Source organism: Colobus angolensis, unplaced genomic scaffold, assembly GCF_000951035.1.
Source record: "Colobus angolensis palliatus isolate OR3802 unplaced genomic scaffold, Cang.pa_1.0 Scaffold27, whole genome shotgun sequence".
Lineage (NCBI taxonomy): Eukaryota > Metazoa > Chordata > Mammalia > Primates > Cercopithecidae > Colobus > Colobus angolensis.
In genome coordinates, this window is record NW_012115932.1 from 3,046,766 (window position 1) to 3,118,854 (window position 72,089).

The 72,089-nt window shown below is 38.2% G+C and overlaps 1 protein-coding gene across 1 annotated transcript; it reads left to right on the forward strand.

Annotated features, from left to right (window-relative positions):
* The first annotated feature begins 23,744 nt into the window (after positions 1 to 23,744).
* On the forward strand, positions 23,745 to 46,835 carry UBLCP1 (ubiquitin-like domain containing CTD phosphatase 1). The gene is made up of 11 exons (XM_011947692.1): positions 23,745 to 24,822; positions 30,306 to 30,504; positions 31,345 to 31,436; positions 31,797 to 31,882; positions 31,965 to 32,080; positions 33,431 to 33,529; positions 35,770 to 35,807; positions 36,339 to 36,437; positions 39,127 to 39,243; positions 44,054 to 44,181; positions 45,741 to 46,835. The coding sequence occupies exons 2-11, from the start codon at positions 30,351 to 30,353 to the stop codon at positions 45,766 to 45,768; spliced, it is 957 nt and encodes a 318-aa protein (XP_011803082.1). The 5' UTR covers positions 23,745 to 24,822; positions 30,306 to 30,350; the 3' UTR covers positions 45,769 to 46,835.
* The last annotated feature ends 25,254 nt before the right edge of the window (positions 46,836 to 72,089 follow it).

Sequence of the window (72,089 nt, forward strand, 5' to 3'; positions counted from 1 at the left end):
AATGCCTGCTGACAGGGATGACAGACCACAGGGCAAAAAGTATAAACAGCACCCTTGTATTTCCTCCACTCTCTGAGCATTTTGGATCTCCCCTTTCCACCTCTCCAACCAGAAGCAGAGGGTTTCTACTGACTGTCTGCACCAGAGTGCTCACTTCTGAGTTTCAGGTTGTCTTGAGTTCCTGCTGGGGGATGCTGGAGGAACAAAAATAGTAAACTCACTACCAGTGTGGTGGCACTTGTAATTCTAGCCTCCTCTGGTCTGTCTGCTAATATTTACTTTTCAGAATTCTCAAATAGTTTGGCATGCATTCTGTACAGGCTTTGTACTCAAGTTCAGTAGGCAATAAAGGGAGGTGTGTGTTTATTCCATCACGTACGGAATAAAAATCAGCCCTCACTTTTAAACCCATGCCATTGCGCCTCTCCACATGAATGTCCATAGACACTATGAACTCATCCTGTGCTAATTGTATTCATCATCTACTCACCTGCCTTATCTCTTCCAATGTTCCCTATATCAACCAGTCCCACCATCCTCATTTACCCAGTTATCCAAGCTGGAATCCTGGGCATTGTCGAGGACTCCTCTCTCTGTCTAATGTCTACATCCAATCATACATTCACTCCTGGCTTCCCTCTCCTTATTTCCATTACTTTAAATTATTCATGCCTTCATTCTTTCTTGCCTGGATTACTGCTTCTTGCCAGTTAATTGGTGTGACTAGGAAATTGTTTTTCTTTTGTTGACTTCCTACTTTATAAACATTGTATTGGCTATATACAGAAAACTGAACAAAGTTATAAGCTCAAAACATTATCAATAAATTACCACAAACTGAGCCCACCCATGGTCAAGAAACAGAACATTCAAAGCACTCAAAAGCCCCTCTTGGTTCTGCCTTTTTTTTTTTTTTTTAGACAGAGTCTCTTGCTCAGGCTGGAAGGCCATGGTGCAATCATTTGAGCACAGGAGTTCAAAGCTGCAGTGAGCTAAGAAGGTGCCACTGCATGGGTGATAGAGCAAGATCCCATCTCTTATAAACAAACAAATAATTTTTTATCCCCTAGTTCTTTAATAGATAATTTATGTTTCCTTTTCTCCTGTCCTTTCCCCTTTTTTCCTATTCTTTCTTCCTCCTTCCCAAGGCATGGAAGGATTGTGAACCTACTCAGTCAATCTTAAAGGGGGCAATGGGGAGAGGGAAAACAAGGAACCCTCACAGGCTAATTTTTAAACCACATCTCTTAAGAAAATATGGAGAAGCAAAGAGAGGAAAATGTAAATTACTTGAAATTCTACCACTGTAAATATGTTGATATACTTTCAGACTTTTTCCTATGCATTTATAACACACACACACACATATATATGTTGCAAAAAATGGCCAGCAGTGTATATATACATACTCTTTTGCAGTCCCCTTTAAGCAACTTATTGTGAATGTCTTTCCCTCTCAAGCTTTATACTGACATCATTTTGAAAAGCTACATGACTTTCCATTGTGTGAACGTACTATAATTTATGAACTTTTCTTTCACTTTAAGACATTTACGCTGTTTTCTCTGTTGTAAATGATAAACAGAGATAAATGTCAATATCCTTATGACAACTCCTTTGCTCACTTGTGCAATTATAATTATAGGATCAATTACTGGGTGTGAAAATTGGGATACCAAGCATGCATATGGCATTCGCTTTCTAGGGCTGCTGGAATACCACAGACCGGGGAGCTTAAACAACAGGAATGTATGGCCTCAAAGCTCTGGAGGCTAAAAGTTCAAGATCAAGGTGTCAGCAGGATTGGTTCCTTCTGAAGGCCTGTCCGCTGGCTCTGGTGGTTTGCTGGCTCTCTAGGTGCTCCTTGGCTTCTGCTGCATCACCCAATCTCCGCCTCCATCTTCACATGGTCTTCTCCCTATGTGTGCATCTCTGTGTCCAAATTTCCCCTTTTTGTGAGAACACCAGGCCTACTGAGTCTGAGACACTATGGAACACGCAAGCGGAAATATCTACTCAGTAGCTATGTATGTGGGTCTGGAGTTTAGGAAAGACAAATGTGTGAGTCAATGCCACTTCAGGGGCAGTTGACAGTCATGGGGATGGATGAAATCACCCACTAAGATCACCCTGTAACATGAGATAAAAAGAGAGCCAAGGAAAGAATTCTAGGAACTCCAATACTTACAGGATGATTGGAGGGTAAGAAGATCACTAAGGCATAATTAGACCTGGGCTTCAGGAAGTCAGCACTGGGAATGATATTATGGAATAGCTGGAATTAGAAAGAAAGAGGAGACATGTCCCATCTCCTAGCTCTGAAGCACCCTGTGTGTCCATTCCTGACTTCAGGCACCTCCCTCCCTGCCATTGGCAATCACTGCTCTTAAGTTTTTATTAACCAATCTCTTGGTTTTCTTTATAGTTTAAGCACATACATATCTCTATGTTGTTCAATTTTTTCTATTTTTAAATGTTACATACACGGAATCTTGCTTTATGAGTTCTTCTACAGTCTGGTTATTTACTCAAAATTAGGTGTTTTGGAAGGATTTATTTTGGTATGTGTGGCTATAGATCTTTCATTTTTAGTGCTGTATGGTATTGCATTGTAGGCACATATACCAGTTTATTATTATTATTATTGAAAGTAATGGTAAATATCATAATTACTTTTGCGCCAACCCAATATTTGTCCACTGTATTATTCATGGACATTTGGGGACATTTCCCGTGTTTTGCTATTATGAATAATGTTTCCATGAACTTGTTCATACATTTCTCCTGCTTCATCTGCCCAAGAGTGTCTTTCTAGAAAATATACCACAGAGTAGAATGGTTGAATTGCTTACCCTCAGGCTTGCTTTAAATCAGAAAAGACTCATATGACAATGAATTCCTGCCTCACACCATATTCAAAATTCAATTACATGTGGATCAAACACTGAAGTTCCAAATGTAAACCTTAAGACTTTTAAGAGAAAATATGGAAGTTTTTTTTTTTTTTTAAATTTTGAGATGGAGTTGCACTCTTGTTGCCCAGGCTGCAGTGCAACAGCGCGATCTCGGCTCACTGCAACCTCTGCCTCCTGGGTTCAAGTGATTCTCCTGCCTCAGCCTCCCAAGTAGCTGGGATTACAGGCGCCTGCCACAACGTGAACTATTTTTTTGTGTTTTTAGTAGAGACGGGGTTTCACCATGTTAGCCAGGCTGGTCTCGAACTCCTGACCTCAGGTGATCTGCCTGCCTCAGCCTCCCAAATTGTTGGGATTACAGGTGTGAGCCACCATGCCCAGCTGGAATATCTTTATGACCTTAGATTAGGAAAGATTTTCTTATACAAGGTACAAGAAGAACCACCCATAAAGCAAAAGGTAATAAATCATAAGAATTAACAACTTCTTTTCAATAAAAGACATGATAAAAAGAATGAAAAGAGAAGCTATAACTGGAAGAAGATAGTCATATAATATATATAATGCACAAAAATTAGTATCTAGAGTCTATGAATAATTCCTACAAATCAATAAGGAAAAAGACAAATGACTCAGTAGAAAATGAGAAAAAGGCTCGTCACAGAAGAGAAAATCCAAATGCCTAGAAACACAGAAAACAAGATTCAATCTCATTAGCAATCAAATTAAAACCACAATGAGAAACTGTTTAAATCCACCAGACTAGCATAAACGTAAAAATAAGGCAATACCAAGTTTTGACAAGAATGTAGAGCAGTGTAATCTCACACACTCCTAGTGGGGGTGTGATTTTCTACAACAACTTTGAAAAGCAATTTGGCATCACCCAGTAAAGTCAAGTAAGCATGTGTCATATGCCAAGCAATTCTCCCCCTAAGGTTAAACTAAAAAAAAAAAAAAATTCTTTGTACATGTGAAGCAAGAGACACCTATAATAGCAAACAACACTGACACAATTGAAATTTCTATTGACATTAAAATGGATTACAAAATTGTCATCTATCCATATCATGGAATTTTATACAGCAGTGAAAATGAATACACTACAACTACACATAATAAATGGATGAATTTCACAACACAGAGTGAAAGCCAAGTAGTAAGTCACAGAAGGTCACATATGATGTGACTTAATAGATGTAGTTCAAAACACAGACAAAATCAAATAATAGTTTGTTTAGAGCTACCTACATGTGTGGTAAGGTCTAAGGAAAACATAGGCTTAACACAAAATTTAGGATAATAGCTACCTCTGGGTGGAGGTGAGCATGTGACAATAAACTATGATAAATATTTGAAGGAAAGGATGGAGCTTATCGGAAGTTTATAATTAAGGGCCTGACTCAGACTCTGGCCTTACAAAAGCCTTCCTGAGGAAAGGGCACGTCAGCTGTTACCTGAAGCATGAGAAACAGTTTAGAGCAGTGCTTCTCAAACCTTATCACAGATCCCCACCAATTGCTATGGGATATAAAGGTATTTTCAATCATAGTCAGATTCTTAATTATTAAAATGGAACTTGATGCAAGTAAACTTAAAGGACTGACTATTGGAGTTTCTACCTTCCTGGAGGAAAAACGTCAATTTCTTTTTTTTTCGGGCTTAGCTTCATTCTAATAGAATTTGAAAGATTTCAATCTGCTTTAATGGAAGCCAGACTTGAGAACAATGATAATATATACAAAAACTGGTGGCCATAAGCAAAAAATCTGGAAATACCCAAGTCTTTACTCTGGGTTAAAAGAGATTTACGAGAGAGACCTGGTCGTTAGAAAATGCATCGGACACCAAGTTCAGGTAGCTGCAACGAAAACATCCTTTAAAATGTATCAAATAAATGAAAAAAAAAACTTAAAGTGGCAATAAAAGATGGCCTGGATGAAAGCATATTTTCATAAAAGCATAAATTTGCTTTCACAAGAAGCTAAGATAAAAAGAAAGAGTGAGTAAAGTGAATAAACTGAAAAAAGCTTGCAGAAGATGAGAGATTGAGCTGCTGTTTTTATATAGGAGAATGAGATCTGGGAATTGAAGATATTAATAATTAATGCCTCAGACAATGGAGATTGTGTTGAAGATTAATAAAATAAAGTTTTTTATTGAGATAAAATTCATTTAAAAACACTTTGAAGTATACAAACCAGTGGCTTTTAGTACATTCACAATGTTATGCAACCATCACTACTATCTAACTTCAGATTTTTTTCACCCCAAAAAGAAACTCCATACACATTAAGCAGTCACTCCCAATTCCTGCCCCCACTTCCACCTGATAACCACTAATCTGTTCTGCCTCTATAGATTTGCTTATTCTAGACATTTTATATAAATTGAAACATTATGTGGCCTTTTGTATGGGTTCTTTAACTTAGCAAAGTGTTTCCAAGTTTCATCCATATTGTAGCAAGTATCAGCACTTCATTCCATTTTATGGCTGAATGACATTCCAATGTGTGGGTCTACCACATTTTGTTCATCCCATTCATCCACTCACGGACATGTATCTTGTTTCCACTTTCTGCCTATTTTAAACTATGCCTACCATGAACACTCATGTATAAGATTTTATTTGAACACATGGTTCGATTCTCTTAGATATATTTCCAGGTGGGTAATTTCTGGGTCATATACTATAGTTAACTCTGTAACATATTTAGGGAATGTTTTTTTGTTTTGTTTTTGTTTTTTACAGTGGCTATACTATTTTACATTCCCACCAGCAGGTTTTGAGGGTTCAAGTTTGAGGTTTCCTTGTCAATCCTTATTTCACATTAAAAACAAAACTGTTGTTACAGCCATCATAGTGGGTGTGAGGTGGTGTCTCACTATGGTTGGATTTGCATTTCCCTAACAACTGATGATGTTGAGCATCTTTTTATGTGCTTATTGGCTATTTTTATATTTTCTTTGGATAAATGTGCATTTATCTCCTTTATTCATTTTTAATTGGGTTTTCTTTATGTTGTTGTAAGAGTTATTTATATATTCTGGGTACTAAACCTTTATTAGATTTCTGATTTGCAGATATGTTTTCCTATTCTGTGGGTTGTCTTTTCACTTTCTTCATAGTGTGCTTTGATGCACAAAAGTTTTTACTTTGATGAAGTCCAGGTTTTTTCTTTTTCTTTTCTTGTGCCTCTGGTGTAATATTTAAGAAACCTCTGCCTAATCCAAGGTCATGAAGATTAACACCTATGTTATTAAAATGAAGTTCTGAAGAAGCTGGATTTATATGGTTATGGTAAATGTATCTTCAAAAACTCTTGAAGGAAAAAGCAATAAAATCTACACTAAATTATTGAAGAAGTCAAAATAACAAATGCACTTATGGATAATGTTAAAAGTCTCAAAAATGTACTAGCTTCATTGCAGTCTGAAAAATCCAGTTTGAAAGTGAGATTTCAGAGCTTCAGCCGAAACTTAATCATTACTAAACTGCATCAATAAAATAAAATGATTAGGCAAGATTCAATTTAAAGTGACTTACTATGGAAAGAGAAAAATCTTTCCAAAGCAGATGAAAAAAATCAGTCATGCATCTGAAGTGCTAGACATCTTCAGAATCCTAGCCAAAATCTTTCTCTCTCTCTCTCTCTCTCTCTGTTTTTGAGACAGGGCCTCTCTCTCTGTTGCTCGAGCTGAAGTGCAGTGGCATAGTCACAGCTCACTGTAGCCTCAACCTCCTGAGCTCAAATGATCCTCCCACCTCAGCCTCCCAAGTAGCTGGGACCACAAGCATGCACCACTATACATAGCTAATATATTTTTAAAATTATTTTTTGTGGAGACAGGGTCTCCCCGTGTTGCTCAGGCTGGTCTCAAACTCCTGGGCTCAAGAGATCCTCCTGTCTTGGCCTCCCAAAGTGTTAGGATTATAGGTGTGAGCTACTACACCCAGCCCAAATTAAAATTCTTCTAGAAAAATCAGAAAAAGCCATTCGGTCTTATAAATTATCATGAGGGAAAAAAAGCTCTTGATAGTTGGTTGAGATGTCTATTGGCTGAGAAAAACTTTGATAACTTAAGCAAATAAAATCCGTACCTCAGAGAAATAAGGATTTAGGAAGAACTTAAGTTTCAGCTTTTTAAAAAGTATCTCTATGTCCCTCATATTCCAAAAGGAAAATTTGGCTGAGGCATGGGAAGTACTAGGATCCCTGATACCAAGACAGCGGAGCATTAGGCTGGGACGGCTCAGGCATCCAAGATCTGTGCCTCATGTGAACCAGATTCCTCCATCAGGCCAACTCCACCAGGACACATAAATTCCTCCACAACAACAGGGAAAGTTTCTCCTGGTGCTCCTTTGCTGCCTTCTTTCAATGATATTCAATGCTCAAGACCTTCTTTTGTTGATGTTGAGAGACATGCACCTTCAGAAATGGAGACCAATAGGAAAGTCAATGCACATGATCTTGGTCCTTTAATTATGCCAGATTCAACCCTTTCACCTAGACAGGAAGCAGTTGCCCAGGCTCTGTTCTTCTACCTCATCTTCCTGTCAGATGGCACAGATGTGTCCCAGGGGAATGTTCCTGAGAAGCAAACCTTCTGTCATGCTCTCTTCTCTGGAAAGCCATCATGGACCTCCCCAAGGATTCTTTCCTCGGGGATGGCCATGGCCCAGCACATCCTTCACTGGCCACAAAAGATGTGTCTTCACAAGTACTAGATTTTGTCTTCTGTTCACACAACTTGAAAACAGAAGCAATGCACCTTCAGAATTGATCATGCCTCCCAAGAAGCCTACTTCCAAAGATCAGAATCATAAAATGCATTTTTGCTTTCTTCATAAGCAATTTTGATATTTTCTGTCAGTTTCATTGCTATTAAGTGATCATTCCGTGCTTCAAATGAAAGCTAGAGAGAATTACAATTCTTATGATACTGTTTTATAACTGTAGATTACCTAAGTGTGAATTTTTAAGCAAATTGTTTCCATTTTATTCTATTTGTATGTAATTATACTATTTTTCTTGTTAAGTCCACTAAAATAATTCATAAACACAGCAAAAACTTTGTCTTCTAATATTTGAATATTTTCTCTTTTAGCTTTATTGCTATTAAGTGATTATATAAGTAAAGTGGAAACATGATATACTAATTCTCAGGATAGTGTTTTACAAACACACATCGTATAAATGGAAGTTTTGTTAGTAAATTGCCTCCATTTTATTTGATTTCTGCATAAAATACATTCTTTTCAACATTGCTATTTAACAAGTCTCTTCTGTTAGTCCAGAAAAATAGCAATAATCTTCTATTTTTCAATTTTTCTTTAGTTTCTCTGTAGTAGTTACGTGATTACACAATTGCTCAAATGGAAGCTCAATAGAATTATCATTTTTAGGATAGTATTTATGAATTTATTTTCAAGTGAATTTTATTTTCTTCAATCTCTAAATAGTATGAAGACGGCATTTCAACTGCTGATGTTTAACAAGTCCCCAGTAACACAAACTGTAGTTGCAGTAAGAGCAATTGTGTAAGTAAACACATGGAGACATTTGAAATTCAGTTTATTTCTGTATATAGCAGGGGCTGAATTTACTCTAAATAATTAATATATTTATCTAAACAAATGTCAGTTTAAAAAGAGCTGTCTTAAAATAACTTCCTCTTCTGGGTGACTTAAAAGAGGCAATCTAGGAGAAAACTACATTCTTTTATTCTGTCAACCATGCTATGGATCCTTAGGGACCTGGGTTTTCTTTAAGGAATCAAAATCTTACACCTATTAAAGGCCAAACATGGCTAGGCATGGTGGCTCACACCTGTAATCCCAGCACTTTGGGAAGCCAAGATAGAAAGATTGCTTGAGCTCAGGAATTCAAGACCACCCTGGGCAACAAAGTGAGACCCTGTCTCCACAAAAAAACCAAAATATTAGCTGAGTGTAGTGGTGCGTGCCTGTGATCCCATCTACTCAGGAGGCTGAGGAAGGAGGATCGCTTGAACCCCAGATGTCAAGGCTGCAGTGAACTATAATTTTGCCAGCGCACTCCAGCCTGTGGGTAACAGAGCCAGACCCTGTGTCAATGTTTTTTTTTAAAAAACGGCAAAACATACCTTTAAAATAAAGGGGGAAAAATCTGCCTATAATCTACTTTAAGTCTTCTGTGAGGTAGTATTGCACACTGATAGCTAAGAATGAGAATTCACTGTGGAAGGCAATAGAAAAAAGCAGGTAACAATTTTTTTTCACACTGACAGTCTGTTTCTCACATATACAGGCCCTCTTTTAAGGGGTTCTTTGTCTTAATGTTAGCAACTACTACAGTTTGTGTCCCTGCAGTTGCCCAAGAAATGTTGAGTGAATTAAATTTCATTTTGAACCCAGAGATACTAATTAAACTTATTTTAAGTGATGTTTTAAAGATGAAAAAGGACCAATGACTATATATTTCTCCACAAACGATGAATAAAATAGTTTTCAGAAAGTTTGGAGTGGGTGCTTAAAACCATATTCGGGGGTAGCTTGATTTTTCAAATTTCCTGTGGCCACATTTTGGATTATTTCAATTCCAATGTGATACAAAATTTGGAGAAATTGAAAAGAAATTTTATAAAAATTATAATGAGGAAATATACAGCATAGAAGAGTAAATGGGAGACAGACTAAAGCATTAAAAGTACAGATTCCAGAACTGTCCAGTACAGCAGCCACTAGCCACATGTGGCTACTGAGCATTCGAAATATGGCTAGCATGGACTGAGATACATTGTGAGTATAAAGTACACAATGGATTTAACATGATTTAGTATAAAGAAAAGTCTGTGAAATCTGTTTTCCCCCATCGGAACTCTACTTTTGCATTCAGACAGGCAGGGGGTATACCTCATCCTTTGAATACTGGCACATTAAGAGCAGTCACATAGGTAAGAACTGAACACAAGCACTACAAGACAGGAGGTTAAGCAAGATCTAAAAATCAAGGTGATCAACAAGAACAGTTATTTTTTCTTTTCCAGGAAAAAAGAATGGAAGAAACAGAAGGTACTGGGCACAATGTATCAAACACTGTGTTTTGAATGACTCCAGATTCTATGACTGCCTGGAGGGGGTTTTGCTGGATCAGTGCAATGTCATGTGATTATTGGAAATTATTCCCTTTTTTCAAGAATTTTTCAAGAATTAGGTTAAGTTAGATTTGAGCAAACTTAATTACCTTGCCAGTCATTTGTTTTTCAGAAACATAATAATCTATGTATTTGATTCAATTAGTAGAAGGCCCATGGGTTGTTTTGTAAATCACAAGTGTAAAATAGAGACTCTAAAAGTCATTTATTAAGCAATTACCACCTTCTAGGCAATGACCTTGTGAGAGAAATACCATTATGCCTATTTTACTAACATGAGAAATGAATCAAAAAGAGGTGAAGTAACTTGTTCAAAGAAATACACCAAGTGGGGGAGCTGATTTGTACCCACAAATGGTTCTACATTAATTCTCTTTCAGCTGAGGAAGATAATTTCAAATGTAAGCATATGTCCTGATTTTATCTTGTGTACATCATATTAAAACTCAGAAGGACTGGTCAGCCAATCGACATCATCCTTCAAACTTCTCTCCCTCTCTCCCTTCACTCAATCTAGTCAACAATTAGAAGACAGAATCAAAGTGTGATTTGTTGATACCTGAAGAAGACTATGATGACTGAAGGAACTGTAGAGTACGCTAGATCACAAAAAATAATTCCTGCATGTTGATGGTGAGGGTTCAGTTCTTGTTCTCCCCATCACAATTCTGTGTATATGCCATCAGGACAAATGCTTGCAAATCTAGGCAAACTGCTGATTGTGGGAGGGTGGGGCAGAGTGGAGAATGAATCAGCTGTTAAGATAAATCATCTGTTCAACTGTTAACCCCAGGCAAGCACAAAAACCCACAGAATATTATGAAAGAATATTCTTAAGCATTAGATGTTTTTAGGAATTCTAGAAACAAAGACTGAGATAGCATTTGTTATAGACTATTTTTTTTTTTAGAGCGGTTTTAGGTTCACAGCAAAACTGAAAGGTACATAGATGGCTGGGTGCAGTGGCTCACACCTGTAATCCCAGCACTTTGGGAGGCAGAGGCAGGCACATCACTTGAGGCCAGGAGTTCGAGACCAGCTTGGCCAAAATGGCAAAACTCCCTCTTTACTAAAAATACAAAAATTAGGCGGGCGGTAGTAGCACATGCCTGTAATCCCAGCTACTCGGGAGGCTGAGGCAGGAGGATTGCTTGAATCCAGGGAGGGAGAGGTTACAGTGAGCTGAGATCGACCACTGCACCCCAGCCTGGGTGACACGGTGAGACTCCCTCTCCAAAAAAAAGAAAGAAGACACAGAGATTTCCCATATATCCACTACCCCATTCAGGAACAGCCTCTCCTACTACCAACATCCCCCATTAGAGTGGTACGTTTGTTACAATCGATGAACTTGTACTGACATATCATTATCACCCAAATATTATTAAACAATCTCTCCTTTTCTTACTTTTTTTGTGGTTATTAGAAAATTTAAAATTACACATACGTGGCTTGTATATTTCTATCAGACAATGTTGCTCTAGAATCAGCCTGCCTGGGTGTTAAATCCTCCACAAACCTGAGGTGTGACCTTACACACTTAACATCACTGTCTCAGTTTCCTTAAGTGCACAATGGGCTTAAATTTAGACAATACTTTAAAGCAGTGGTCCCCACCCTTTTTGGCACCAGGGATCACATTTCTTGGAAGACAATTTTTCCTCAGAACGGGGTGGGGGTGGGGGAATGGTTTCGGGATGAAATTGTCCCATCTCAGGTTCTCGTAAGGAGTGCCCAGCCTAAATCCCTCGCATGCGCAGTTCACGATAGGGTTCCTGTTCCCGCTCCTATGAGAATCTAATGCCACCACTGATCTGACGGGGCAGAGCTCAGTTGGTAATGCTCACACACCACGCTCACCTCCTGCTGTGCGGCCCGCTTCCTTTCTGTGGCCCAGGGGTTGGGGACCCCTGCTTTAAAGGGTTAAGAGCATTTCTTAGACATACTGATGTTGGCATATGCCAGTGTTTAGTAATAATAGCAAGGGTACCAGCAAAATTATCAAAGAGTGAGCCTGTTCAGAGACAGAACAGAACTGGAAGTGGGATATAGTTGAAAAATGGAAGGATCACTAGAGAAGTTTATCAAAACACACACAAACAAAAGCAATACAAAACAAGCAGGCAACTAGTTAATGTTTAAAGTTACATTTTCCAGGGTCATAAAAGCATCATTCCTACGTCAGTTGTTACAGAGGAAATCTGGAGGAAATAGTGCCAGATGTCAGGTATGCTGACCTGGCAGGTATGATGTCAGGTATTGATTGAAAATAAAAATAAATACATCTACAAAGCAAGGACAGTGATACCTCTGTGGCTGTTAACTGGAGTCTTAGGTTTTCATCCCCCAGCCTTGTTGAGGATGCAGAAACTGAATTAAGCCAACATCAGAGGCAGAGCACCAAGCAACAAAATCTGATTTTAAACAGATTGCTGCCAGTGATTTTCTCAAACCGTAAGTAAAACACAGAATCTATAGTTTGCCCATTTTTTGTTTTGAGACAAAAAGTTTTGATACCCGTAAGGTTGTGAGAATTAAATAAAATATCACATCTATTGTATTTACATGCATTAATAATAGCTTTTATTATTAAAATGTTAATTGGGAATATTATTATGGGAAAGTCATGAGGATAAAAAAGTTATAGGTTAGATTCACCATGTTTAAAATAATAATACGGCTGCGCGCAGTGGCTCACGCCTGTAATCCCAGCACTTTGGGAAGGCCAAGGCGGGTGGATCACGAGGTCAGAAGATCGAGACCAGCCTGGCCAACATGATGAAACCCCGTCTGTAATAAAAATACAAAAAAATTAGCTGAGCATGGTGGCACGCACCTGTAGTCCCAGCTACTCGGGAAGCTGAGGCAGGAGAATCGCTTGAACCTAGGAGGCGAAGGTTGCAGTGAGCCAAGATCATGCCACTGCACTCTAACCTGGCAACAGAGTGAGACTCCGTCTCAAAATAATAATAATAATAATAATAATAATAATTGTGAATTACATCAAAATTGGCATTAAAATATAATCAGATTCAGAAAGATTAATTTTTTCTTAGAGTCAGGTTCCCATTCTGTCACCCAGGCTAGAGTGCAGTGGCATGCTCATTGCTCACTGCAGCCTTGAACTCCTGGGCTCAAGTGATTCTCACATCTCAGTCTCCTGAGTAGCTGGGACTATAGGCATGCGCCATCACTCCTGACTAAGTTTTTCTATTTTTAATAGAGACAGGGTCTCACTTTGTTGGCCAGGCTGGTCTCGAACTCCTGGCCTGAAGTGATCCTCCTGTCTTACCCTCCCAAAGTGCTGGGATTCCAGGAGTAAGCCACCACACCCAACCTCAGAAAGAGTAATTTTAAGAAAAAAATTAATGTAGAAATCACTGTTGATTTAAAATACGGAGCATTTCAAGATTGGAGAGTCGTGAACTAATGTGGAACTATTTAATACTTTTTACATTTGCTAGTAGCAGTGACAGCAGAAAATACGTTTCCAGGTGGTAGAATTTAAAATTAATGTAAATCCAAAGAGGTAAAATATGAATGGAAAGGAAGAAAATGAGTGATTTTCTTACGGATAAAATGTGACTATCATTAAAAAACAGAGTGGGTGAATGAATAATAAATTAACTAGAATATTAAGAGAAGGAAAAGAGTAATATTGAGACTTGTTAGGAAAATAATTAACACTGTTAACTGTCAGTATAAAATCACTTCAGGAGTGGCTAACAGGCCTACAGAGAGGATCTCATCCCTGAGAACCCTTCCCAGTACACAGGGGCAAGCTCGGGCAGAACCTGATCCCTTAGGCAGAACTGATTGGTTCAGAGAAGAACATGTGGCCTAAATGAGGCCAATAAGATTCCATCTCGGGAGTTTGGAATTTGGAGCTGAGCAATACAGAAATTGGGAGTCAGAGTCATATAAATGGCAGTGTTCTTGAGAGAAGGTCTGTGGATCTAGAATTTATTGTTGAGGATCTTGAATTCGCTTTGGCTCCTAGTTCAACAACAGGCATAACTGTGTCTGGCACTGTGCCCTTTCTAATACTGCTCTCCTGCTTCCTCTCCACAACCCCTTTTAGGCTCAAGCTAGCATGTTTAAGTTTCTGTTATTTAAAATCATAAATAATATTTCAAAACAAGTCACTTGAGGTAATATTTATACAGTATCAAGAAAAAATTTACTACTTTGATGTTTTCAATAAAATTCTACATACTAAATGTAAATTAGATTCTATAAAATGTATTTAAGTATGAATGATGAAGCTCTGAAAATTCCAGGAGAGATAAATGCAAATATCAGGGAAATAATAATAGCTATCAATAAAGAGGAAGAACATGAATTTTCCATTTGGTTTTATGGACTACATGATTCTTATGTTTCTCATTTTGCAAATGGAAGATTGAGGGAAACTGTCAAAATCTAGCCCAGGCCCATAGGCTGTTGTTTGAGAACTATTAAACCATAGAAGCTATGAAATACAGAACATATTTATCTTTTTGTCTTTTGGCTATTCAATAAACTCATTTTTACAAATTTGGAATTGAGGTCAGGGGAAATTGATTGCTTCAAGGTCAGGAGTGTAATTTTAGGCAAGGCTGCTTCTAGAACCCTGTCTAATGCTCTTTGGAAATAAACACATTGCTAAAGAAATGTCTCCTGAAGATTGGGAGCATAATGAATAAAACAAGGTAGCCTATTCATTACAGATATCTTATTGGTAATCAAAGCTTGCCTTGTTGTGTTGTAAATGTTTAGATTATAACTGTGTAGACATTTCATTAATATTTATTGAAGCATGGGAGATATTAATTTGTTCACTTATGAGTCACTGTGGATGTAAAAAAAAACAAATAAATGAAATTACCCTCATAATGTTAAATACTACAACATAACAATTTGATGTTCTTTTTTAAGATTTCAAAGTGAATGTTGATTAGGCAGCAATACATTATGCTAAAATTTTCATCTCAGAAATAGTTTCATTAGTCTAGAATTTGTTGGTTGGAACATTGTAATTATTATTCCACAAGTAAGAAGATACTATCTCTAATGCACATGATTTTGGATATAAAAGAGAAGCACACATTTTATTGTTCCTATTAAAACTGTGCATGGGACATCACAGAAGGTGTGTTCCACCCTTTGACTGTGGGAAAATTTCTACTCTATATTCTTCTCTATAAATCATAATGAAATTAAATGAATGTAGATATTCTGCCACCCTGCAATCTTTACTAACTTTGAAATTTTCATTTTGTTTACTAAATAAAGAAAACTAATATATTAATCTGTGTCAAAGAAAAGTAGGATCAGTTTTTTATAATGAGTACATATTATCATTATTATTTTTGAGATGGAGTTTCACTCTTGTTGCCCAGGTTGTAGTGCAATGGTGCAATCTTGGCTCACTGCAACCTCTCCCTCCTGGATTCAAGCTATTCTCCTGCCTCAGCCTCCCAAGGAACTGGATTACAGGTACCTGCCACCATGCCCAGCTAATTTTTTGTATTTTTAGTAGAGATGGGGTTCACCATGTTGGCCAGGCTGGTCTCAAATTCCTGACCTCAGGTGAACCACCCGCCTCTGACTCCCAAAGTGCTGGGATTACAGGCTTGAGCCACCACACCCAGCCGAGTACATGTTATTTTTATAAATGAGAGAAAATGCATTTTACTGTCAGAAAAAGTGGAATCAAATCATGACAATGTTTTCCACTCCTGTTGGTAACTTTTCAACCCTATATTTAGGTTATGCTTGCTATATCATATATATTTATTTTGTTTTGTTTGCTATATCATATATAGATATGTTTTGTCTTCAAGATGAAAACAAAAAATTGTCTTTTTTTTCTCATTGTAAAAGTAATACAGAGACTTCCGGTTCCAAAACAGTTCCAGTTGTACATCTCCCTATTCTTCTGCTAAGTATAGCTAAAAACCCTGGACAGTATATGCAAAGTAAATATAAGGGGACTCTGGAAGGTAGAAATAAGGCAGATTGGCTATTTACTTTAAAAGACACGCTAGCAAATTCCTTGGGATTTCTTTTTGCTTCATATATCCCAGACTGGGTACTGGCAATACAGGCAACCTAGAAATGCCAGGGGGTTCACATAACGCCCCCCCATCCCTACCCCGAGCCTGCTCTCTCTAGACAAAGGACCAGGAAAGGAATAGCCTAGTAAGACAGAAAGCATTTAGTTAATAACCACCTGTGCAGAAAAGTTACCATGGGAGGCCTGAGCCTGCTATCCTTAGAAATTCTTGCTTGCAAGATTGGTCTTTGGCTGGCATCTGGGAACATCCTACTGTTCCTACACAGATATGAAACTTTCCCCAAATGATAAGAATGGCTCACTGAGCCTAGACTGTTGGCAAACAATGTAGCTTCTGCTGCACAGCTGCTTTCCTTCTGAGAGTCTGCAATTTTGATAGGTGCAAGACAGTGGGTATCTACATGACTGACACAGTTGTCTGTGTCCCCATCCAAATCTCATCTTGAATTGTAATTCCCATAATTCCTACATGTCGAGGGAGGGTCCTGATAGGAGGTGATTTGATCATAGGGGTGGTTTCCCCCATGCTCTTCTCGTGATAGTGAGTGAGTTCTCATGAGATCTGATGATTTTCTACGGGTCTGAATTTCCCCTGCTTGCACATACTCTCTTGCTGCCATGTGAAGAAAGTCCTTGCTTCCCCTTCACCTTCTGCCATGATTGTTAAGTTTCCTAAGGCCAACCCAGACATGTGGAACTGTGAGTCAATTATATCTCTTTCCTTTATAAACTACCCAGTCTTGGGCAGTTCTTTATAGCAGCAGCAGTGAAATGGACTAATACAATAATCAACTGTCCCCAAAACCTAGGGCACTGAGTCTCTAATAATCTTTCTTTGTAGACACGATTCATGCCTGTTGTCACAGTTCCCTGTTAACAAAATTAAGTGTGCTCTGTATAATTTCCCTGGGAGAGAATCCTTAGAATCTTGTGCTTGGTTTCCTCCAGACTTCATTCCATGAGGCTATTCCTTTTGCTCATTTTATTTGTGACTGCAACTATATGCTGAGTCCTGTGAGTCCTGGTGAAACGCTGAACCTGGGAGGGTTCTTGGAGACCCCTGACACACTGCCATACTCCAACCAAATATCACAGAAAAAAGGAGTGGTCCCACCCCCACCAATCAGTAGTAGCTGAATGGGAAGCCTAGACTTTCACCCTTGATGGACTATAGGATCTCCTAAACCCCCACCAGGCTGGTTTCAGAGAAGGCTGAGTGGAAGCCAAACTTTCACCATCTTCCAGTGGTAATGAGTCCCCCACACATCCTCCGAAGTGTCATTGGAGGCCACATGAGGATGTAACAGTGAAACAGCAAAAGAACTGACATAACTAATCAACTTTTTAAAGGGACCTTTACTCATTCCTGCATGTAGGCTAGGATAATTTTAGAACACTGAGATAATATGCAAAAATAGCAATCACATAGTTTTAAAAACTAACTCTAGGATTAAAGGAGAAGTATGTAAGCAGCTAACTATATTTTGTTAAAGATTTATAGGAACATTTGTCATGTGACAAAGAAGTTCCCAACCACTTTGGACCCTCACTGGTGCCCAGATATCTGTGGTTATTGGTCATCTCTTGATCTCAACTCCCTCCTCGTCCCCTTACCCTTAACATAAGAAGAGCCTAAAATTTGTACTGACTTAAGATGGTACTTTAGAATGATGGTCCACCATCTTTTCAGTTAGCTGGCTATCTGAATAAATCTGCTTTTCCTTCCACCAACCATCATTTTTCATGTCTGGCTTTCAAGCAGTGAGCAGCTGAACCTAGGTTCAGTTACATAGGGCAGTAATGAGGCATCCCTCTCCCTCCCAACCAGGGTGGTATCAGTGGAGGCCTAGTGGGGAGCCTGAACTCCCAACCCTGCTGAGCAGTAATGAGATGCCTTCCCCACCAACCTAGGTTGTCAAAGGAGGCCTGATGGAGAGCTTTGACTTTCTCCCCAGTCAGAGAGGTTGAAGGTGGCATCTCCCTTCTCCTAACAATTCAGTGTCAGAGGAGACCTGTTGAAACAGAACATTTAATAAGATTCAGCACCAAGATAATACAGATGTTGGAATGATGTTATCCTAGCCTACATGATAAGGGTTTTAAAGCAGTCATCATAAAATGCTTCAACGAACAACTAAGAGCATGCTCAAAATGAATAAAAAGTCTTAGCAAAGGAATAGAAGGTATAAAGAAAAAATAGATGGAGATTTTAGAACTGAAAAATACAATATCCCAAAAAAATCAGTGGATGGAAGAATGGAGGGTACAGAAGAAAGAATCAATGAACCTGAAGATAGAACAAGAGAAGTTATCTAATCTGAACAATGGAGAAAAAATGGACTGAAATAAAATGAACTGAGGTTCAGGGACCTGTAGACTATACCAAAATATCTAACATTTGCGCTATCAGAGCCTTGGAAGGAGAGGAGAAAGAGGGTAGACCTCAAAAAGTATTTAAAGAACTCATGTTTGAAAATTGCCCAAATTTGACTACAGACATAAGCTTACAGATTAAAGAAGCTGAGTGAACCCCAAACAAACACAAATAAATCCCCACCATGACACATCATTAGTCAAACTTCTGAAAACTAAAGACAAAAAAATAAAAATATTGAAAGCAGCAAAAGGGAAACAATGGCTTATGAGTAGAGTAGAAAACAATTAGAATGACACAGGATTTCTCATCTAAAACATTGGAGTCTAGAAGAAAGAAGCACATTTTTCAAGTGCCAAAAGAAAAGAACAGCCAGCCCAGAATTCTATATCCAGTGAAAATATGCTTCAGGAATAAAGGGGAAATCAAGACATTGTAAAATGAAGGAAGACTAAGAGCTTTTGTTGCTAGCTGACCTACTGTGATGGTTAATTTTAGATGTCAATCTGACTTGATTAAGGAATACCTAGAAACCTGGTAAAGCATTATTTTTGGGTGTGTCTGTGAAGATGCTTCCAGCAAAGATTAGTGTGTGAGTCTGAGTGGACTAGCTGGGGGAGATCCAACGCAATGTGGGCAGGCACCATCCAATCTGCTAGGGTTTCAGAAAGAACAAAAACAGAGAAAAGGTGAATGTGCCATTCTATCTGCTGGAACTGGAATGTGCTTTTTCCTTCCTTGTCCTAGGAAAACAACTCCAGGCTCCCTAGGCCTTTGAACTCTAGGACTTATACCACAGTCACCCTCCCTCCCCAACCAACTGGGTTCTTAAACCTTTGTTCTTAGACTAGGAGTTACATCACCAACTTCCCTGGTTCTGCAGCCTTGGAGCTTAGACCCTGCCACACTACCAGCATCCCAGAGCCTCCAGTTTGCAGATGACCTGTTGAGGGATTTCTCAGCCTCCACAATTGTGTGAGCCAATCCCTCTAATAAATCCCTTTACACTTCACTTGAACTAGTAACACGTTATCGCTAATTCATTGTTTTAAGTTATGTAAATATAGTGTAATACCTAGAGCAACCACCACAAAATTTACACAAAGAGATAAACTGAAAAAAATTTTACAAAGAGATATACTGAAAAACACTGCAGACAAATCAAAATGGAATTCTAAAATAATATTCAAGAAATCAATAGAAAAACAAGAAAAAAATAGAAAAGCTAAAAATAGAAGCAACAAACAGAAAACAAAATATGGGTTGGAAGACTTAAGTCTCAACAGATTACAAATTACCTTACAAACAAATAGTCTACTTTATTTCTAAAAGGCAAAACTCAGAAACAACTAAAATGCCCAATAAGTGAATGGCTAGACAAATTGTTTTAAATCCACACAGGGAATCCTACTCAGTCATAAAAAGAAACGAACCATTGATACACAAAATAGTCTGACTGGATATCAAGGGCCTTATGATGAAAGAAGAGGCTGATCTCAAAACACTTATACTGTATGATTCCATTTACGTAACATTCTGGAAATGACAAAATTATAGAGGTAGAAAACAGATTAGTGGCCAGTGATTAGGAGTGGTCAGAGGAATGGGAATGGATGTGAGTACAAAGAAGTAACACAAGTGCTATGTTTGTGGTGATAGAATAGTTCTTTGTGTTGATCATAGTGGTAATTACATGAATCTGCATGTGATAAAATGGCATAGAGCTATAAGTACACTCATTGCATCAATGTCACTTTTCTGGTTTTGATGTACTACAGTGATGTAAGATGTAATTCACCGGGAAAAAGAGTGAAGGGTACAAATGACTTTTCTTTTCGCGGAAGTTTATAATAATTAAAGATTATAACTATAAAGTAATGTAAGTATAATTATAAATAGAAGTATATTTATAATTATAATTATCATTTATAAGTATACAATCTTTATAATTATTTTTAAATAATTGTAGATTTTAAATAATTGTAGATTTAGATAATTGTAGATTCCCAAGAGAATCTACAATTATCTAAAAATAGAGTTAAAAAAGCCTCATAAAAGACCAGGCATGGTGGCTCATGCCTGTAATTCCCAGCACTTTGAGAGGCCAAGATGGGTGAATTGTTTGAGTTCAGGAGTTTGAGACCAGTGTGGGCAACATAGCAAAACTCTGCCCTAGAAAAACAACACACACACAAAATTAGCTGGATGTGTTGGCGCGTACCTGTAGTTTAAGCTACTCGAAATGCTGATGTGGATCACCTGAGCCTGGCACTTCAAGGTTGCAGTGAGCCATGATGGTGCTGCTGCACTCCAGCCTGAGTAATGGAGCAAGATCAAAAAAAAAAATCACATAAACTATACATATGTGTATGTGTGTGTACAAAGTCTAGAAAAGCAATGATAGGCTCTACAAAAAGTTAGCAGAGTTATGAATATATCTGTATTACTTGAATATTTTTTAAAAGAATGCCTTTATGAACTTCTCATATAAAAAAAGTAATGTAAAATCATTGTAAAAAATTCAGATATACATAGAAACATAAATAAGATGAAAATCGCCCGTTCTGTGATGCCACAGATAATTTCATTAATTCACCTAACAAATATTTACTGAGTACATTCTACAGAGCTATGATCTATCACGATTTTAGTGTGCATTTCAGAACTTTCCTGTACCTCCAGAGTTATATACAAATTGTAATCATTCATTGATATGTATTGTTACAAGCGTAATATGTACAGCTGGCCTTCGGATCCACAGGTTCCAAAACTATGGATTCAATCAACTTTGGGTCAAAAGTATTAGGGAAAAAAACCAAAGATAATAAGACAACAATAAAAAATAATGGAAGTAAAAAGCAATACAGTATACCAACTATTTACATACCATTTTCATTCTATTAGATATTATAAGTAATTGAGAGATGATTTAAAGTATATGAAAGAATATGTATAGGTTATATGCAAATACTATGCTATTTTATATGAGGGACTTGAGCATCCTCAGATTTTGTTATTTTTTGGGGGTCCTAGAACCAATCCCCTACCAATACCAAAGGACAACTGTTATATAATAAGCTCTTATTACTTAACATTCATTATTCATTCATTTAGCATATATTTATTGAGCACCTATATTAGCCAATATCATGCTAGGTTCTGAGAATAGAAAGGTGAATAAATTGTTTCCTAACAAAATTTACTGATATGGTTTGTCTTCGTGTCCCCACCCAAATCTCATCTCAAATTATAATTCCCACGTGTTGAGGGAGGGACTTGGTGGGAGGTGACTGGATCATGGGGGTGGTTTCCTCCATGCTGTTCTCATGATAGTGAGGAGCTCTCATGAGATCTGATGGTTTAAAAGTGGCAGTTTCCCCTGTGTGCGTGCTCTCTCTCTCTCCTGCTGCCATGTAAGACATGCCTTGCTTCCCCTTCACCTTATTCCATGATTGTAAGTTTCCTGAGGCCTCCCTAGCCCTGTGGAACTGTGAGTCAATTAAACCTCTTTCATTTAGAAATTACCCAGTCTCAAGTAGCATCTTTATAGCAATGTGAAAAGTAATATGCTTATAATATAGTGGGAGAGAATATCACTAAAGAAATAATATTTCCAAGAAGTATACAACTATAGATTATGTCAAGTTCAGACAACTATAAACAATGTTCTGAATATTCATCTGTGAAAGGAAAGGGTGATGGCTATGATGGCAAGATACCATGGCATGTTTATTATTGATGGGAATGAGCCAGTAGAAAGAGGTTAAAAATGCAAGAGCAAGAGAAGGGAATCCTGGATCTACAGAAAGCTTCCTTAGAATAAAAAAGCCAGAGACCAAGTGAAAGGGCTGGCTTCAAACAGAAGGGAACTGCCTCAACTGAAATAAGTAAAAGTGAGGATGACTGAAAATATAGCTTAGTTTGTAGATTTAGAGGTTTGAAGAATTGCCAAAATATGGGACAATGTCATCTGCCTATAGCAAAGGCGTATGTTGCAAGTTCTGAGGTTTGAAGAGAATGGAGTTTTTAAGTATTAGTTTGGGGAAAACATGCTGAATAGAGAAGGGCAATAACTCGGCATGCTTCATTAAGAACCTGTATTCTGTCACGTGGGGCAGATTCTAAATATTTTCAGCTCTCTTATCGCAGGCAAGATAAAGGCAAATGAGTAGGTATTAGAAGAGAGAGAGACAAACTTCTAGAGGGAACTAAATTTTTAAAGAGGATTGTCTTCCCACTGGGAAGAGAGGGAAAGCTTTATGAGGGGAGTAGATCTGAGCTGGGCAAGAGAACACACTTGCTAGAGAAAGAAAATGGCCAAAGAGAGAAAAGGGGAGAAAAAGTCTGGGGGAGATGGAAATACAAGCAGAGTAGAGGTGCATTTCTGGCCTAGGTGCAGGAATGTCCTTTTGTCTTCCAAAGCAAATGTGGTCTTAGTAATATTAACAGTTTATCATCTGATGTTGTGAAATTGTTTCTATACATTTTTTAGACTCTTAGACCTGACAATCTATGGAGGAATTCCCAGGCATCTTTAGCTGCTACACAGATGACTGAATGAAGGACAAGTATACTATCCTCCACACATTAAAAGAGAGGCTCCAGGGAGCAACAGAAGGCAAAAGTTTTTTTTTTTTTTTTTTGAAACAGAGTCTTGCTCTGTCACCCAGGATGGAGTGCAGTGGCATGATCTTGGTTCACTGCAACCTCCACCTCCCAGGTTCCAGCGATTCTCATGCCTCAGCCTCCCGAGTAGCTAGGGTTACAGAACATGCCACCACACCTAGCTAATTTTTGTATTTTTAGTAGAGAAGGGGTTTCACCATGTTGGCCAGGCTGGTCTTGAACTCCTGACCTCTAGTGATCTACCTGCCTTGGCCTCCCAAAGTGCTGAGATTTACAGGCATGAGCCACCGTGCCCGGCCAATATTTATCATTTGTGTTGAGACTATTCCAACCTTTCTCCTCTATTTTGAAATATAAAATAAATTATTGACTACTATAGTCACCCTACTGTGCTGTGGAACACTACAACTTATTTCTTCTGTCTAACCGTATTTTCGCTCCTTTTAACTTCTCTTCATCTCCCTCTCCCTCTGTATCTTTCCCAGCCTCTGGTAACCACAATTTTACTGTATCTCCATGGAGTCAACTTTTTTAGCTCTCCCACATATGAGCACCTAACTTCAAAGTAAGACCCACAACCATGCAGCTATTCCTAGAAAATGATTTGAGAAAATGCTTGAAAATGTTGGTCTGGGCAATGATTTTTTTTTTTTTTTCATTAAGACTTTCTTCTGAAGAAAAGGGCATACTTTTCACTGAAAAAAAGTTTGAGTTTTTTAAATGAGCAGATACTCATGCATTACTAGTGCAGCCAAAAATTATCAAAAAGTAGGCAAGAATGCAAAATAGCGTGTGCCTCTTAACTAAAGAACTATTAAGATACGAAACTTGGCTCTTTGCTGCCTTTCCCTCACTGCCAAGAGGGAAACATGAATTAGTTACATTTCCGTCCTGCTCACTGGGAGTTCGCTATATGGACCAGATGGGGCCTGCTCTGAATTTCCTTTCAAGTCTGACATTCTTTTGTCAGCGTTTGTGTAACCGGCTTTCCTTGCATTCAGAGGAAAGGCGGTATGGAAGTATGGATGGGAAGGTTGGGACGATTCGATACAGTATGGTAATCTCGATCGCAGCTCTCCTATAAGACTTGCTTCCTGGATTCTGAGTCACTGAAGCTTGCCCCTTCTCTTTCCTGACCCTCTTCCGTTTCCCCATAGATTGGAGATTTTCCTCAGATTCTAAGTCTCTGAAATTATTAGTGTTCGCAGTCCCTGGGCCCATGGAGGGGTCTCAAGTCTTAAGTTCTCAAAGATCACCTTTTAAGCTTCATTCGAAACATGATATAGCCACACGAATCCTAGCCCTGAATCTCACGAAGACCTCAGGACACCTGGGGAAGGCAGCACACCCAGTTCCGACACTACTAGAGACGTCACACGCCGCAGCACCCACCCGCTCCCGGCCCAGAGCGAGCGCACGCGCAGAACGAGAGAGCAGTACCCAGGGATTGGGGCTATCTGCACAGCGGTTACAGTCTCGGAAAGGCCTGGCTTCTTCGTGGCTTTGTGGGGATCCCGCACAGCGGCCATTTGATTAGCACCCGAAGAGATTCAAAGGAAGCAGCTGTTCAGTCCTCAGCACATTTCCGTTTCAAACCACCCACTTCCGGTTTTTCAGCCGGTTCCGGTCCCGCCTTTCACTTCCGGTTGCTTTCAGTCTCGCAGCGGCTGGTTTCTGCGTCCGCTGCCGTTGGTTCCACCGCGCTCCAGGTGAGGGGTTGCGGGGCACCCTGGCGCGCTCCCCATGGAGACGCTGTTGGGGCTCGGGGACAGTGGCTTTGCCGCACTCGCGGCGTGGCTTGCACTGCGGCGGGCTGGGGATAGTGTCTATCCTAGTCCGACGCCCAGGCCCCTAGCCCCGGGCCGCTTAGTCGCGGGGGCTGCTGTCCTCCTATCCAGCCGTCTCGCCTATTTCTAGGGCTTTCTGTTTCCCAGTGGTTTTTGCGTCCCTAGACTTCATTCCTCCATCTTCTCAGGCTCGTCCATCCCTCCTCTCACACTCCTTGAAAGCATCCCGACCTTTTTGGTCTGGAGGCTCCACCTGCCTCCTGATGCTACCCTAAATCAGTCAGCACAGCCCCCGACGCTGCATCACCTCGCAGTTGTTGCTGGTGTGCGGTTCTTGCCTTGAATTCTTAGTGCTTCACGGTTACCTTTTGCTGGGATTGTTGAAAGTTAGCCTCCCATTAATTCCCAAAGTGTTACTTTTACAGCTATACTTTAAAATTTCTTCATTTGCCACTTTTTAGGTTTGTGGTCCCGGGCAAGTTTAATTCTCTCATTTGTATAATGAGGACAACAGCTATTGGTTCAGGATTGTAAAGATTCAGTGAGATAATTAAATTGTTTAGCATGTTGTTATTCCATCATGAACACTATTCGTATTGCATTTTACAGTTTACAAAGTGCTATCACAGGTGTTACTTCATGCCTTAACACTACTCCTGTCCAGTGAATATTAGTAGCCTCATCTTGTTGAGAAGACTGAGGTCGAGAGGTAGATTGACTAGGCAAAGTCAACGCAGTATGTTAGGCAGAATTCGAACGTAAACAGATATTCTTGACCCTAGGTTGACCGTATAGAAGTGTGTTCTTTGCTTGCTTGTTTGGGTTTGCCAACTTCACTCCTCCCCACACCCCAAATCGTTTCTCAGTTTATAAATCTGATGGGTTCTGAAATGATGCAAGATACTAAGAAAGCAGGTTAAATGTGAAAGCAAAATAGCTCATGCGTTTATGTCACACTGCTTCATTGGTGTAAATGGTCTTAATAATGATGAAATAAGGTTCAGTCACTTTTAAACAAATCTTAAAGACATGCATTTAAAATTTTTACGGTGTTTGTTTTGCTTGGCCCTTTAAGGCATTTGCCAACTTGGAATTTCCACTTGTGGGATAGGTGCTTTATAACGTTTTTAATGCTGCTTTATTAACCATATAAAGCCCATACCCTCTGGCATTTTTTTTTTTAAGGCTGAAAACATTGAAGAGCCTGTAGCATTGGCTCTCAAATTTGAGCATGCATTAGAGGTGAGGAGGATGGACCTTGTTAAAACACAGATTCCTAAGTCCCTTCTCTCCGCCCCAATTACATTTCTACCAAATTACCAAGTGAGGTCAATGCTGTTGGTTGGCCCAGGGACCACGCTTTGAAAACCACTAGTCTAGAAGAGCAATGACTTGTCCAGAGTCACCTGGAACTCAGATGATCTCACTCCAAACTCTGCGCTACTACTCAACACAGTATATGCGATATTAGTGCTGGTTGCCTTTCTAGTTCTGGTAGGATTCCCTTTTATTCTTACCTCTTACAGAAAGTATTTCAACTGTCTTTCGGTTTAACTCAAAAGGTCCACTTTTAATTGAAGAATATAACATTTGTTACAGTTCTGTGTAAAATGGAATACATTACCCTAAGCTAACACACTTGCTTTACGTTTTCAGTAGAACACGTTGTAAACATAGGAGTAAGTATACATTTTTAGTTCATATTTGTATTCATATATGAGTAAATATAAAAGTGAATTTATGGTGCTCTCTTCTACTAATTGGCCTCTTAGTAGGAGACACTGTTTTCAAATTATTTTTGGATGCTTAAATTAAAAATTTGCCCTCTTTCTTGCAGTTGGTCCTAATAGTTGCATGAAGAGTGCAATCGGATGTTTCATCAAATAAGTGAAAGCATTGGAAATACCAATACGTTGAGATTAGAATATCCAGTTCTCTGGACTGTGGGAGGAATGAGTTTTATGAAAAGTAGAAAGCTTTATACAGGAAGAGACATATGTTTGGTTATTTACATGAGTAGCAGCCACTATATAATCTTTGTGTGCTTAGTTCTGTGTCCGTGGGTTTTGTATTTACTGACTGATATGGTTTGGCTGTGTCCCTACCTAAATCTCAACTTGAATTGTATCTCCCAGAATTGCCACTTGTTGTGGGAGGGACCCAGTGGGAGGTAATTGAATCATGGGGGCCAATCTTTCCTGTGCTATTCTTGTGATAGTGAATAAGTCTCATGAGATCTGATGGGTTTATCGGGGGTTTCCGCTTTTGCTTCTTCCTCATTCTCTCTTGCCATTGCCGTGTAAAAAGTGCTTTTTACCTTCCGCCATGATTCTGAGGCCTCCCTAGCCATTGTGGAACTGTAACTAGCTGGGATTACAGGCGCCCACCACCATGCCTGGCTAATTTTTTTTTGTATTTTTAGTAGAGATAGGGTTTCACCATGTTGGCCAGGCTAATCTTGAACTCGTGACCTCAGGTGAGCCACCTGCCTCAGCCTCCAAAGTTCGGGGATTACAGGCGTGAGCCACCTTGGCCAGCCTCAGGTATGTCTTAGTCAGCAGCGTGAAAACAGACTAATACTGTAAATTTGTACCAGTAGAAGTGGGGCATTGCTGAAAAGATACCCGAAAATGTGGAAGCAACTTTGGAACTGGGTAACAGGCAGAGGTTGGAACAGTTTGGAGGGCTCAGAAGAAGACAGGAAAATGTGGAAAGTTTGGAACTTCCTAGAGACTTGTTGAATGGCTTTGCCCAAAATTCTTATAGTGAAATGGACAGTAAGGTCCTGGCTGAGCTGGTCTCAGATCGAGATGAGGAACTTGTTGGGAAGTGGAGTAAAAGTGATTCTTGTTATGTATTAGCAAAGATACTGGTGACACTTTGCCCCACCCTAGAAATTTGTGGAACTTTGAACTTCAGAAAGATGATTTAGGGTATCTGGCAGAAGAAATTTCTAAGTAGCAAAGCACTGGAGGTGATTTGGGGACTGTTAAAGGCACTCAGTTTTATAAGGGAAGTAGAGCATAGAGGTTTGGAAAATTTGCAGCCTGACTATGCAATAGAAAAGAAAAACTCATTTTCTGGGGAAAAATTCAAGCTGGCTGCATAAATTTGCATAAGTAGCAAGGAGCCTAATGTTAATCCCCAAGACCTAGGGGAAAATGTCTCCAGGCTGTCAAAGACCTTCATGGCAGCCCCTCCCATCACAGGCCTGGATGTCTAGGAAGGAAAAAAGGTTTCGTGGGCTGGGACAAAGGTCCCCATGCTGTGTACAGCCTAGGGACTTGGTGCCCTGTTTCCCAACCACTCCAGCCATGACTGAAAGGGGCCAATGTTCAGCTTGGGCTGTGACTTCAGAGGGTGGAAGCCTCAAGCCTTGGTAGCTTCCATATGGTGTTGAGCCTGTGGGTACACAGAAGTCAAGAATTGAGGTTTGGCAACCTGTGCCTAGATTTCAGAAGATATATGGAAATACCTGGATGCCCTGGCAAAAGTTTGCTACAGGGGTGGGGCCCTCATGGGGAACCTCTGCCAGGGCAGTGTGGATGGGAATTGTGGGGTCGGAGCCCCCATACAGAGTCCCTAGTGGGGCTGTGAGAAGAGAGCCACTATCCTCCAGATCCCAGAATGGCAGATCTAACGACAGCTTGTACCGTGCACCTGGAAAATCCACAGACTCTCAGTGCCAGCCCGTAAAAGCAGCTGGGAGGGAGGGTGTACCTTGCAAAGCCACAGGGGTAGAGCTGCCCAAGACCATAGGAACCCACCTCTTGCATCAGCGTGACCTGGATGTGAGATCTGGAGTCAAAGGAGATCATTTTGGAGCTTTAAAATTTGCCCACTGGATTTCAGACTTGCATGGGCCCTGTAACTGCTTTGTTTTGGCCAATTTCTCCCATTTGGAACGGCTGTATTTACCCAATACCTGTACCCTCTTTGTACCTAGGAAGTAACTAGCTTTCTTTTGATTTTACAGGCTCATAGGCGGAAAGGACTTGCCTGGTCTTAGATGAGACTTTGAACTGTGGACTTTGAGGTTAATGCTGAAATGAATTAAGACTTTGGGGGACTGTTGGGAAGGCATGATTGGTTTTGAAATGTGAGGACATGAGATTTGGAGGGGCCGGGGCAGAATGATATGGTTTGGCTCTGTGCCTACCAAAATCTCAACTTGAATTGTATCTCCCATAATTCTCATGTGTTATGAGAGGGACCCAGGGGAAGGTAATTGAATCATGGGGGCCGGTCTTTCCTGTGCTATTCTCGTGATAGTGACTAAGTTTCGTGAGATCTGATGGGTTTATCAGGGGTTTCTGCTTTTGCTTCTTCCTCATTCTCTCTTGCCACTGCCATGTAAGAAGTGCTTTTTGCCTTCCACCATGATTTTGAGACCTCCCCAGCCATTCTCGAACTGTAAAGTCCAATTAAACCTCTTTCTCTTCCCAGTCTTGGTTATGTCTTTATTGGCAGTGTGAAAACAGGCTAATACACTGATCTTTGATGTCTTAACCCTTGTACTTTCAACTGAAGAGAGAGAATTGTGGAGGAGAAGGAACTTAAGATTTAGTTAGAAGACCTGTTCTGTAACTAGCTTTGTGTCTATGTGCAGATTACATAGCCTCTCAAAACTGTTGTTTCCTTTAATTGTAAAAGAGGGGAAACTTATCAAATTACTTTCTCTACTGAGATGGTGTAAAAACTTCAATTCATAAAATATGAAACAAATAATGGCTCTTTACTGTTTATTTAGCACAGTGCCTGCCTGGAACATAATAAACTTTCAGTTTAAAAAGATTTTTGTTTAACCAATACTTAATTTATGTAGTGTTTACTAGGTGCTAGGCACTATGTAACTTGTAAATGTTAATTAATTTAATCCTCATAAGAGCCCTAAGAAGTAGGTAGTATCATCATCCCTATTTTACAGATGAGGAAACCTAGGCACTGAGAGTCAAGTAACTTCTCAAAGTTAGATAGCTAAGTGGGAGAGATCCGGGATCTGAACCCAGGTCATCTGGCTCTAGAGTCTGTGTTCTTAACTACACCACATTACCTTTCAAATATTAAATGAACGTTGATGGTCTATCAGGGAAGGACTTGCCTGTAGCATCAACCTGACCAAATAGAGCAGGAGGAATGATAGCTTATAATTGCACATTTCCAGTTGAACAGTGAGAGTCAGAGTATTAGAAAGTAGTAACTCTAAGCCAAAAATTAGGAGTGTGGGGGAATTTAACTTTGAGTCCTAGGATCTTTTGGTGTTCTGGTAGTATTCTTGTATGGACAAAAATCCTCTGTGTCATCATTTGTAAAATAGGGCTCAAAGTGTACACATAAAACTTAAAAGTTTGGCTTCAGTATATGGTATCTATTTTAACTTGTTCACTTTTTGTCTTTCTTTCCAGGTATTTTTTTTCTGAAGGAAAGCTGCTTCCTCATATGTTTCAAGAATGGCTCTCCCTATCATTGTAAAATGGGGTGGACAGGAGTATTCAGTGACCACACTTTCAGAAGATGATACTGTGCTTGATCTCAAACAGTTTCTCAAGACCCTTACAGGAGTGCTTCCAGAACGCCAAAAATTACTTGGACTCAAAGTTAAAGGTAATTCTCTCCCCTCTCCAGATGTTTTTGCATTGAATTTTTAGTATTATGGATTTTAATAATTATTTTGAGTATAATTGTTTAATAATTTATACTTGCTATCTGTTGTTTAGTAAGTCTTTCCCTTTCGCGATTTCTTTAGTAGAAATATTCTTAAAATTGTTTTAGTGGTAAAAGTGAGAATATTAAAGTGTCCTTGAAAATACCATGATTATTAAGATTACTTTTGATGTTTTAGACAGTTGGTATTTGCTTGTTAAACCTTTAACACGGAAGTCCTTTATGAAACTCATTTATTTTCTGACATCTGCCTTTTAGCACAGTGTTTTGTACTCTTCCCAAGGGCCTTGTACTCTTCCCAAATTATCTTTTCTGTTTCAAAAGTAAAGACAACATTTAAAAATTACAGGCAGCATTCATATCCAGTTTAAAAGGCATTTTTTATGGTGTTTTGTGATTGTCATATCATTGAAGAGTGAGTTTTGAGTAACAGTAAATCTACAATTTTCTTAGGCACTCAATTTTTAAATTAAGGCTTCCTGGAAAACAGTAATATTCATTTTGAACAACAGAATAAAACATGAATTAATTTTGTTTAGGTAGTTGAATAAAGGTGTTCATCTAACATAGAACTGGGGAGAAAATAACCCTTGTATTAATTTTGACTTCTTAGTGTCTTAGATATGACTAATTCAGCAGAAACAATTTGTTAATGTAGGAAAAACAAAAACAACAAAAATTGCTGTGACGTGTGTACCAAACCTTTTAATGTTAGGGTTTTGTATAACAGAATAGTAAAACCAGCACCTGTGAGAAAACAGTCATTTGCTTGTATTGTAGGCAAACCTGCAGAAAATGATGTTAAGCTTGGAGCTCTCAAACTGAAACCAAATACTAAAATCATGATGATGGGAACTCGTGAGGAGAGCTTGGTAAATGTTTACTTTTTGTTACTATTTGTCCATTTGAAGATACTATGATTTATACTGTACTGTTGTATTATAGTTTTAATTGTGGTAAAATTGTCAGTCTAGCAATCAATGAAAAATAAAACCCGCACCGTGAATGTGGTATTAACTATGTAAGTATAGTAGTAGTGCAAATGGTCAAATTTAATATGGTAAATCTGCCCAGGAAACATACATAATGAATTATTAATTGTCAAGATTTTCCAGTGTGGGCTTAAAAGACTCTGTAACTCAAATTGTATTTCTCATTTGATTTTTATGCTATGCATGTATTTGTTATATTAAGGATAATATGGTAAAACAAAACTTTTTCCATCTTAATAGGAAGATGTCTTAGGTCCACCCCCTGACAATGATGATGTTGTTAATGACTTTGATATTGAAGATGAAGTAGTTGAAGTAGAAAATAGGTAAGTGCTTTTCGCTTTAGAAGTAATCAGTTGTCATGTGAGAATAAGTGAATATTTTATCTAATTATATGTTTTCGATTAGGGAAGAAAACCTACTGAAAATTTCTCGCAGAGTGAAAGAGTACAAAGTGGAAATTTTGAATCCTCCCAGGGAAGGGAAAAAGCTTTTGGTACTAGATGTTGATTATACATTATTTGGTAAGTCAGTTAATGATGCTTTTCATTTTCTGTTACCCACAACAACTCTTTCTTTTCTTTTCTTTTCTTTTTTTTTCTTAGCAACTCATGGTTCTCATGAAATACTTGAAAACTTTTCTTATTACAAAAGTAAATTGCTCATTGTAGAAAATAGAGATAACCAAAAAAAGAAGTCATCTGTAATAGTGATACCCAAAGATGACCACTCTTAATAATTTGATATATATCTTCTAGACTGTTTGTATGAATCTCCTGTAATTAATAACAGATTGAACATCATCTCAGTAAAATATTGTTTATTATGAATGATGTATGTATGTGTGTGTGTATGTATATATGTATATACATTTTTTTTTTGGCCAGTGTTCTAATTTATGGATGCATCATCATTTAACCATGTGATTTCCTGTTGATTATGATTTTTTATAAGGAATATTTAAAAAAATTATTTTTGATATTTTATCACTAGTTTTCTGTTTAATTATATTCAAGCAGACTCTTGAATTTAAAATTTCTCATGTAGGCCAGGTGCAGTGGCTCACATCTGTATCCCAGCACTTTGGAAGGCTGAGGTGGGAGAATCGTTTGATCTCAGGAGTTGGACATCAACTGGGGCAGCATAGCAAGACCTCAACTCTACTAAAAACTAAAAATATTAGCTGGATGTGGTGGTATGCACCTAGTCCCAGCTACTTTAGGAGGCTGAGGTGGGAGGATTACTTGAGCCCAGATTAAGACTGCAGTGAGCTATGGAGTGCCACTGCAGTCCAACCTGGGTGACAGAGTGAGACCCTGTCTCAAAAAAAGAAAGTGTTTTGTGTTCATTGAAAAAGAAAGATGTTCCGCTTATGTATAATGTTGGGAAGAAATAGTTAACTTCTGATGTTGGAATTTATTTCTAAACCTAAACCTAAAATAAAAGTTAATGTATAGCTTTTAAAAATTTAATTAATTTGTTAATTGGCCCTATCATTTTGATGAAATGTGATTATATCTGCAAGATAGATGATTAAGGTGAGTATAAGTGGACATAGTTTGTTTTTCATTATTAAAAAATAACATCTAAACTTTAGAGATTAGGTGAGAAAAAAATTTACAGGTTACCAGTTAAGCCTGTATTTTCAGTATTGCTTTTTGCAAACTGAGCAAAATTGATCGACTAAAATTGGATCTTAAGGATTTTAAATTGTATGTTTTGAAAGACATCTTTTTGTCAGCCGATATAATTCATTCTGAAGCAGTTTGCACTGGAATGTTTATATTACATTTCATAATATATTACATTTTATAATAATTGGTATTAGGTACTTGTTCATGATGGTAAACTAATAATTATCAATTTTCTTTTAGACCACAGGTCTTGTGCAGAGACTGGGGTAGAGTTAATGCGGCCATATCTTCATGAATTTCTAACATCTGCCTATGAAGATTATGACATTGTTATTTGGTGTAAGCTGTATTTTTTTGCTTAGATTTCTGTGGAAATAAGGTTGTTCCATATATTATTGTGCTGTATAAAATGTGACTTAAAATGACCTGTGTTTAAATATGAAATAGTTTTCATTTTTTAGCAAATTTCTAAAATGAAGTGTGTATCATAATATAAACTTACACATATATTTGCCAAATACCAGTGAGATAGTTACTTTAAGTATAGGACATGAGTACATTATAGTATAAGAATAAAAATAGCTAATTTTCCCAATGACCCCACCTTGATTTGAAGTTTTTCCTTCTGATTTTTTTTTTTTAAACTGGGGACATACCTTTAGGGTCTCGCTGTGTTGCCCAGGCTGGTCTCGAATTCCTGGGCTCAAGTGATCCTCCTGCCTTGGCCTCCCAAAGTGCTGGGATTACAGGCATGAGCCAACGTGCCCAGCCTTTCCTTCTGATCTTTGCTGTGGAATTCTTGATGCTTCAGAATATTTTTGCTTTCTCCTTTTTTCCTGACTCCAGTTTTAAAATACTTGGAAAAAGGTGTTTAAAAATAAATCACACTGATATAGTTCTCTGGAAATAAAGGCAACTTGAATTACTTAAGGAAAAATTAATATGTGGACTAAAGCAGTGACATTGAAATTGTGGTCTATGGACCATTTCAAGAATGTACAGGTCTGTGATAAGATACTGAGTTTGCTCCAAGAAGTATATCTACTGTAATAGTAAGCACACTATTCAGTTCAATTAACGTTTTTTGGTAGCAAGATTTTCTTGAAAAATGAAGCAATGCATTGATTTACATCCCTCCTCCCCACAAATATGTGAGTTCACAGCTGTTAAGATTAAAATTATCGTCAAAATATATAATTTTCTGGTTTAGTAGGATAAGGTAAAGAAAGCTTGCTGGTAAGCAAATTTTTGTTTAGGAACTTTGACATCTAAGATGATATTTGAGAAAAAAGTTTATGCTTCAAATGTTACTAAACTAGACTTATAAAATTTGAGAACCTTTTACAATCGTATATTTAAATTATTTTTATAAACTATGATATTTTGTGGTAGTTCATTGAAAAGAGTACTTCACTTTGGAGCTAAATAGACTAAGATTTTAATTCTGACTCTCTTCTTATTGTGTGACACTGAGCAGGTCACTTAATCTCTCTGAGCCTTAGTTTCCTTATCTGAGAAATGAAGATAACTAAATATAACAGGTTAGTTGTAAGAATAGAAGTATCAGTGTAGCAACTAGTACTATGTCTGACATATAGTTACTTAATAATTAGAAACTTTTTATTAGCTGTGAGTCTTTTTGTTTTTCATCTGGTAATTGCAGATACTAAATAAGTACTGAATTAATTTTTTTTTTCTATCTTATGATGGTTTCATTGAAGATACAACAGTCTTTAAAATTTTAGCTCAACTGACCAGTTTCGTATGTGTAAAGTGATTCTTCTGTTTTTTGTATGTGTACATGCTGAAGATTTTTTATTCTGAGAACTCAGGTTCCTCTTTTGCTTTTAAAAATTACACACACACACTTCAGATAATTAAATTGCTTTTTCTCTTTTTAAACATTTTACTTGGTTATACCTGTATAGTTTAGTCCAGTAAACCAGGAGAGCACATAAAGATGAGGATTTAAGTTTAGTATTAATGATCTCAAAGCTGGTTAATGTCTGACAATAAGCAGATACATGATGCAGGTATACTTTATGAATTTGTCTCAGATTTCTTGTTAGAAGTTGCTAGACTCAGAGAGTTTTAATTTGCTGAGACTGACAAAATGCAGATTTTCATTGAACCTAACTAGCTGGTTTTCAACATAAACTTTTGACACATAACAATATGCTTATATTGACACTGTGTATACCTGTGCATTGCCTAGAAGTAGGAACATGGGGAAAAGTGATCCAGTCACCCGAGTTTAAGTTTGGGTGATAAGAGTGTCAGGGCTGATTTTAAAAGAGAGTTTAGGTCTTGATTTATAAATTTCCTAGGTCCACAGTTCTTTTGAGCATAGGTTACCTGAATCTTATAGATAAAAGTTGTTTAAAATTTATTCTGTCTTGAAGACACACTGCAGTAAGTTTACTTTTATCAATATTTAGCAGAAAATTACCATAACGATGCTAGGAACTGTTAAATCTGATGCATTTAAACTTTTAGTTTTGCTTAGAAAACTTATTTATACAGATTTTTTTTAAAGAAATTCAAGATTTTCATATGTATTATCATTCCTCATGTTTTAGCTGCAACAAATATGAAGTGGATTGAAGCTAAAATGAAAGTAAGTGTTAGAAAGCAATCCATTTAAAAATATTTTCAAACTGCATTTGTCTTGTTAAAAGTTCTAGAACTGAATTAATTTTATTCTTACTGGACGGCACTTAGTATATAGATAAATGCCATTATTGGGAGTAGAGGTTTTTCTTAAAGTGTGTTTAATAAGTGGATTGTACTGAATCCGTAGGTTTTTTTTTAAGAAAAAGTATAACTAAGTTTGTCCCCTCCCCCACATTCTTCCTCATTTTACAATAATACTTTATTTTCCTTCTTTTGCTCTGGTGTGTAATACTTAAAGAGTCAGTATTCTCCTTAAATGGAGATGAGGAAGTAATCTATTTCCAGCTTATTTTCCTTGGTCTAGCATTTATTGACTTAGCTAAGTGAAACTAAAATACTTCCTAGTTGTTCAGCAAGATGCAGTGGCCAGTGATGTAGAAAGTTGGCATTATGAGAAATTGCAGCTAGAATATTCAGAAAATCTGAAGTTTTCCATATTACTATGTTTTAACCTCATGAATATTTGTGTTTATAGGAGCTGGGAGTGAGCACAAATGCAAATTATAAGATTACTTTCATGTTGGATAGTGCTGCTATGATAACAGTACATACTCCAAGGAGAGGATTAATAGACGTAAGAAGTCATTTTACTTCTATTTAATGACATGGTTATTTTCCAGTGTACTTGTTATGTTTATAGTGATGGAGTAAATTAAAGAAAGACTATAGAGATTCATCTGAGTGAATAATAAAATGGTTGAGTTTTGACATAGCAAAATGTATTTAAGGTTGAAAGATTTGAATTTTAATGATAAAATTAAGGATCTTGAAGCAGGACTGTCAAGAAAGGAACTTGTGATTGTGCGTAATTGACCTGTGTTGATGGCCGCACAATGTTACTGGGCAGAGTAGGTGAGAAAAATACTGAATATTATCAAGGAAGATACTAGGAACAAATGAAAACACTCACTCTGCCCTGTATGAAACTGGTAATAAAAGCAGATGCATCATGATGCATGTACTTCGGGGTGATGCTAGAGAATAGCAACAAGAACAATCAGAGAAAAGGGTTGGGCTAACCAGTTATTTTACTTGTCAAGTAACTACTTATATTTTTAAGTTCCTACTATCTGGAAGGTCCTGTGATTGGCACTGTTGGAAATAAGGAGATGAGTGAGACACAGTCCATACCATTTGAAAGCACTCAAACTGTTAGCCGGGCTGGATAGTGCACGCCTGTAATCCCAGCTACTCGGGAGGCTGAGGCAGGAGAATTGCTCGAACCCAGGGGGCGCAGGTTGCAGTGAACTGAGATGACGCCACTGCACTCCAACCTGGGTGATGGAGCAAGCCTCTATCTCAACAAAATAAAAATAAAATAAAAACACCCAAACTAATAGGAATTGAGGAGAACTTAGGATACGAGGAAACCTTAGGGGAGATGGTATTAAAATCATGAAAACCATAAATAGAATGATTTAAGGGCATGGGGACTTGTTCTATAAAGTAAATACTGCATGTATCGGGAAAAAGATAACTTGTTATATACTAAGGTAAAATAATACATTTACAAAATCTTAATGCTAAAAATTACTTAGGGAAATGTTAAACATGTTTTATAACCGTGAAAAAGGAATAAAAATAATCCTCAGTATCCAGCAGTAGGGAATTGGATATATAAACTACTGTTATCTATGTAAGGAACTGTGGCTCATCATTTGATGTGGTAGGATATGTAATGATTTAGAAATTTTCATGACACATTTAAGTGAAAGAAGTATTTTAGAGAACACTGTTGTAAGCCATTAGAAAATAGTTCTTAACCTTTGTTTGGTTCAGGATTACTCTTAGTTTAACAAAGAACCTGTCAAGTCTCTGAGGCTGCTCTTGTTTATAAAAATGCCTAGAGCCAATATATCAGAATATTGAATTATTGTCTTTGGTACTGACTAGATTATTGATGATTTAAAATTTTCCTTTGTGCTTTTCAGTATTTTCAAGTTTTTTTTATAGTTAGCAATATTACTTTTCTAATTGAGAACAAAGTAGTTTGTGTTTTGGGGAACATATATATGGTGCTTGACCTAATTACCAAATGACAGCACTTTTTAAGAGGATATAGGATTTTTATTCTGGATGTCATAAAAAGTGACCTCTGTTGTCATATTTCTTGAGGCTTTTGTTAGCTAAAAATCCTCAAAATATGGCTTATTATATTAGTTCCTATATATTTGTCTTATTTTGCAGGGCTGGAGTGGGCGGTTTCTATTTCAGTAGTAAACAAGATTAGTAGCAAAAAAAGAAAATCAGGAAAGTAAAATTTTAGTAAATTAAAATCTTTCATTAACATTTTTTGTAATAGGCAGGACAATAAGAAGGAAAAAGCTTTCTCCAAATTAAATTATAGGAGGAAAAAAATTTTAAAGTGACAACCTTTATCACTATTTATTTATTACCACTTAATCTCATATATTTATTATTACATTCTGTTCTCATAATACCGTAAGACTTTTGTCTTCAGCAAAAGTAATTTTCTAAAAATTAATTTAAAAAATTTTCCAAATGTGTAATGACTAAAAACAGAATAAAGTACATAATGAAAAGTCATCCTTCACCTGGCACCTAGCCACTTATTCTCCCTATAGTCAATCAGTGTTATTTCCTGTGTGGTCTTACAAAGACTTTACACAAATACCAACAGGTAAGACTATATGAGAAATTATCTCTTTGAAGCTTCAGTTTAACAATTCAGAAATAAGAATAAGAATTTGTAAAATATGGTGCTTCTGAAGTTAAGCAATCAAATTCCCTAGAAATTATGCACCTGTGCCACTGAGTTAACGATAAAATGAGTTTTTCCTCTATAAAATATTTAAATTATCAATTGAAAGAGCCAAATACATTTTTTTTGACTAGGGTGTTCTAGTTTGGAAAGCAGACTCCATGTGACTCCCAAGCTCTGAGAAGCAATGTGTTAACCAAGGAAGTCATGTGACTGCATAGCAGACATCTAAACAATTACTTTGGATTTTTAAAAAATTAAATAATTAATTTATTTTACCCAAAATCTTCACATTAAAATTATGGAAAGTTTTATAATGGGTGTAGTTCAGTTGGACGTGAACCAGCCTTTCAGAAGTTTCAGTATTGCAAAATGCATTGTGCTTTAAAGTGGGTTGCATTTAATAATTAGTTCACACCTGTCTCACAGGAGGAAAGGAATGCTTTGGCATTGTTCTGCAAGGCAGTTTGCAGTATTCTTGCTTTTAAGACAGGATGAAATATTGATAAAATTTGAGTTAAATGTAAACTTTTGTTCTAAGGTAAAGCCTCTTGGTGTTATATGGGGAAAGTTTTCGGAGTTTTACAGCAAGAAAAACACCATTATGTTTGATGACATTGGGAGAAATTTTCTAATGAACCCACAGAATGGACTAAAGGTAAGACATACTTTTACTTGTTATGTGCTCACGTAATCTGGACTGTGTGGTAGAACTTTTGTAGTAAGCACTGTTGAATTTCATATATTTTTGGAAGTACTGTATTCTTATGTCACAGGCAAGAAAAGTTTAAGAACAATTCATGTAGAAATTGACCTTTGTCTTTTTTGCGTTGATGTCTCCATAGTTAGCTAGTTCATCCACGTATTTGTTTGTTTGTTTGTTTGTTTATTTTTGAGACAGAATCTCGCTCCGTCGCCCAGGCTAGAGTGCGGTGGTGCGATATCGGCTCGCTGCAGCCTCCACCTCCTGGGTTCAAGTGATTCTCCTGCCTCAGCCTCCTGAGTAGCTAGGATTACAGGAGCACACCACCACATCCAGCTAATTTTTGTATATTTAGTAGAGACGGGGTTTCACCATGTTGGCCAGGCTGATCTAGGACTCCTGACCTCATGATCTGCCCACCTCGACCTCCCAAAGTACTGAGATTACAGGCTTGAGCCACTGTGCCTGGCCCAAGTATTTTATTTTTAATTAGCTCTGTGGGAGCAACATGGGCTTCCCAACATTGACTTTTAGCATCAAAAGTAAAATCATTAGTTATTTTTTTTAGGTATACAAATCTTGGCATTTTAAACATTCTGGTTAGCTTGAGAAATGGCAGTAAGGGTACTTTGTTTTTTCTTTTTAAACTGAAACTAAAGACGTTTTTGAAAATTCCTAGAGGGCAAGTACAGGTCTTAGAATTAGACGTTGCTAGAGCTAAAAGGAACCACAGTCATCTCTTCCCCACCTTCTTAACTTTGGAAACAGTCTGAGGTTGAAGAAGTTCCTGACTTGCCCAAGATTGTGTATGTAACTGGCTAATGGCAGAATTTGGGTTAGACTCTAGTGACTTGGTTCCTAAGTCAGTGACAATCCTAGCATGCAATTGCATGCAATCTTATGTGACATTTCATCTTGGTAACTGTAAAATTGGTAAGAGTGAAATTTGAAACTTAAAAGTTTCTGGTACCCATAGTTGATTACATGTTGGCGCAATATGAAAATGGAAAAGATAGCTCTATACTATGGCACTATTGCATATGGAGTCTCCATTTGAAGTCGCAGTCCTGACACTGAGATGTTTTTATCCTCAGTCCTAAACTTTTCTACTAGCTGGGTTTTGTAGTTCTAAAAGACAAGAGGGAAAAACTTAAAGTATATTTTTTAAACCTTTCTTTTGTTAATTTGATTTTTTGTTTACCATGAGGATATTTTAGGGAAAGAATGCTAATCTAGGTAGTGAATTGCCACAAGTATAAAAACTATTGACTTGGAAGAAAAGTGGTTATGTTGTCCTTACTGGTTTCTGTTTAAGGCTTGGGGAGAAGTGCTTTTCTTACATGTGCTTCACCAGGTATAAGGTACAAAAATGTATTCTTGAGTCTTGAGAAGAAATGTAATTGATATAAACTTAATTATCTATGAAACTAATGGTTATTACCTATTCTTGCAAGGAGGTGAGCCCATGATGGTCAAGGAATAATTTTTGAGGAGACCTTTAGCTTTTTTTTAAAAAAAATACTATCATTAGTTTCATGTTTGTTTAGAAGAAACTTTATTTTCCTAACCAACATTTGAGTTCCATTCATCTCTTGATGCAGGGAGAGATGTTATTATAAATGTCTATTTCTTTATGTTACTTTACAGTAGGGTTTCTAAAAGACCGTACTTAGTAGACCCACTAAAAGAATTCCTAAAAAAACATATGTCCCCATCCCCTAAATTCCAATTCCAGAGGTAGATTTAGACGCTCCATGGGTGGTCCTTGTATGTCTTTTATTGAAAACCTCTTTTTTATAAAATTAATCTACCCAAGATAACACTTCATGAAAACCTCTTTTAAGGTTAAAGATTAAAGGTTAAGATTAAGGTTAAAGATATGCCCACACCATCATAGAAACAGATAGGGTTTTTTGTTGTTTGTTTCTTGAAACAGGGTCTTGCTCTGTCACCCAGGCTGGAGTGCAGTGGCATGGTCATAGCTTATTGCAGCCTCGACTTCCCTTGCTCCAGTGATCCTCACATGTCAGCCTTCCGAGTAGCTGGGTGCACTACAGGTGCACACCACCACACCTGGCTACTTTTTGTATTTTTGGTAGAGACAAGGTTTTGCCACATTGCCTACCTAGGCTGGTCTCGAACTCTTGAGCTCAGGCGATCCACCTGTCTCAGCCTTTCAAAGTGCTGGGATTACAGGCATGAGCGACTTTGCCCAGTCCAGAAACAGTTCTAAAATGGAGAAATATCCTCAAATATTGTGTTTTGTTATCATGCTTTCATAATGCGCTTGGTAGAAATCTCAAAGATTTCATGTAGATCTTAAAAATAAGACTGCTTATTTTGAAAATAGTTCTATTAAACATAAGTTTGTCAGTCATAAGGTTTGAAATATATGGAAGGTGCTGTGAATATGAATTTAGAATTACACTAAAAGAATGTGAATCTTGTTCACAGATAAAGCAGCTTATCAGCTGAAAACTCCATTTTTATTGTCCATACAAGGAAATAGTGATATAGGAGAATTCAGCTAATCTGGACAATCTTAAGTTTCTAAAAATGCTTTCTTGACCTGAGACAAGAGGGTGGTTTCCTGTCCTTTTAGTGATCACTTAGATCAATATTTAAAAATATACAGTAAACAGTGGTTATACTGGAGCAAGTGAAGTCAATTAGGTGAATAGATTTTCACCCTTAATTTATTTTAAATTTTAGAACCAGAATCATTAGAATATTTTAGTTTTGTTGTTTAATAGTGCTTAAGAGCAAATGTTTGGAAAGTAAAAATAACTTAGCAGAGCCTTGGGTTGAAAATCTTATTTACTACCCACCAACCCTGTAATTTCCTGCTGTTTAAATTTGGACACTTTAGTACATTATATATTAATTGTTTAAAAGTTAATCTGTTGCCTTTTAGTCCTTAGGAAGTGAATGAAGGAATACTTTAAAACATTACCATATCACCCAGGATTATGCAGAAACTCATTTCACTACATCCTCATATCATGCCTCTGTTTACTCCCATCCCCAGGGCCTAAGCAAGGCCCTGTAAAGTGTCGTCTTCATCCCCCACATTCAATGCTGCTGGGAGACAGCACTGCTGCACTGCCTTTTTGGAAGTGGTATCTCCCACAAATGCTGATTTCTGAGAAGACTCCCTTTGACAGCTCTGACTGGTGCCCTTCAAGCAGTATGGGAGCCCGCTAACAGTGTGGAGGTCACTGGCACCAAGCTGTTCTGATGAGAGTAGAATACCTGGGGAAATTTTCTTCTGTCCATTTCAGATTGGTGGTGTTTTTCCATTGACAGAAGTAAAGTATGTAAAAAATACTTAAACCCTTCCTTACACTTAATAGATATGGTAGTAGACTCCTTTGGGCTCACTCATTGTTCTTGCTTCTCAGTAAGTGACAGTGATTAAATATCATTCATTTTTCAGTGTTAACTGTGTAAAATTAATAACTAATGACCAATTTTCATTTTCTCCAAATCAAAAGAATATATTAATACTTTGCTAAGTATGATGAAATCAGTGCTTACATGTGTGCTTTAAGAATATGTGTGCTTTAGGAATATGTATGATTTTCTTTTAAAGATAACAGAAAAATTCAAATATAAACAGAACTATATAAAATTGCCTAAACCCCCATGTAGATATTATTCAGTTTAAGTTAGCTTATTAATTCATGGATGATTATTGTTTGCTCTATACCCTACTTCCCTCTCAATATTTTGAAGTAAATCTTAGTTATATCATATTATCCAAAATTAATTTAAAATTATTGAAAGACTATCTTGAGTTGTATGAAGATATTTGAGCAGATGTCTTTCACAAAACAGCAGAATTCTTTATTGAAGCTGTAAAATAAGAAAAAGTGCATACGTTTATAGTTTAACAAACTGTAAAGATAATTCTTGTAAAAAATTTCATTCCACTAAAATTACTCATGATTTTCCTTTTCAAAGATAAACACAATTACCATCTTGATGTATAGTCCTCTAGTGTTTTCTAAGCATAGATATATGCAAAAATCTAGATAAAGATTGCATATAAACATATGCATTCATAGCACCGCCACTCAAGTCAAGATATGATATTCCTTACTAATTGCAGCCCCCTACCTCAGTCTATTATTCTGACTTGTGTGGTTTGAAATAATGCTTTTTAAACTGTTTTTCATCATAAAATAAATCAGCCTTAAACATTTGGAAAATATGACAGTTCTTTTTATGGAAAACTCTTGCATAATTAAAAATGATTTTAATGGAGAATTTAATGATAAAAATGCTTATGATAAAGTGTAGGAGGAAACAGGTTATATAAATGTATAATGGTATCAGCTATATAAAAATTTAATAGAAAAATAAAAAATCATTGCTAAAATGTATCTCACTACTGTTAGATCAAGCTGGTATTTGGGTTAAATTTTTAGGAATAAATAATTAGAAGCAACTAGAATGATAGGAAGCAGGAAGGGCTAAGTAGTTTTGCAAAGTAGAGTAGCTATGTATGGATTCAAGTGCTATAAGAAAGCTGGTGTTGTCAGGTTCAGATTGAAAAGATAATGTTCGGTAACATAGGTGGGAGAGTTTGTCATTTGTAAACATTATACATGACTTTCTAGTTAAGCTAATATAAAAGTAATTTTTAGTATTTATGTTCTTGGTGATATTTTAACCTCATTAACTCTAATTGAAATGATAGTATAGATTTGTTAGTTTTCCTTATCACATTGTGATGTGTTGAGTAATGTTTGTTTCCTAATAGATAAGGCCTTTTATGAAAGCGCACCTAAATCGAGATAAAGACAAAGAACTTTTAAAATTAACTCAGTACCTCAAGGAAATAGCAAAATTAGATGACTTTTTGGATCTAAATCACAAATATTGGGAAAGGTAAGTTTTAATTGCTTATTTATTTTCTTTTTACATCAATGAAGAAAAAATTATTTTTCATCAGTGACCCCAGTATTTATATAGCTGTCTTAATTTTTATTTAAAATAGGTGACTTCTAAAAACATTTTCTAATCCAGTGATCTACCCCCGAAAGTATTTTCCCCTTTCATCTTAACCTCTAACTTGTTCATAAACATACCTCTTGTAAGCTCTTTAATACTTCTAGAAGAGAGAACTTGAGAGACTAGCATATGTTGGTGATGCCGCCCGTAAATTATTTTGTGATGTTAGGTAGGCTACTCCTTTATGAATCATGTAATCCCTCTTCTCATACTGTAACATAATGTAAGGATAAAATAAAACACATGTAAAAATTTCATCTATTTATTTATTAAAAATTACAAGTAACTTGTGTGTAGCAGAAAAATTAGAAAACTTTATCCCACTAAAAAAAACGATTACTCATGATTTTCCTTTTTAAAGATAACCACTGTTACCATCTTGGTATATAGTCTTTCAGTCTTTTATCTAAACTCAAATGTATACACAAATCTATATAGGCGTTCATATAAACATGAAGGTTTTGAGACAGAGAAAAGCCCCCGGATAAGTGGAAGGTGTTACTATGTATTACAAGTATTTTGGGGGGAATTAGATCTTTAGGGATCTGGTTCCAGTAATACAGCACCAAAATAAACTATTTGTGTAATAATAACACTTTGGCTTTTCAGATTCCACTTTTGACTTTTCAGATCACTTTGACACAGGTCTTCTAAGAGTCTGTAATCCTAATAGGAAGACAAAACAGACATTTTTACCCCCATCTTTGCATTGCAGATAACGTAACTGAGTCATGAAGATAGTAAATGCTTAGTGCAGTGCCACAAAGTGAGCAAATTGTACCAGCAAAACATGTTCAGGTTTGCTGATTTTAGGAACTCTTTCCCCATCCCCACACCACCAATTATAGTAATTTGTAAATGTGAGAAATAGAGATCACGTTTTTAATTTAGTGGTAGATTTCTGTTAAACAATATGAAAAACATTTGCTTAGTAAGTTAATGTCTTATATCTTTTACACTCTTGATCAAAGACCTTTAGCATCTTTTGCCCACTGTCTTGCTGTAAGAAAAATAAGATCTTTATGGAGTTGGAGCTGTATTTGGAAGTTAAAATACTAGTTAATATAGTGACCTTCACATTGGAAGTAAGGCAGTATGGAGTGATAGTCAATGAGTACGACCTCTGGAGCCTTGTTTTGAATCTAGGCTCTTCCACTTTCTAGCTGTGTGAATTTGGGCAAATTGCTTAACTTCTTTGTGCCTGTAAAGTAGGAATAATTCTAATAGAAACTCCTTAGAGCTGTTATGAAGACTAAATAAGTTAATACCTGTACTTAGAACTGTGCATGCACATAATCAGTAGATATAAGTGATTATTAAGAATACTCATCTTGAAATGTTTCGTTATTAGAATAAACTCCTTTGGGAGGAAAGTTAGGTTATCTTCATGAATTTAGCATGATACAGCTTTGCTATCTTTATTTTATTTCTTGCAGATATCTCTCAAAGAAGCAAGGACAGTAGTTACAAGTTATACTGACAGTTATTGAAGATACTTAAGATCCAAGAACTTCTTGCTTTTATGCTAGAAATCATTATGATAGTGCTGGACACTGAAGCAAATACCATAATGCTTATACTTGGTCTTCCAGTTTTTTGTAAATTTAATTTTATATTTTTTGAAGATGATAGCAATATGCTAAAAAAATGCTTGTCCCCTATATGAATATTCTGTTACTCTTGAAAAATATTTTCTCCAGCGTTGGTTGCTGACCCCTCCCCCCCACCCCCCAACCACACACACACACACAGTGGAGAAAAATGTATGCTCAACAATGTCATTTTGTGACTTTGGAAACAAGTTATGTTTTGTGTTTTTGTCTCATCGTGTTATTGTCTGACTAAATCTAAGACCGAACCCATGTTGAAACTAGTGCTTTCCCCTTTAAAACCAAAAAAAAAAAAAAGTTTTTGATTAAAGAACCTAGTTTGTTATGCTTAAAATTATCAAGAATTTTTTATTCCTTTGTCATAGACACAGTTTCTCTTCTGTATGCCACTAGTTACATTTCTAAATTCTGAGCGGTCTCAGTTAGGCCTGTATGTGTGTACATGTCCAAGTAAAGCTGGAAAACGTCAGTCTTGATACAGCTGTGTCTTAGTATGAGAAACAGAAGACTGAAGAATAAAAACTAAGGAACAAAAATGAGTCTCTTTTTGGTGGCTAAGTATAATCTGCCTAAAACCATTGTCATAAAAGCAGTTAAAGGCAATAAATTTTTAAAAGGGACATATCACTGATTCATTCCTAAAAAGCATGAACAAAAAGTTTTTGTTCTGTTCCAGCTATATCTCGTCTAAATGCTAACACTGTTTCAGTGAAAATATCTAGTCGTAAGATTAAAAAAATATATTATTTGCAATGCTTAAGCCTGCAGATATGTAATGTGACCACTGTTTTGTGTTGACAATATTGCTTTATACAGTTCTTGTATTTGAAAGGAATTGATCCTTTTAAAGAAACATGGTGTATATTGTTCTTACAGGACTAATTTCAGTGGTGTAAATAATAAATATCTTTTCTTAAAACATTGATTATCTGTTCTATATTACCACAGATATTTTACGTCTTTGTTGAATGACAAAATGAACATTATGTTCAGGCAAGGATCTCTTGCAAAAACTTAAATGTGTATGGTGATGTTAAAGGTGTGTATATCACTATTTATACATTCAGAAGTAGTTTTAGCAGCTAATCAGATACATAAAATTACTGAATTCTAATAAGTACCTTTTTTCAGAAATGTATGCTGTTTTCTTTGTGACAGGTTATTATGAGGATATACAATGCAGAAGAGTTTGAGGACTCAAAGTGATTCAATTAAAATGTATTTCTTAATTATGAAGTAAAATTTAAATATTTAAAGATAGAATAGAAATTTTAGAGTATTCATTTCATTGGTACATTTTTCCCACTGTAAAAGACAACTTATTCCAAAGTACGCATGGAAAGGATTTAATCTTCTCAAGAAAATGGAACGCTTTATTAACATAGGTCAAGAAAGGGCAGACATTTTCTTCTTCTTTTTTTTTTTTTTTGACATTTTCTAAAGCAGTGTAAACTAAAATACAAAAAGTTAGCAAGTCACAGGAAGCAAAGTAGAATTTTACAAAAACATTTTCCGCCATTAGGTGGTGCCCAAACCAAAGCTTCTTAGCTGCTGTGCTTAATTAAGCCGCTCTGGAGAACATTGTCATTGAGCTTGTTGAGATAACACACTATATGTGATTAATACCATCATAGAGTATGGGAGTTTTCATTTGTCTTCTGCATCTCATGGCTTATTGAACAGCTCCATCTCTATGTATCTATGTGTGTGGCACACACAGCTGAGTCAATAGATCACTTAATTCAGGTGTATTTTTTTTAATTTTTTTATTATACTTTAAGTTCTAGGGTACATGTGCACAGTGTGCAGGTTTGTTACATATGTATACATGTGCCATGTTGGTGTGCTGCACCCATCAACTTGTCATTTATATCAGGTATAACTCCCAATGCCATCCCTCCCCCCTCCCCCCTCCCCAATTCAGATGTGTATTTTGGTGAAACCACAAGTTATTTTTACCAGATATATGTGTTAAGCATTAAAACAGTATTATACGAAGTATATGTAGCCTAAAAACTACTGAACATCAGTAAATCTTTGATTCAGAGGGAAGTTTCTAGTTTCAGGTCTTTGTTATGGAAATCAGTTATTGGACTAATGATACCTATAGCAGCTCTTCAGTGTAAAAGGTAAGGAATGGAAAAACAGGTTGTTACAGTAAGCAACTGAAACTTACTCTTTATTCATGGAAAGTAAAATAGTTGCTTGAGAGGAAGAGGAACTGTACAGGAATAGGGACTGGGAAAAAAGGATATGCAAAATAATGCAGATTAGTTGCATTTTAAGTTATTGCTTGGTTTTTAGGTATTAATAACAATTGGGTAGTCAGAATAGTAATAAAACATGAATAATAAACTGTTGAATTTTCTCATCCCAAGTACTCAACAGAGGTCTCTCAAGGGACAAACCATTATGGTCTCCAATGAAGTATTTTACATCAAAATTCAATCTTCTTAAGAACTAGAATAGCCCAAGAAATGTCTGTGAAGATTAAATGCTTAGATATTTATGTAAAGAGTTTTGCTATGTGAGTCTTGGTGAGACAGCTGAGTATTTTTAATTTTTAATTGACAATTGTTTATGGGGTAGAATATGGTGTTTTGATACATACATCCAATGTGGAATGATTGAATCAGGCTAATTAGCACATTCATCACCTCAAACCACTTCTTGGTAGTGAAAACATTTAAAATCCCCTTTTTAGCTGCTTTGAAGTATACATTATTATTAACTGTAGTCATTATGCCGTGCAGTAGATCACCAGAATATATTCCTCTTATTTAACTGAAACTTTGTACCCTTTGACCAACATCTCATCTTTCCCCATCCACCACCACTGCCCTCCCCAGCCGCTGGTAACCACTTTTACTGTCTGTTTCTGTGAGTTTGACTTCTTTAGATTCTACATATAAGTGAGATAGTATTGTGTCTTTCTGTACCTGGCTTATTTCATTTATCATAATGTCCTTTAGCTTCATCCATGTCACAAATGACAGAATTTGTTATTTTTTTTTTAAGGCTAAATAGTATCCATATATATATATATATATAAATGTACATCATTTTTAAAAATCCATTCATCCGTTGATGAGTACTTTGTTTTTTTTCTATATCTTGGCTATTGCAAATAATGCTGCAGTGATCATGCGATTGCAGACATTTCTTTAGAGTGCTTGGTGCTTGAATCTTAAGAGAATCTTCATAATTAGTTTCATAGATTTAGCAGAGACTTCTGAGAAATTAGTGCCTTATAAGAACTGAAACAAATCAATATGAAGCATCCTGTTGGGCTAAAAATGGTGTCAGTTTTCTATCTAATAATGTCAATGAGCTTCCATGTAAAGTGTAAAATCTTACATGCCTCCCACATTAATAATTTCATAAAAACACTTTGGAAGTAAGCAAGCACTTAAATGCAAGCCTAAGGATATTACCTGACATGAACTGTTACTCATTAAAATGCTGGTTTGCTTCTGAAAAGCTTTAAAACCTGAACTTACAGCTGTATTTTATTTTTTTTTGAGACAGAGTCTCACTCTGTCACCCAGGCTGGAGTGCAGTGGCTGGATCTCAGCTCACTGCAAGCTCTGCCTTCTGGGTTCATGTCATTCTCCTGCCTCAGCCTCCCGAGTAGCTGGGACTACAGGCACCTGCCACCACACCCAGCTAAGGTTTTTGTATTTTTAATAGAGATGGGATTTCACCGTGTTAGCCAGGATGATCTCGATCTCCTGACCTTGTGATCCACCCGCCTAGGCCTCCCAAAGTGCTGGGATTACAGGCGTGAGCCACCACGCCCGGGCTTGAACTTAGAGCTTTCAAGAACGTTTGTAAACAGTAGAAACAAAACCTTAAAAATATCAAAAAGATTGCTAAGCTTTAATGATTTTTCCATAAACCAATATGGCTGTGAGGAACACAAGTTAAATAGTGTATGTGTATAATTTGTTACACTAAAGGCCAAACTGATGACTTTTCAGGAATGTATACATTATTAAAATGAGGTGAATCAATTATTTAGTTGAATACAAATCCCTCTTACTTTTATTCCCAGTTCTTAATTATCTGAAACACTGATTGCTATCACTATCACTTCTTTTTGGATAATCTGGGAGGAGAACTGCTGTAGCTTCCTAAATAAGGCTTTTGAAAGAGCCAGTGGTTTGTCAGAAAAACACGTGACTAGAATCCCTCTTTATTGGCAACAGTACCTTGGACAAGTCACTTCAATTCTTTGAACTTTACTTCCTTCTCCTTAAAAAAAGTTCTACACCTGCTGCCTTTCCCATAGGCTGTGGCGAAGTCAATTGAGACAGTTCCTGTGGAAGGACTTCGAAGCAGCAAAGGCATATAAGAATGTCACATGTTAAAAGTAGTTCAGAGCATGTGGCTATCATTGAGCCCTATCATTCCTGAAATATAGTTACCAAAAGTGAAGTTTTAAAAGGAAGACTTTTCTTGATAATTTTACAAATATTGTCTTGGTTCTCCTAAGATTTCTAAATAATCAACGAAAGGAGAATAAGGAAACCTCTTATGACCCAGATCTTTTGGTAAGTATCCAGCTGCTTTTGTGTCTGCGAATGCCGTTTAGTATTGGTCTAGATTGGAAGTCCAGCTGTCCCTCTCCCTCCACCCCCCACCCTTAAAGTGACTATGACTGAACCTTAACAGCGTTATAATACATCTTGTATAGTGAAATATTTACATGATTTTAGTCTTCTAACTTTGGAAATCAATTGTTCCCAGATAGAAGCTTGCTTATTTTGCTGTGCCATGTAAAAATGAAAAGTCATTCAAAAGCAATGAGTTTTAAAACTTTTTTTCTTGTAAAGATATGCTCAGGTGTAAACATTCATGGGTTTGTTTGTTTGTTTGTTTTCTGACAAGTTTGGTAGAATAAACCATGCAGGAACCGGGCAGTCAACATTTAATGTATATTTATCAGTTCCTACTATGTCTGAGGCAGTTCTTCAAGGGTTAAAAACACAATATTTTTCTACCCTCACAGACCTTATATTTGAGTAAGGGAAACAATGAAGAAACAAGATAATTTCAAGTAGAAGCCCTATAAAAATATAATAATATGAGAGAAAATGATGGTGATTCACAATTACATGACCTAAGGCGGGAAGATGGAATTTGAGCTGAGATCTGAATGAGAGCCACCATTTGGAATGTACAGAGAGAGGATGTGGAAATCTTAAGGTGCAAATAAAAGGAAGAAAAGAAAGTATGAAGAATATTGTGGACAGAATATTGTGGAAGGCAGGATCAAGCTAGGCAGATTCAGTGAAGAGTGGGAGGTAAGCCGTGGCCTGGTGCGAGGTGAGGTTGGAGAGGCAGGCAGAGCCTGTGGGAAAGATAGGATGTTGTACATCACAATAAGCAGTCTGGCGAATTCTACGTGAAATGTCAGGAACCAGTGAAGGGTGTTAAGCATAGAATGACAATCTAAATTTTTTTAACAGCCTTATTGAGATAGAATTTACATACCACAAAATTTACCCATTTGCAGTATGTAGTTCAATGGTTTTTAGTATATGTAGAGAGTTGTACAACCATCGCTGTAAGCTAATTTTAGAACCTGATTTGTTTTTAAAAAGATCATTCTGGTTATTGTGTGAGAATGGGTTATTGAAGGGCAAAAGTAGAAAGGACAAGACCCATTAGGAGGTGAGAGATTTTCAATGTGACCAGGAGAAAGTATGCATTTCTTCACTCCCTTGTAGCATCATCTTCCAGCTACCTATTGAGCCCCTGTGCTGTACCAGGCCACATGTGAGGTGCCACGTCTTCCATGGTAAAGAAGACAGATATGACTCCTGCCCTATGGGAGCACGCAGCTGCAAGACTGTGTGTACCACAAACATAGCCCTTCCAACTTTACCACTGGGTAAGTGATGCAATTTGAAGAATAGAGAACTCAATATATCAAAGTCAACATATGAAAAATCTTTCTCACCCACCTACGCCCACAATGAAAAAGCCCTCTGTGATTCCATCTAACCCTTTTGCGCAGAGGCCAGACCCAGGATTCAGTGTCCAGCTTGGGCATGCATAGCCTGTGCCAGCATGGGCACAGCAGAGGTCTGCACACATGGGAAGATAGATCAAAGGCCTCCTTCCATTTCTCCTCTCCAGAGTGTTCCAGCAAGAACATCCCCTTCTAGCTATTTCACACATGGACAGCCGAGAAATAGACAGTCATTTACAGAGCATTTTTCATTTGTGCACTTTCACTCGTTATTTCTTCCCCAGTACCTAATGGGGGCTGCAGCGTGTACTCTGTTTGTGGTTAAATTCTGCTGCCAGAAGTTTCCTCCAGCTCCTGATGCCCCGAACCCCTCCCTCCAGCATTCCTGTGGCTCATCTTGCAAACTGATTAAAAGGTGCTTTGTTGCAATCTGATCTTTCAGGACTCATACTGCTAAAAAGCTTTTGAAATTTTAGTTAAAGCAAAAACAAAAACAAAAACAAAAAAGCCTAAACATCCCCTGAGGGGAAAATAATGAAGGAGCTCTTAAGCACTATTGCAGATAATGCTTAATTTTAAGAAGACATATTTTTTTAAAAGAATGTGGACTACTTCCTGGTTTAGACTTGGAAGGGTGTATGTGTCCAGGAATTTATCTATTTCTTCTAGATTTTCTAGTTTATTTACATATAGGTGTTTATAGTATTCTCTGATGGTAGTCTGTATATCTCTTTTGGTACCAGTACCATTCTGTTTTGGTTACTGTAGTCTTGTAGTATAGTTTGAAGTCAGGTAGCATCATGCATCCAGTTTTGTTCTTTGTGCTTTGGATTGTCTTCGCTATGCAGGCTCTTTTTTGGTTTCATATGAAATTTAAAGTAATTTTTTTCTAATTCTGTGAAGAAAGTCAATGGTGATGGGAGTAGCATTGAATCTGTAAATTATTTTGGGCAGTATGGCCATTTTCATGAGACTGATTCTTCCTATCCATGAGTATGGAATGTTTTTCCATTTGTTTGTGTCCTCTCTTATTTTCTTGAGCAGTGGTTTGTAGTTCTCCTTGAAGAGGTCCTTCACATCCCTTGTAAGTTGTATTCCTATGTATTTTATTCTCTTTCTAGCAATTGTGAATGAGAGTTCACTCATGATTTGGCTCTCTGTTTGACTATTATTGGTGTATAGGAATGCTTGTGATTTTTGCACATTGATTTTGGATCCTGAGACTTGCTGAAGTTGCTTATCAGCTTAAGGAGATTTTGGGCTGAGACGATGGGGTTTTCTAAATAGATAATCATGTCATCTGAAAACAGAAACAATTTTACTTCCTCTCTTCCTATTCGAATACCCTTTATTTCTTTCTCTTACCTAATTGCCCTGGCCAGAACTTCCAACACTATATTGAATAGGAGTGGTGAGAGAGGCCATCCTTGTCTTGTGCCAGTTTTCAAAGGTAGTGCCTCCAGTTTTTGCCCATTCAGTATGATATGGACTGTGGGTTTGTCATAAATAGCTCTTATTATTTTGAGATACCTTCCATCAATACCTAGTTTATTGAGAGTTTTTAGCATGAAGGGCTGTTGAATTTTGTCGAAGGCCTTTTCTGCATCTAATTGAGATAACCCTGCGGTTTTTGTCCTTGGTTCTGTTTATGTGATTGATTATGTTTATTGATTTGCATATGTCGAACCAGCCTTGCATCCCAGGGATGCAGCCGACTTGATCTTGGTGGATAAGCTTTTTGATGTGCTGCTGGATTTGGTTTGCCAGTATTTTATTGAGGATTTTCACATCAACGTTCGTCAGGGATATTGGCCTGAAATTTTATTTTTTTGTTGTGTCTCTGCCAGGTTTTGGTATCAGGATGATGCTGGCCTCATAAAATGAGTTAGGGAAGATTCCCTCTTTTTCTGTAGTTTTGAAGAGTTTCAGAAGGAACGGTACCACCTCCTCTTGGTACCTCTGATAGAATTTGGCTGTGAATCCATCTGGTCCTGAACTTTTTTTGGTTGGTAGGCTATTAATTACTGCCTCAATTTCAGAACTTGTTATTGGTCTATCTAGGGATTTGACTTCTTCCTGATTTAGTCTTGGGAGGGTGTATGTGGACACATGGACACAGGGAGGAGAACATCACACACTGGGGCCTGTCAGAGGGTGGAGGGCTAGGGGAGGGATAGCATTAGGAGAAATACCTAATGTAGATGACAGGTTGATGGGTGCAGCAAACCACCATGGCACATGTATACCTATGTAATAAACCTGCAAGTTCTGCACATGTACCCCATAACTGATAGTAATAATGAAAAAAAGAATGTGGACTAAATATTCTTTATTTTCCCTTAGTTGGTTCTTCGCTCAAAGAAAAATTTGCATGATTGCTTTGGTGGATTTAGTGGACCTGTTTAATTAATGTCAGACCTAATGGCTTAAAAGATCTTGGAGCAAAAAGGTGTAATACCTTTCCCTCACTCATTTTGAGGTCCACAGCCAACATTTCTATAGGAAATACAGGTTAGCAAGAGAAAAGCATAACAAACTCAACCAAGTTTCATGTGACACAAGAGCCTTCAGAAATGAAGGCCCAAAGACCCAGGGAAAATTGTGTTTTTATGCTTAGGTTCAATGAAGAATGAACAGCCATATAGAAATGTGATCAGACAAAAAGGGTATGTTCTAATGGTAATAAACAGGGGACCCCAGCAAGGCCTGTTTGTTCGGATCCTTCTTGGCCTCTTCATACAGAATTTTTTCCCTGCTGGGTATTGGGCAAGACCCTTCTGGAATGAGGGTCCTATGGCCTGCTTTCAGAGGAGGTAGGTCAGAGAATGACCTCTCTAGGTTTTATGGCTTGCTTCAGGAGAGAGAGGTTCTAGTGTCTATGACCTGCTTTGGGGGAGAGGAATTCTCATTCCCATGACCTGCCTGGGAGGAAAACGGGAGAACGAGAAAGGAGTGTGGAGAAGGCCAAAGACAACTTCTTGCTTCTGAGGTCCTTCCCATCTTTTACAGTTCAAAGTACTCAGCATGCCAAAGTGCCATACTTTGGAGGAGAGTGTTCTGAGCCTTAACAATCTTTAATAGCTATACATGATAATTTTTATTTTCATGGGCAATTTCTATTTGTTTAAGAAATACAATTTTAAAAAATTACATGGAATCTCACCACCCAGAGGCAACAATGGTTTACATTGTGATATATATCCTTCTGGGCTTTTTTCTATGCCTATGTGTACTGATAAAATATATGTGCAAAAATGGATAGGTATGCTCAGTGGCTCTCTGTGCTTGAATTAGTCCAAATGGTTATTTTAGATGCATATAGTTGAAAGCCTCAAGAAGCAAAGACTGTATGTCTATTTTTTTGGTGTTCTTCCCAGGTACATAGTAAGCCTTTGAACTTGATAGATATATGATCAACCTGAGTTAAATTAACAAATGAATGTATAAACAGACAAGCCATAAAATAGGTACTTATTTAATGTCACTATTTTAATAACATTTGCTTCTTTAAATGCTTCCCTCTGTGATGAGAGTAATGACAAAAATATAACACATATTTATTTCTCTTTTCTTTTTGCATCCTGGCTTATTGACTTTTCAGTCTACCATTTAGGAGGATATATTGATATAAGGAAAATATTTTTATGATGGCTTATTACGAGAGAAAATTTTAAAATTCTGGTTACTGATGTAATGTTAGATGGGTGAACTACTATAGTTTTATGTCTCCATGATGTACGAGGGATATTTTCATTCATCTCTTAAATGCATTCTGCCTTTAGTGTAAGAGTCAATTGATTCATGTAGTTTACAAATGCTTTCACAAGAGAATAATAGAAGGGCACAGGCCAGGTGCGGTGGCTCAGCCTGTAATTCCAGCATTTTGGGAGGCCGAGGCGGGCGAATCACGAGGTCAGGAGATCAAGACCATCCTGGCTAACATGGTGAAACTCTGTCTCTACTAAAAATACAAAAAAAAAAAAAAAATTAGCCGGGTGTGGTGGCAGGCACCTGTAGTCCCAGCTACTTGGGAGGCTGAGGCAGGAGAATGGCATGAACCTGGGAGGCGGAGCTTGCAGTGAGTCAAAATTGCACTATGGCACTCCAGCCTGGGCAGCAAGGCGAGACTCCTTTTCAAAAAAAAATAATAATAAAATAAAATAAAATAAAATAGAAGGGCACAGCACCATATCTAAATGCCATAATTATTTATCATAAATTGTTATTCTCTGGGAATTCTGGGAGCTTGAGATTACCGTCCATCCTGGTTAATAGGACACTGGTAGGTGTTATGTTGGTGCTGTCGAGCAGCAAATCATTTAAAGCCAAGTGCTACCATTTGCTGGCTGCCCATCCAGTTCACTGAGTAATTAACTAAGCAGTTACACATCCAACCCCACAGTGGTGTGCCGTGAACATATATGGAAGCCCCATATCTTCAAGGAGGTCCTACCAGGGCCACAGGTTACTAAAACTTTCCCAATAGTGCCCAAAGTGAGCCCGTATTATTTTTCCTCTATCAGGCAGCTCAATATATGTGAAAAGATAGTGGAATCGGCTAGGTGATACAGGTGAGGGAAGATCCTTTGATTTGAGTTGATGAGGGGAATTCAGCTGAGTCATGTTTTAGGATGCAGACTCATACGTAGAACAATCTTGAAAGTACCATCTGGGAGCAAGAGGGCAGGGCATGGACGCCCTGTTGAACATGGGCTTTGAGGCAAACAGACCTGGGATGGATATCTAGTCCCATGACTCCTGTGGGATCTAGAGCTAGAAACTTCACCTCCCTGTATTAGTTTTCTATTGCTGCATAACCAGTTACCACACACCTGGTGTCTTATAATCACACACATTTATTATCTTGTGGCTTCCACAGTCAGGATCAGCTTAGCTGGATCCTCTATGCAGGGTCTCACAAGCCTGCAATCAAGGTATCAGCCAGGCTTGTGTCTATCTGAAAGCTTGACTGGGCAAGAATCTGCTTCCAGACTCCTGTGGATTGTTGGCGGACTTCACTTCCTTGAGGTCGTGTGACTCAACGTATGTCTGAAGCCTGTGCCTTGTTGTCAGTTGTAGCTGCCCTGAGGTTCCCATGATCCTTGCCACATGAACCTCTAATATGGCTGCTTTCCAACCCCAAGAGAGTCTCTGACTCCAGTCTACTGAAATGGAGTTGTCTTGTATTACATGAAATAATTATGGAAGTGACACTTCACCATGTTTGCCAAATTCTCTTGGAGTCAAGTGACAGTTTCCACCTACACTCAGGAGAGGGGATTACACAAATGTGTGAACCAGCAGAAGGTAGAAACATTGAGGATTAGGCTACAGTCTGTTTGCCACAATCCCTGAACTCATTCTGTAAAGTTAGTATAAAAATACCTACTTCAGAGAGTTGTTACATGAATTCAAAACGAGATAACATATATTGAGTGTTTACATGGTACATGGCACATAGTGAGCATTCAATAAATGTCACTGATGATGGTAACGATGATAATCATTGGTGATAACCAATGGGTATCCTGATAGATGCCTATAATCTTAAATCATGTATTTCTTTCTAAGCACTCACCACAATACGAGAAATTTCAAGTTTTGAACTTGACTCTCTCAAAGGATAATGGTCACCTCCGTTATCTACATGACATGGAGAGGAGGGTGATGGAATTGATTGTCTAAGGCAGGATATATTTCAGGAAAATATCTAACTTGACTTTGAAATAAAATTTTTTCTTTCCCTGATTGTTTTGCGCACACATATTATTCCATATCACAGAGGTATGCTAATTACCCTAATTCATTTACTCTTTCCCCCTTGACGGACTTTTAGTTTGAATGTAATTTTTACTATTACCAGCAATGCTGCAGTAGACATCCTTCTAGATATATTCTTATGCTCTTTTGTGTTTTTGTAGGAAAAAGTTGTACAGCCATTTATCGACAGCTTATTACATATCAGACATTGTGTTATGTGCCAGGTGAATAAGACATATATGGTACCTCATGGAGCTCACAGCCATTAAAATTACAGGTATTAAAAGAATAATTTTGAGTATGGGGTGTATATTATAGGAGGACATAACAAAGTAGGGAAGAGGGAGAGGTGAGGCACAGAAAGATAAGCAAGATTTTGGGGTCAAATGAGAAGAGTTAGGCTATCTCTAGAAAAGCAGTGAAATCTTAGGATCTGAGGAATCAGAACTTGGACAACATTGGAGCCAAGTTCCTGGGATCTTGGAATTACTCTGAAAAATTTCACTTGTACAAATCTCAGACTGTTAATTCAGAAATATGATTTTATTTTTCTATTAGAAAATTTATTTTAAGATCCCTTATTCTTCTGAGTAGCAGAAACTTAATCTTGGTCAATATGAGGTTTCCTGCCTTCCCCAGTTTGGGTCTAAGCACTGGGGTCTTACATCATACCAAGACATTGGGAATATGGGATTGAGATGAAGAAGTATCCGGTCTTTAGTTGTCACCTACTGTATTAGTCTGTTTTCACGCTGCTGGTAAAGACATACCTGAGACTGGACAATTTACAAAAGAAAGAGGTTTATGGACTTACAGTTCCACATTGCTGAGGAGGCCTCACAGTCAGGGTGGAAGGCAAGGCGGAGCAAGTCACATCGTACGTGGATGGCAGCAGGCAAAGAAACCTTTTGCAGAGAAACTCTTGTTTTTAAAACTATCAGATCTTGTGAGACTCATTCACTATCAAGAGAGCAGCATGGGGAAGACCTGCCCCATGATTCAATCATCTCCTACTGGGTCCTTCCCACAACACGTAGGAATTATGGGAGCTACATGATGAAATTTGGGTGGGGACACAGAACCTAACAATATCATTCTGCCCCTGACCCATCCCAAATCTCATATCTTCATATTTCAAAACCAATCATGCCTTCCCATTAGTCCCCCAAAGTCTCAACTCATTTCAGCATTAACGCAAAAGTTCACAGTCCAAATTCTCATCCAAGGCAAGGCAAGTGTCTTCCACCTATGAGCCTGTGAAATGAGAAGCAAGTTAGTTACTTCTTAGATACAATGGTGGTACAGGCATTGCATAAATACAGCCATTCCAAATAAGAGAAATTGACCAAAACAAAGGGGCTACAGGCCCCATGCAAGTCCAAAATCCAGCGGGGCAGTCAAATCTTAAAGATCCAGAATGATCTTCTTTGACTCCATGTCTCACATTCAGGTCACGCTGAAGTAGGTTCCCAGGGTCTTGGGCAGCTCTGCCCCTGTGACTTTGCAAGGTACAGCCTCCCTCCCAGCTGCCTTCACAATCTGGCATTGAGTGTCTGTGGCTTTTCCAGGTGCACAGTGCAAGCTGTCAGTGGATCTACCATTCCAGGGTCTGGAGGATGGTGACCCTTTTCTCACAGCTTCACTAGGTTGTGCCCCAGTAGGTCCAATTGTGTGGTGGGTCCAACCCCACAATTCCCTTCTGTACTACCCTAGCAGAGGTTCTCCATGAGGACTTCACCCCTACAGCAAACTTCTGCCTGGGCATCCAGGCATTTTTGTACATCTTCTGAAATCTAGGCACAGGTTCCCAAACCTCAATTCTTGACTTCTGTGCACTTGCAGGCTCAACACCATGTGGAAGCTGCCAAGGCTTGAGAGTTGGACCGTCTGAAGCCACAGCCTGAGCTGTATGTTGGCCTCTTTCAGTCATGGCTGGAGTGGTTGGGACACAGGGCACCAAGTCCCTAGGCTACACACAGCATGGGGACCCTGGGCCTGGCTCATGAAACCGTCTTTTCCTCCTAGGATTCCCGGCCTGTGATGGGAGGGGCTGCAGTGAAGACCTGTGACATGCCCTGGAGACATTTTCTTCATTATCTTGGGGATTAACATTTGGTTCCTTGTTACTTATTTCTGCAGCCAGCTTGAATTTCTCCTCAGAAAATGGGATTTTTTTTTTCTATCATTGTCAGGCTGCAAATTTTCTGAACTTTTATGCTCTGCCTCCCTTATAAAACTGAATGCTTTTAACAGCACCCAAGTCACCTCTTGAATGCTTTGCTGCTTAGAAATTTCTTCCACCAGATACCCTAAATCATCTCTCTCAAGTTAAAAGTTCTACAAATCTCTAGGACAGGGACAAAATGCCACCAGTCTCTTTGCTATAAGAAGAGTCACCTTTACTCTAGTTTCCAACAAGTTCCTCATTTCCACCTGAGTCCACCTCAGCCTGGACTCTATTGTCCATATCACTATCAGCATTTTGGGCAAAGCCATTCAACAACTCTCTAGGGAGTTCCAAACTTTCCCACTTTTTTTTTGTTTTCTTCTAAGCCCTCCAAACTATTCCAACCTCTGCCTACTACCCAGTTCCAAAGTCGCCTCCACACTTTTGGTTATCTTTTCATCAGAACCCCACTCCTGGTACCAATTTACTATATTAGTCCATTTTCACACTGCTGATAACGACATACCTGAGACTGGGCAATTTACAAAAGAAAGAGGTTTATTGGTCTTACAGTTCCACATGGCTGGGGGGGCCTCACATTCATGGCAGAAGGCAAGGAGGAACAAGTCACATCTTATGTGGATGAAAGCAGGCAAAGAGAGCTTGTGCAGAGAAACTCCCATTTCTAAAACCATCAGATCTCATGAGACTCATTCACTATCAAGAGAACAACATGGGAATCACCCATCCCATGATTCAATCATCTCCCACCAGGTCCCTTCCACAACACATGGGAATTATGGGAGCTATAAGATGAGATATGGGTAGGGACACAGAACCATATCACTAGTCATGCTGGCATCTGCTAAGATCTCCAAAATCTGCCCTGGACCTTGGCCACTGATCCACATAGGTCACTGCTACATCATCCCTTGTTCTAAGTCAGGTCGATGAATGTTCCTTGTTACATCTATACTTCTGCTGAATGCATAGAATTCTTGTGCTTCCCTCAACCCTAGGATATTAAGTGGAGCTAAAAGCCTGTGGTAATTCAGAGCCACTCTTAGCAGCATCAAGTCACATTTTTGTCATCACTCTGTGCTGAGTTAAGGGGAAACTCTTGCAAGGATGTTTAGGTTCCCTCTGTCTAGGCACACCCTGAAGTCATTTATTCTCTGAGGTTGTGGCACCTCTTTTAGGCTCTGCCAGGGGAGAGAGACACACAATTACTTTGCTCTGTAATCCCATAAACCTTCCTGTGGTTCTCCAGGGGTTCCTTTCTGGGCTCACTTTTCCCTCATACATTCTTTCTTCCTCAATTCTGGAAGAACTTAATTTAATTGACGGGGGAAGGATAGAAAATTTTGATCTAATGCATCACTTTGATCGAACTCATCACATATGTTCTCAAATTTATTGCCTGGTTTCCAAGATTGAAAATCTGAGAGCAGGAGGCCCCTTTCAGGTCCCTTTTGACCCACTGCCCCCTCCCCCAAGCATGGAAATAAAGGAAAACTTTGAGTCCTCTCAGGGGAAATTCCAGGCACTTGGCTAGCCTTGAGAAATAAATGAGCAACCTGATAAGCAAAAAGGTAATAATAATTTAAAACAATAGCTACCCAAGTAAGTTAGAGACACAGATATTTGGTTCCCTATAAAAACTAGAGATAACATCTTGACATATGTCCTTGAGTTATTTTTCAGAAATCCAGACTCCCACCAGATGGAAAATGTCACAAAGGCTGTCACATAGACTGAACTCTGACTGCCATTCATTGTTCTAAATTTTTTCCTGAGGGGCCTGAAGAAAGTCACGCCCACAGTCCAAACCTGAACATTCCTTTCTGTGGACCCCAAGCTTTTAAGACACAGTTTTGTTTTCTTAACCAACTGCAAATCAAAGAATCGTTGAATCTACCTATGACCTATGAGTCCCGGCTTCAAAATATCCTGTCTTTTTGAGCCAAACCAATGTATAACCTCCATGTATTGATTTACAATTTTGCCTCTAACTTCTGCTTTCCTGAAATGTACCCCTGCTCTTAAAATGTCTTGCTTATAAGCCATGGGGAGTTTGGGCCTTAAGCATTGCCTGACCAATTCTCCTTGCTTGGCATCCTACAATAAATCCTTTTCTTTCTCTCATTGAATATCTTTTTTATAACTAATGAATAAATTATTTTGTTTTTGTTGCTGCTGTTTACCTACAGCTGCAGTATCTCACAGCAAATCTTGATGTCAGCATTTGGCTTTGCTGTGCCAAGTGAGCAGACCCAAGCTCGGTTCAATAACAAATCCAAAAGCCTTTGTTCTCTGCCATCCTCTGAGTTATCTATTCTTTGAGGCAATGAATGACTGAATGGGGGTAGGGATGCAGAGGAGGACCAAGAGGTACAAAACATATATAGAAAAAAATTCTAAATATTTTAAAATTATTTACCCACTACAAATAGCAGTTTTTATTTATTAGGGATGAGGTTCAAGACACATCACCCCAAAATATGACTGTATTAGACCAGAATATATCACCCCAAAATGTGCTTCTTTAGCATAAGGATTATGTTGATCTAATTATTTTAAGATATAGAAGACCTAGGAGAAGCTCTGAAAACAAGAGTAGAAGTTACCCTTTTATAAGGAAAATTTACATTTACAAAGGAAAACTCCAATTGTAAGAGTGTTTTCCTCTCTGCACCAGGAAGAGAAGGATGACTGTACATCATTAGACATACCTATCAATGGCGAAGATACTGACCTAAATCTGCATAACAAACCTAAAGCTATTTTATGGCGTTTTGCTTGGCCATCTTGGCGAAACTGGACCTTCCCCACACCCCGCCCCTATTTTTTTGTTTCAGTAGATGGAATTTAAACCACCTCTTAGAGAATTACTCATTTTCCCTGTGTATCTCTCATGGTATAAATGAGACATACATGTTAATTAACTTCTGTTTGTTTTTCTGTTGTTAATCTGTCTTTTATTATAGGAATTTTAGTTATATCAGCTAAAAATCATGAAAGGTAGAAGAAAAATGATTTTTTCTCCCTTACATTAGACATGCAATAAGTGTGTGCATTTGAGGCTGGGGGTAGTGGCTCATGTCTGTAATTCCAGCACTTTGGGAGGTCAAGGCAGGCAGATGACTTGAAGTCAGGAGTTTGAAACCAGAGTGACCAACATGATGAAACCTCAGCTCTAATAAAAATACAAAATTATCTGGGCATGGTGGTGCAAGCCTGTAATTCCAGCTACTTGGGAAGCTGAGTGTTATAAATAAATTTTTGGTGTCGCAAAAGAAACAGCACTCAAACATAAATTTAATTTTCTCAGCAAGGCAATTTTACTTCTATAGAAGAGTGTGACTTGCAGATGAAGCAATGGCAAGAGCACACCTGAACAAGGGAGGAGAAGGGGTTTTTACTCCTGACACAGGTAGCCCCTACTGCTGTCTTGTTCCCCTATTGGCTAGGGTTGGACCACACAGTCTAAGGTAATTCTGATTAGCTCTTTTAAAGAGAGCAGGGGTACAAGTCGGAGTGGCGGAGTAAGTAGTTTGGTGGGAAGGGCAGTTACAGAAAAGTTGACTCAGGATGATTAAGGTCAGAGCAGGTGACCTGGGGTGACTCAGGATGGAGCAGGTGACCAGGGGAACAGATGTGAACTACCGATTAGAACTGGTGGAACAAGTTGTTTACTGAAACTAGGGGCAAGGAGAATGAGGAAGTTAAACTTTAAAATGGAGAACAAAGAACTGAACATACTGACATACTGATTCTTTTAAGAGAAATGTAGAACTCACTATTCAACATGTGTCAGGAGAATCACTGGAACCCGGGAGGCAGAGGTTGCAGTGAGCTGAGATCACACCATTGTACTCCAGCCTGGGCAACAACAGTGAAACTCAGTCTCAAAAAAAAAAAAAATAAAAGAATGTGTGTTTGAATCTGCCTAACACAACATTTTTAGGTGGATCTCTTTTGATGTTCCTAAATCAGGCTGTTAAGGACTATCTTCCATGGGAAAAGGTGACTTAAGAGTGGCAATCACCGATACAGTAAAGTTCTGCTTTGCTGCTTTGTAAAACTTTGCTTTATTCTCATTTTTTGGGGAGATCTATCCTAAGCCTTCGGCAAAAATTACTTAAATTTAAAAGTATGCTTAGGTACATGAATATTCATAGCAGCATTAGCCATAATAGTAAAGAAGTGGAAACAACCCAAATGTCCATCAACTGATAAATGGGTAAATAAAATGTGGCATATCAATGCAATCAAATATTGTTCAGGAATAAAGGGAATGAAGTACTGATACATGCTGCAACATGTATGAACCCTGAAAATATTATGCTAAGTAAAGAAGAAAGTCACAAAGGACCACATATTATATAATTCAATTTATATAAAATGTTCAGAGTAGACAAACCCACAGAGACAGAAAGTAGATTGTGGTTGCCTAGGACTATGCAGAGGAGGAGGGATACTGGGATTGGGAGTTGTGTTAGTCTAGTTTGTATTACTATAATGGAATACCTAAGGCTGAGTAGTTTGTAAAGAAAAGAGGTTTATTTGGCTAATGGTTCTGCAGCTGTCCAGGAAGCATGGTGTCAGCATCTGCTCTCTTTCTGGTGAGGCCTCAGGGAGCTTACAATTATGGTGGAAGGCAAAGCGGGAGCTGGCATATCATATGGCAAGAGGGGAAGTGAGAGAGAGGGAAGAGGTCCCAGGCTCCTTTAAACAATTAGCTGTCATGTAAACTAATAGAGCAAGAGTTCATTCATCACCAAGAGGATGGCTCAAGCCATTCATGAGGGTTCCACTCCCATGACCCAAACAGCTCTCATCAGGTCCCACTTCCAATATTAGGGATCAAATTTCAACATGAGATTTGGAGGGGACAAATATGCAAACCATATCAGGTGTTGATGGTGAAGGGGTGCTGGGTTTCTTTCTGGGGTATTGAAAATATTCTAAAATTTATTGTGATGGATGCACAACTGTGTGAGTGTATAAAAGCCATTGAATTAGACACTTTAAAAGAGTCACTTGTATAGTATGTGAACTATACCTCATTACAGTTGTTAGAAAAATGTATACATTGGTGGTCAAATTGTAGTAGCTAGTGGTGGCTTCAGTTTGCAGAGTTAGAAGAGTAAAGTCAGATATGAGGGTTTGTATATTTTGGGTAACTTTTTCATTATCTAAAAGTAAAATTTTCTCTTTTTGTGGATCTTGGGTGGAATGTAATGTAAAGGAGAAAACCTTTCTCTCTACACTCTTAAGCTTTGATCATTGAGTCTGGGAAGTAAATAGACAGTAGACAGATTAACAGTAAAAAAACAATTTTAGTTATGTCCATAGGCATGGGAATCTCACAAAATATGAGACTCAAAGAAAGGCTAGATGATTAAAGTTTATATAGCACCCTGAGCTACAGAAAGGAATTGGGGCTTGGAGCTTAATTTGGGGGTGGGGCATAACACAAATTATGGGAGGGTAAGGAGAGGAAATGCATGGTGAATAAAAGTTGTCTTGTTATGCAGATAAAGAGTCTCCGGAGTCATAAAGTTTGTCTTGGAGCAGCCCTCTGAAGAATAGGTGATAGTTTGTGACAACGTCTGGGTGTGGCACTTACCTTCAGTCTGTTCTCCTCCTGTGATACAGTTAATTTTTCCTAATTAATGAGATTCCTGGGGAGGAAACTCATGACAATTAAATGCCTTTTTGGAAGATCTATCTTTAGGCAGATAAGGCAAGTTCAGAGAGCACCCTTCCTTCCCTGTGCTTTTGCAACGAGGGTGAGAGACAGCAGGGCAGAAGTTCAGGGAGGCTTTGGTTCTCTCTTAGTTCAAAGCACTCTGCATGAAAGCTCCATACTTTGGGGTATCATTTTCAGAGCCCCAGCAATAAACTTACAAATGTGCCTATTTGTGTAGACTTGCCTCTTGAGGGTCAGTAGTCAGTACTTTACTTACTCACTGAAATTTCAAAATTTACAGAACTGAAATTACTCAGACTTAAATTTTAAAATGTACTTGTATAAAGAAAATACATATAGTAAAATCCTTTGAAAGCAGATATTGAATCTTTCTGAAAAATTAGAGGACATTTGCAGTTTTTATATGACAATCTAGTTAAATCCATTTGATTTCTTCCCCCTGTTCTGCCTTCTCTTACTGTCCATTCCTCTTCTGGTAGAAAGAGTTGACTGCCTGTGTACAGGTGGCAGGGTTGTTTTCTGTTCATCAGAGTCTGTAGTAGTAAAATTCAGTTGCTGGATCAGCCACTGTGTTCTGAATTCTGACCTCTTCAATACAATAACATTTTGCATGATTAAGTCTGTACAGTTTGTTCCAAAACATTACCCTGCAAAGCAGGCTGATCCATGCTTGGATGGCCATCCCCAGCTTGGTCCTCCAGGTTCGTGGACAAGGATCTGGGACACTGAGGGCTTGTAGAGAGTAGATATGGATTGGATTAAGCACAAATGCCAACCCTAGAGATGCACACAGGAAAGTCATAGTCAGCCACACCTTGGGCTTCAGATGATGCCTGAAGGTGATGACAGCAGCACATCAGTGCTAAGGAGCTGGGGCTTGCAGGACAAGGCACATCAATGCATTTGCAAACTCCAGAGTCAGCATTAGAAAGTCATTTCCTCCAACACTTGTAGAGAAAGGCTGCTTGTCTCTAACAGTATATGTGCAGTGTTGAAAATAAATCTTTAGATACGTTAAATTTAACCAAATTTAATTGAGTGAAGAATGACTTGTCAGTGGGGCAGCTCTCAGAACCAGCAGAAGTTCGGACAACTCTGCTCCACAATATGGGCTGACAGCATTTATGAACAGAAAATGGAAGTGAGGTACAGAGACAGCTTGATTGGCTACAGCTAGATGTTTGATTTATTTGGGCATGGTCTGATCAGTTGGTAGCCTATGACTGACTGGAGGTTTGCTGCTGTGTTTTACTGCTGAGGTTCAGCTATTAGCTACAAAAATATATTAAATTAGCTTTCAGTCAGTTCATACCAAGTTAGGTTGCAGTTCATTACATAGGGACTCAAGGTACAGAGGCAGCCTCAGGTCAAGTTTAGATTAATTAAACAGTGGAGAGAGGGCAGATGTTAGTTTCAGAATCATGGCTGATTGGAAAATGTTTTCCCTTTCTGGACATTTTGGGTGGGAGAACTTTCCTTCTCAGATCCTCCAAAAGGCCTTCCTATCTCCACCACCACCAACTCCAAGAAATGTCTTTTTATTTTTAAATGCATGCTCAGAGAATACAAAGAATCCAAAAGAAGGAATTAAAAAAAAATAATGAACTAAGACATAGTCATTGTTACTACTTTGGTATACAATAATGCTATCTAACAGAAGTAGAAGGTGAATGACAAATATGAGCCCCATATTTAATTACAAATTTTCATGTAGCCAGGCGCAGTGTTCATGCCCATAATCCCAGCACTTTGGGAGGCCAAGATGGGAGGACTGCTTGAGCCTAGGAGGTCAAGACCAACCTGAGCAACATAGTGAGAACCCCTAACTCTACAAAACAAAAATATTGTACTTATATTAAAAAAGGTTTAAAAAGGTGAAATTAATGTTAATAATACTTTAAACTTGATATATGTAATATTATTTTATCATACAATCAACTTTAATATTATTATTATTATTATTTTTGAGACAGAGTCTCGCTGTTGTTGGGCTGAGTTAGAGTGCAATGGTACGATCTTGGCTCAAGGCAACCTCTGCCCTGGGTTCCAGCAATTCTCCTGCCTCAGCCTCCCGAGTAGCTGAGTTTACAGGCACCTGTCACCACGCCCTGCTAATTTTTTTATTTTTTAGTAGAGACAGAGTTTCACTATGTTGGCCAGGCTGGTCTCGAACTCCTGACCTCAGGTGATCCACCCACCTTGACCTCCCAAAGTGCTGGGATTACAGCCCTGAGCCACCGTGCCCAGCAACTTAAAAATTATTAACAGGATATTTTACACTCTTTCATATAATCTTTGTTTTTTATCATTTTAATTTATTTTAGAGACAGGGTCACCCAGGCTGGAATATACTGGTGTGATCATAGCTCACTGCAGCTCAGACCTCTCAGACTTAAGCAATCCTCCAGCTTCAGCCTCCCAAGTAGCTAGGACAACAGACATGCACCATCACGCTGGGCTAATTGTTTCGTTTTTTGTAGAGACAGGGTCTGCATGTTGTCCAGCCTCTTTCATATTGTCTTTGAGATCCAGAGTGTATTTTGTATGTATGGCACATCCCGCCATGTTTCCAATTGAGCTGCTCAATAGCTATGGTTGGCGCCTACTGTACTGACCAGCACAGATGGGTGTATGTTGTGAATCTTTACCCCAAATTTGGCTCAGATGCTCTACCAAAGGAGGGCACACCCAGGCTTTCTGAGCAGCTTGCCCAGGTGTGGGTGTGGTACAGAGAGGTAAGAGAGAGAGCAAGGTTAAAAGCTGCCCGCAGTCACATATCAAAAAAAAGGAGTCAGACTCTCTCTCTATATATACATTATATTAATGTTTATCTCTATCTATCTATCTATCTATCTATCCATCTATCTATCTATCCCTATATCAGACCTCAAGGAAATATATTCAAAACTACATGTTGAAAAAATTAAGCAGAGAGAAGTAGATGGGAAGACACTAAAAATGAAAGACTTAGCAAAAGAAGTCTGTGTACCTACAGCAAAAGGGGACACATACAGCCCCTCCCACTAGCAAATGCAGCCCAATCATTGCCCCTAAAACAGAAGCTTGCATTTGCTGCTCCTTTCCTGAAATGCGCCTCCTGCCCCAAGACACACAGATTCTCCCTCACTTTGTTCTGTTCTCTGTTCAAATCTCACCACACCTACCTCTTCTGAGGTGCTTTTCTTGTTCATACTATCTAAATTAGAGGTTTCTCTGCCCCTGTGATTCTTAATGTCACTGCAAAGCAGCTACCACTTAAAGAATTTGTTTGTAGTCTATCTCCCTCGAATAAACTGGAAGCTCAAAAGCAGGGAGTTCAGGTCTATTTTGTCCACTGATTTGGCCCCAGAATTTAGAAAAGAGGCCGGCACACAGTAGGTTCTCAGTAAAATAGTGTTGAGTGAATGGTTGCTTGGAAACAGGGAAGGTACTTGGAAAAAAGGAGCAAGAAGGCCACCATTAGTGGGAATAAGTGTTTTATAAAACACAGGTTATGGTTTTCCTTCTTTAAGAAAAGTAGTTTTGTTTTCAAGTGCCAAGAATAACATTAGGCTACTAAGGATTTCTGGATTGCTTTGGTATTTGTTTTAATGAATAGATGGAAACTATATCTATTTAGCATTAATTTTTATGTGTAAATGGGTCCATCCGAATTGCATAAAAGCAGTTCTCTTGAATAATTAAAACATCCTCTTCACCCTGCAAAGCATTTAGCACACTCCTCTCTCAAAAATTCTATTAATGGCAACTAAAATAATAAGGTTTAAATGCAAAATAAAGAAGGTATTTTTCCTTATGGTGGCACAGAAGTGAATACCTCAAAACTGGGCAGACCTGAGAGTCAGATACCAAGGGTTCTGTGGAGTCAACATGATGGTCTCTGATAACATCAAAAGTTAGGAATGTTTTACTAAAAAGAATATAGGAAGAATAAAGAATTCTTGTTTACAGTAGAATTCAAACTAATGAATGTAGAAAGAAGGATGGAAATAGAAAATCACCATTAGGCGAAATTATTGTTGCTTGCAAGCAAGTATCATCTAAGTATGACAAAATCTGTTGGTAGATGTATGATGAGAAAAACAATATTAACATAGTCTTAAAGTGTCTCTCCACAAGATATATTAATTCCAAAAGAAAGAAGAGTACTACAGGGGGAGAACACTGGTGGTCAGACACCACCTAAACAAAGTGATCAAAGTTCATTTCACCAGTACTGAGAGACATTGATTTCATGCCCCTCCTGATGAGATACACTGAGAAGGGCACAGTATACTGGTGGAGGATTCTTGACAAAAATGTAGAACCCAAATTTAATCATGAAGAAACATGAGACAAATCTCACTTGAGGGACATTTTCCAAAATAGCTGCTCCCAGCTCTTCAAATGTGTCGAGGTAATGCATGATTAAGGAAGACCGAGGCACTGCCCCAGACTTGAGGTGATTATAGGGCGTGAAACTAAATTTAATGTTGGGTCTTAGATTGTAACCTGGATGAGGAAAAGCACATTGGTGGAAAAATTCGCAAAATTCGAATAAGATCTATTACATAGTAGTATTGACCAACGTTAATTTCCTGTTTTGGATAATTATACCATGTTTATGTTAACATTAGAGAAACTGGGTGATAGTAATATGGGACTTCTGTGAACTATTTTGGCCATATTTTTCTAAGTCTGAAATGAATTCAGAATGAAAAGTTGAAAAGAAAGTATCTTTAGTTGGCAATCTTCTGGGAATTACAAACAGGAACTGCCAAAATGGGAGTCAGGAGACCCAGGCTCAAGTTTGAGCCCTGGCACTAATCAGACTCCGGGTGTTTTGACATGGCACCAAACTCTGTCCTTCAGTTTCATCATCTATAAAACTGTGTTCTACAGACTTTAGGACTGTTGAGAAGAGGCGTTAGGGCTCTCAGTGGTGAATAGGGGACAGGGAACGAGTGGGTGTAAGGCTTCAACTAGAGTAGTTATGCTTTTGCCTACTTTATATATAGAACTTTATAAAAAATTAATTTTTAATTATGCAAAAAATATACTAATATATTTTCCTTGTAAGAAATTAGAACGTTGCAGATGCAACTAAAGCCCCTTTGGTCACCATACTCCCCAATTCCTGTGTATCTTGGAATTGCATTTAAGATTTCCATTTGAACAAAGGGACCCTAGCTCAAACAAGTTGGGGGACCATTGGGCTGGTTAACCCTTCAACACCCCAAACACTCACTGAAGAGGAGTTTCAGGGAAATGGACAAGCCATGGCTGGAGGATGTTTGACAAGGTTGAGCAGAAACCCATGCAATAATTTGGTAAAATAGGGCATTGTTCTGGGTGCTGTGATTCCAGGGAGATGTCACTGCTGTGTGCTGGTTATATGCCCAGCAAAGGGCTGGTGACTGGAAGGACATAGCTTTCTGAGTTAGGACTGGGAGCCTTCTGTACATGTCCAAAGTCAACCTTCATATTCATGGGGAGGCAAGAAGTGGGCTTTAGGATTGCCTCTCCTTGTTGGCCTGCTCTGAGAAAAACAATCGCGGGAGGGTGAGGCGGGAGAATCAACTGAGCCCAGGAATTTGAGGCTGCACGTTAGAAGCTGCAGTGAACTATGACTGTGCCACTGCACTGCAGCCTGGGCGATGGAGCACTGGATCCTGTGGGTCTTGACTCATTTAACCCCCACAGCACCCAGTAGATGGTGGCACTATTAGCATACTTGTTTTAGAGGTGAGAACACACACAAAGAGATAAGGAATCGCCTCAGAGCACAGAGCTGGTAAGTGGTGAGCCCAGGTGTGAGCCCAGTCTCCTTGCTTCAGGATCAAATGTACACTCATGCGCTCTGGACTCCTTCCAGATGTTGCTCTTGCTGTCATTTTAGCTTCATTACACCTATCTGTATGTTGGTCGTGGGAAGGAGGAGGCTCACTGAACACTGTGGCTTACCCAAAATTTGTCCCTCGACTTTCCCTCTTCACCAAACCCCAGAACCACTGGCGGAATATTCAGTTCCTTGGAATCCCCCAAGCCCTGGTTAGTTCTTTTTGCAAGCAGCCCGATGGATAGAAGTGAAGGGATGGTGCTCCTTATGAAAGGAGACCGGGGAACTTAGTGAGCAGCTGCAGGGCCCTGCGGACTGTCACACGCTAGCATCCACCGGGTGGGGCGGCTGCGCACGACCGCGGCGGGCGGGCGCGCTGCCAGAACGCTCTGCGCCTCCTGCGGAACCCAGGCCTGCGTGAAGGTAAATGCAAATCAGCTCCGCCCAGCGCTTCCCGCAGAAGGAGGGTTTTCTGTATGCGCGCCTGGTTTCCTCCTCCTTCAGCCAGAATGCTGATTTTATTTTTGCGGTTTATGAACTTGAGAGAGGGAATTCATTTCCTTGGTATAACATGACCCTCTAGAGAAAGTCTTGTCCAAATACATTTTGCTCCCAAACACCGTCCTACAAGAAGGGCTATACTGAAACGAAACAGAGATGATTGGAGTCTGATTTATAGGTAAGGTGAATTGGTAGGTTTATGCCAAATTATTACATCCAGAGAAGGTGAAAGGGAA

What these genes read in the sequence shown, in the direction of transcription:
- UBLCP1 (XM_011947692.1), top strand. Translation starts at nt 30,351, where the DNA reads ATGGCTCTCCCTATCATTGTAAAATGGGGTGGACAGGAGTATTCAGTG. An exon ending in ACTTGGACTCAAAGTTAAAG is followed by an intron (nt 30,505 to 31,344) that starts GTAATTCTCTCC and finishes CTTGTATTGTAG; the next exon opens with GCAAACCTGCAGAAAATGAT. An exon ending in CAAGGAGAGGATTAATAGAC is followed by an intron (nt 36,438 to 39,126) that starts GTAAGAAGTCAT and finishes TTTTGTTCTAAG; the next exon opens with GTAAAGCCTCTTGGTGTTAT.